This window comes from Rhinoraja longicauda, unplaced genomic scaffold (genome assembly GCF_053455715.1).
Source record: "Rhinoraja longicauda isolate Sanriku21f unplaced genomic scaffold, sRhiLon1.1 Scf000162, whole genome shotgun sequence".
In the NCBI taxonomy this organism is placed as follows: domain Eukaryota; kingdom Metazoa; phylum Chordata; class Chondrichthyes; order Rajiformes; family Arhynchobatidae; genus Rhinoraja; species Rhinoraja longicauda.
Genome location: NW_027601380.1, coordinates 123,192 through 195,280, shown reverse-complemented (window position 1 = coordinate 195,280; position 72,089 = coordinate 123,192). Strand labels below are relative to the sequence as shown.

General features: G+C 40.9%; 1 pseudogene; it reads right to left on the bottom strand.

Annotated features, from left to right (window-relative positions):
- Window positions 1-58,179: 58,179 nt before the first annotated feature.
- LOC144590221 (ATP synthase F(0) complex subunit C1, mitochondrial pseudogene) lies at window positions 58,180-61,650 on the bottom strand (annotated as a pseudogene).
- Between the last annotated feature and the right edge of the window lie 10,439 nt (window positions 61,651-72,089).

Genomic DNA, 72,089 nt, shown 5'->3' with positions numbered 1-72,089 from the left:
TGCTGCTAGTAAGAATTTCATTTTTCCATTTTCAGTACACAAAACAATTAAATACTCTTCTCTTAATTCAAAAGAAACAGGAAACATGTAATAAGTAATTAAGTAAATTAATACTTGCATAAAAATAAAACAAAATGAAATGTACAAAGAAGAACCCAAGAACTTTCAGAAATATGAATAAGACAAACAAATAAGGCAAGATCCAAGAAATAATTAAATCAGATAAAAAATATTGGAGGTCTTAATTTTAAGTTGTACGTTTTGGCTAGATCTAGATTGCATTCCAGGATGTGCTTCTATGTTACCCCTAGAGTGAACATGTCCAATAGGAAATATATTCAAAATAGATTAACTAAACTGGGAAATGGGACAGAAACCTTCATATTTTACATTGGTGCTTCAGTTGAGTGTTGAAGTTATAGTGGAAGATGACATGAATGTTTTTGAAAATGTGCATTTCGAAATTGTTATATTGTTGGGGCACACTATTTTCCATCAACAATGCACCATCTCTTCTCACAAATTTTCATTAGCAAAAAGGATGATGCAAAGCTATTCCATCAACAGCAGCTTAAATGGGGTTGAATTGGCAGAATCAGTGATAATAGTGATCAGCAGCAAACTCAAGATCCATCCATGCTGGCCTCAGAGGCAGATGTTTTGCATTTGAGCGACAAATCCCTCGTAAGTGAAAAAGCAGTGAGATATACTTGAGTGAAGTGGGATCAATCACACATATTTACAGCATGGCCTGAGACCCACAGCAATGAGAAGAGAAAGAAATAGAACTACTTTTATGATGGATGGAATGAAAGTACGTCAGATGATTCAAGAGAAACATTGATATATATAATAAAACAACAAACACTGACCAACTTAAGGGCAATTCCGCCCCGTCTATTAAAAGGAATTGCATAGCATTTGACTTGGTTGAATGATTCTGCCACAAACTGTGAGAAAATGAATTGAGAATCGCATTCTCTTCCCTAAAGAGAAATGGGTACCCAAGTAATTTTATAGCAGACTGACTCAGAACAGTAATAACTCTCCTCAACAAATCTGGAAAATACTGATTTGTTGCCTTAAGCTTCCGCAAACCCAAATACTAAAAAAGCAAACCAATGATATAAAGAACCTCTTCTCACCATTCATGAAGGGTCTGGTTCTGAAGGCAGGGTATCTGAGGGCCGTTTGAAAGACAGATCCACGAAAGGCAAAACAATATGAAGGAATCAGCATCACAGACCACAAAACTATTTTTACTGATACAAAAAAAGAACATAGGTATTGGCATGTGTGAGAAATGAAACACAAAAGCATATCTGACATACTAATAGATTGTAGTTATATTCAAGCTAAAAGAGTGAAGCCATTGCTCAAAAAAGAAATCAACATGTGCCTGTATTGGGCCTGCCAAGAATCTATACAACTCTCTCACTGGTTTCTCAATTTCTGTTAAATTTTAATTTTAGAGTAGAACCAACTAAATCTGTCTAATGTGGGTCCCTGGTGGCTTCACAGACTGCCATGGTACTTGTTACATTTGATTCTGCTCTAGACATTAGTCGGTGTGACATTACCTCATGGCGCTGGATTCCAGACCTTTAGCTCTGGTGCAGTCTCGACTCAGCTAATCAACCCAATCCCATGTTATCCTGAAACAAAAGCCGAAAATGCTGCAAACACACAGTCACTCAGTCAGCACCTGTGAAGTTTACATTCTCAATGCAGACAGATGTAATTGTGGAATTTCCTCAGGACTTGTCATATTCTGCTGCAATAACTTCAGCAGAATCTTCACCTGCGGGTATAATCCCCGCCAACAGTCTGTCTGTCCCTTCCTTCTTTGTGTTTTAATAGTATGCGATAAATATAAGTTTTTAGTGTTCTTCAGCTTGTTTTATGTGGGGGGTGGGGTGGGAGTGGTTGAAACCTTTTCTAATCTCTTACCTCAACGCAGATGCGATTTTTTTCCATATCGTACCTTCATCCGCACTGCGGCCTAACATTGAGGAGTTGGTGGCCTTTGCTGGAGACCGACTTTTACAAGGACTTTAACATCGCAGAGCCCGCGATCCCTTTGCCAGGATCGACCTTGGAGCTCCAACCGTGAGTGCTTGCGGACTTAACATCACGGAGCTGGCGGTCTCTGGTCAGAGACCGACTTCAGGAACTCCAAGCCGAGGAGCTTCGACCGCCGCGATGCGGGAGTTTCGACCGCCCCAACGGAGGGGCTTCGAACGCTGGCTGCGGGAGCTTCGAATAAATTACTCCTCGGATGAAATCACTGTCCTCGGCATCAATACTGATTGATCATCTGCACATTTCCGGTACATTTTCTGCTTTTGCTTCAGATTTCAGCTGAAAAAGAAAACGATAAATGTCTGAAAAGATCCCCTGCTGCACTGAAAGCAGCAAAAGCAAGTTACATAACTAACAATTTCAAGGGAAGGTACAAAGTGCTGGAGTAACTCACCAGGCCAGGCCGCATCCCTGGAGAACATAGATAGGTGACATTTTGGGTCTGTACTCATCTTCAACAATTTCAAGGGTATTGAAATGCCACAGAATTTCCACCAGGTTGATTGAGGGATAGAAATACAAAGGCCCAGAAAAAGCATCACATCCAATAAATGTACAGTATGTGGCATCTTGATTATATGCCTGAAAAGGCCTTCCTGTATTTTTATTATCCAAGCAATCATTAACGTCAACGAGGCTGCCAACTTTGACAGTCATATTCATACCTGACAATTGGCTTGGTTTGATCTGGTGATGTACAACAATGACTCGGTCTCCTGAGCATCTCTGTGAATTCTTGGTCCCTGCTTGCCTGCTCCAATCATTCCTCTCACACCACAAGCAGAAACTATTAACAAATATGGCATAATACAAGCTATTCCCTGAGAAGGTCAAGCCAATGGGATGCAGAAGAGTCCTATGTGCTTCTCCCATGTACCTGATGAATACAAACAAATATTTTTACAAAAACTCTACCACATAGCACACATTTCTCTTCACTATGTATTTATATCTTAAAGCCAATACCAAAATAAGAGAGGCTGCTGGATATCGGCAATGACATTAACCGTGCACAAGGCATGATAGGCAGAATGTGAAAACCTTCTCCAGAATTATTTCAAGTTCCTATCCCAATCTGGCCTGTGTCCTTGAATCACCCTGAACAGTGACACCTTCAAACAAGCTAGAAGCATCCCATCCTTTAATAATCCATGAATGGATCATCAATCCATTCAATGATCCATGAATCACAGTCTTTATCACCATGATCCCTACCCCAGATACCTTAGTACATTTTAGTACAGGGTGGTGGGTTAAAAAATGGGCTCAGGTTACATCAGCTGAATCAACACATGTAAGAGTGTAAGTTGCCAGTTGTAGTTCTTTGTAGTCATTCAAATAGACTGTGAGAGAGTGGGAAATAAAACCGTGAGTCAATATTTTCTCTCACATTTACCACTGATGAGCAAAGGTGAATTTCTCTTTTGCCAGTTATTGCAATCATTGCTGTTAATTCAAATGTTTATTATAGCAAGTTCTGAGCTATTTTAAGACTGACATTAATATGTATTAATATATACAAGTCAGCACCAATTGCAATGTATACTTTAATATTCCAGGAAAAAGCTCATGTTTGGACAGACTTTGCCTGATCAAGTTACCAGCACCATGGAAGCAGAACTGGAAACTGCGTCTCAGGAATTTGAGTCTCACGGCATGGTGGCAACTCTCCAGTTCTGCCTCTTCACCTCCAGAGAGTTACTAAATGTGCCAGGAAGCTCAGATTCCAGACCAATAATTTTGCCCCAGGGTCTTCATAAGTGAAAGAAGTTACCAGACCTCCGATGATTTTGAGATGACCTTCAGGTCAAGTAGTAAAGAAAATTCCCTTAAACGAAGTAGGTAGAGCTGAGGCATTGTGGGAATTGGTACTTGAGATGAGGATTGCTCAATGGAAGGGAATCATGGGAAATGTAGTTCTACCTCACTTAACAAGCTTTCTAGTTAAAAAATAAAAATAGTAAAGGTTGAAGAAAACTCAGCAACACCGACAGCATCTATGGAATGAAAAACTGTCAACATTTCAGGTTTGCAGCTCATGATCAAAACTGGGAAAAGGGACAACAGATAGTTTTCTTTAGAGGAGAAGCTGAAGGAGGGATGTGTAGAACAAAGCGAATGTCAGTGAAAGGGCGAGTCAAACTGGTTGAGAGATGACAGCTACCAACACATTAAGCTTCTAGGTATATGTTATCTATTGTTGATTATTAGGTTATGGGAGCTGTTCAGAGGCCAGACATACAAATATGAAAAAAAACTGAGCCAACTTGATAGAAAATCAAGAAGCAATAAATGGCAGAAAAAGTAACATCAGGCCAGAGAGCATATGTGGGATGAGAAAGAGTTGGTGTTTCAAATGAGGGACTCTTAATAGACAATAGACAATAGACAATAGACAATAGAAAATAGGTGCAGGAGAAGGCCATTCGGCCCTTCGAGCCAGCACCGCCATTCAATGTGATCATGGCTGATCATTCTCAATCAGTACCCCGTTCCTGCCTTCTCCCCATACCCTCTGACTCCACTATCCTTAAGAGCTCTATCTAGCTCTCTCTTGAATGTATTCAGAGAATTGGCCTCCACTGCCCACTGAGGCAGAGAATTCCGAAATGAGAAAGAAAGAAATCAGTTAGAAATCAGCAATGATGGTGGGGGAGGGAGATAAATGAAACAAAGGGAATTTCTCTGATCGAGTTAAGTTATGCAGCTGGTGGGATCAGATAAAGCTACTAAGGTGTGCACCTTGACGGTGTATTACTGCTGGAGGGCGGAAATGTACAGGGTAGTGAATGGAATAGATTGTCCTGGATGATGACAAACATTGAGTATCATTGAAACGTTACTCATCCAGGTGAGTGGGAAATAATTCAACACACATTTGATGTGTGGCTTGTAGAAGGTAGAAAGAATCTTGGGAGTCAGCAGAAAGAACGTCAGTAAAATTATTGGAATTGTGGATAATGCGGATGGTTGTCAAAGGATACATCAGGATATGGATCAGTTGGAAATATGAGCAGAGAAATTGGAGATGAGTTTTAATCCAGACAAGTGTGAAGTGTTGCATTTTGAGAGATCGAATGCAAGAGAAAATTATGCAGTACATGACAGGACCCTTAGGAGCTGTAATGTACTTATAGTGCAAGTCCATAGCTTCCTAAAAGTGACAACACAAGTAGATACAGTGGGAAAGAAGGAGAATAACATACTTGCCTTTGTCAGTCAAGGAATTGGGTATAAAGGTTAGCAATTTATGTTGCAGCTCTATAAAACATTGGTTGGGCTAAATGTGCATTATGTGCAGTTCTGATCACAGCATTACAGGAAGGATGTGGAGGCTTTGGAGAGGGTGTAGAAGAGATTTACCATTATGTTCTCTAAAACCTCACCCGGTCCCAGACATGGAAAGGATTGACAGGTTATTCGCTCTTTCAATTCCGTGGGTGGTGACCAGTTGTTCTTAGAAGGTGGAGCAATTTGTCTTGTTAATGCCAGTAATGGACAAGGCTCTCTCATGGTAAATAGTTATGTGACCCCTAGGAGTTTCAGTAGATGGTGCTTGACCTGCTGAGTTCCTCCAGCAGTCTACTTTTTGCTAAAGATTCCAGCTGCTGTGGTCTCTTATGTGTCCATACGGTAAGGAAGCCTTGCCTCACATTGGCATTAATTTCAAATTAATTCCATGACTATGATAAATAGTACACATTGCTTTATTTCCTCTCCATTGCAGACATTTTCTGATCTATAAACTCACATTTGGAAAGATAATACAGGCAATGTAGATTCTAAGAATAATAAGTGTAAGAAGCCCCACTTATTTTTCATTTTTCATGGACGAGCAAGTGGGAAAACAATGCGTGATCCTCAAAACACCAGTAAAAATCCTAGAATCATGTGGAATGAAAGACTGAGCAGTAGTCCAGAAGAAGGCCAAAAGCAACAGCGTATGAAGAGCTCAACATTAAAACTCAATGGGTAGGAAATTACTAGTTTACTCAAGAATATTTCTCCTTTGTTATGGAATTATCCAAGGCCCTGAACTGCAAAATGCATTGAATCCACGGAACTTATTTTAGTGTTGACTCAACTAATGGAGCAGCAAGTCTGGCAGAATCTGGTTGGACTGGAATGCTGATCCCCAAACAGATCAGATATCTTACCCATAAATGAGGCCCAATCAGGAGTGGCTGAGTGGGCTCTTGGGTTCCAGAAAAACATTAGGATAATCTTTAATATATTAAAATTCTTATGCAGTCCATTGAAATTTCTATATAAATATTTTCTAGGGAAATTTCAGTGTGAAAATGTTTTGATTTATCTGGTGCACTCACCTGTTATAATTTCCTGTAATCCCAGTAGACAGTGGTGTTCCAAAGTCAATTTTAAAGTTTACCCATCACAGCTCCCTGAAATATTAACAAGTGGTGCTGTTATCCTTTCCCTATAAATCACTCAAAACGCTTATAAAGAAATTCATCATACTCTTTCTCTGTAATTGATGTGTTCAGATTAAACAAAATAAATTATTTCAAAACTTACATATTTCAAAATAACACAGTTGAGCTTGCTAATTATTTTGCCTTTTATGCCTCCCGATGACATTACTGGAATACCTTTTCCATGCTTAAGCATCTCTTAAAAGAAATGGTGAACCTGATACTTTTACACAGAGCAATGATTATTAGTCGTAAGCATTTGGTGCACTTATCCTCATCCAATTTCTTAGGTTCTATCAGAAATAGTTAGGAAAAGGGGAGTCAAGTTAGGAAAAGGGGAAGTACAACAAGATCTGGGTGTCCTAGTTCATCAGTCACTGAAAGGAAGCATGCAGGTACAGCAGGCAGTGAAGAAAGCTCATGGCATGTTGGCCTTCATAACAAGAGGAGTTGAGTATAGGAGCAAAGAGATCCTTCTGCAGTTGTACAGGGCCCTAGTGAGACCACACCTGGAGTATTGTGTGCAGTATTGTCTCCAAACTTGAGGAGGGACATTCTTGCTATTGACGGAGTGCAGCGTAGGTTCACAAAGTTAATTCCTGGAATGGCAGGACTGTCTTATGTTGAAAGACTGGACCGACTGGGCTTGTATACGCTGGAATTTAGAAGGGTGAGAGGAGATCTTATTGAAACATATAAGATTATTAAGGGATTGGACACGCTAGAGGCTGAAAATATATTCCCAATGTTGGGGGAGTCCCGAACCAGGGGCCACAGTTTAAGAATAAGGGGTAGGCCATTTAGAACAGAGATGAGGAAAAACTTTTTCACTCAGAGAGTTGTGAAGCTGTGGAATTCTTTGCCTCAGAAGGCAGTGGAGGCCAATTCTCTGGATGCTTTCAAGAGAGAGTTAGATAGAGCTCTTAATGACAGTGTAGTCAAGGGATATGGGGAGATAGAAGGAACGGGGTACTGATTGTGCATGATCAGCCATGATCACAGTGAATGGTGGTACTGGCTCGAAGGGCTGAATGGCCTACTCCTGCACCTATTGTATATTGTCTATAAATATGAATAGCTACACATTTGGCATATTTGCCTAGCACCCAGCAAATTTTGTCTTTTTTTTCAAATATGCTTCAAAAATTAAAAAATTAAATTTACACATCATTCAAACAGGTAAATTTATCATATCATATATCATATATCATCATCATATATATACAGCGCGGAAACAGGCCTTTTCGGCCCACCAAGTCCGTGCCGCCCAGCGATCCCCACACATTAACACTATCCTAGGAACAATTTTTTTTTTTTTTAACATTTACCCAGTCAATTAACCTACATACCTGTACGTCTTTGGAGTGTGGGAGGAAACCGAAGATCTCGGAGAAAACCCACGCAGGTCACGGGGAGGACGTACAAACTCCTTACAGTGCAGCACCTGTAGTCAGGATCGAACCTGAGTCTCCGGCGCTGCATTCGCTGTAAAGCAGCAACTCTACCGCTGCGCTACCGTGCCGCCCTATTTGTATTTGTATGATCAGTTCAAGTTATTTCACCTATCGGTGTACCTAAGGTGCACCTTCATCTAAGTAACTTAATGCTTTCAACTACCTAGATAATTAAAATCATAAATCTAGTCATCACTGGAAAATCTTGTGGTTACTGTACAAAAATGTAAAAGCAAGAGCATAGAACAGGCTTACCACATAATTACCCAGTCTAACAGGATCCCGCTATCTATTCCCACTTCCTCAAATGGAGTTGTCTAGTAAATGTCCTCTGAAATGGTCTATAGGCCTTTTCATTGTCTCAAAACCATTACATTCAAACAGAAAGAAGAAAGCAATACAGACAATGTGGTATTAATCAAGGCACCAAATTCAGACAGGGCAAATTAGCCCCAATTATTGTTAACTTTGAAAAGTGTTCCTTCCAAACATCTGAAAGGGCTGTCCAAGAGATTGGCCTGACGGAGCCTGACATGGTTGAAATGATCAGAGACTGTCTCTTCCCAGCTGTTATCAGGCAACTGAACCATCCTACCAACAACTAGAGTGGTCCTGAGCTGCTAACTAACTCACTGAAAACCCTCGGACTATCTATAATTTAACCATATCTTGCACTAAATCTTATTCCCTTTATCATGGATCTGTATACTGTGGACGGCTTGATTGTAATCAGGTATAGTCTTTCTGCTGACTGGTTAGCAAGCAACAAAAAAGCTTTTTGCTGTACCTCGGTACCCGTGACAATAAACTAAACTAAACTAAACTAAACTGAAGCATCAGACCTGGAGACAAATGCCAGCTTGCTCTAGCACAAACCCTGGATCGATCTTGCCATTCCTGCAGGATAGATCCACCTAAGAAGGTGGTACAGTGCTATTCAGCCAGGAGGCAGTACTCCCGAGAGGCCTCAAGAGTCTCCAGTTCCCATTAATTCTGAAGGCATCAGGTATGGGCAAGAATCCTCTGCTTGATTGGTATCTACCATCCTCCTTCAGTCTGAAGAAGGGTCTCGACCCGAAACGTCACCCATTCCTTCCCTCCAGAGATGCTGCCTGTCTCGCTGAGTTACTCCAGCATTTTGTGTCTACCATTCTCCTTCAGCTGTTGATTTAGTGCCCTCCATGTTGAAAACACTTGGAAGATACAGTGAAGTCAGCAAGGATGCAGAATGTCCTCTGGATGGAGGATTTTATTGCCCATCACCAGATGTGGCTTGATGGCACTCCACTGACCAAACTGACTGAAGTTAGAAGACATAGCTATTACATTGTGCCTTTGGCAGGGAGCAAGTGAGCCAACACAAGGGCTAAAACAACTTGTCCATGCCCTCGCCAATCTCTCTATGCTGATGCATCAGTCCATGATGGCATTTGAGCAAAAGACAACCAACAAAACTAAGCTGGACCAGCCAGCAAGGTTAAAGGAGAATGTCAGAGGGCAGGTATCCCACGATAAGTGATTCCCTTCTTGACAACAAGATGTTTCCATGATTCACAAGGTATATAAGGGGTGTGAGGAATGTGCTCTAATTACCTGAATGGCCACAGCTCAACGTCAGCCAAGCCACATGAGTCTGCTTGATGGTACCATATCTTAAACCTTCATCTCTTCAGTAGTTTGGATTAGTTTATTATTGTCACATGTACCGAGGTACAGGGGTGCGTGCTGCCGGAGCTCACCGAAGCTCAGGCACCTCTGTAAAAAAAAGCCAAAATAAACAACGGGAAATTTTAACTAGCGGGGAATTTAACAGTGGCCACTCCGGCACCAGTGACAGCTCCGGAACCTAAAAAATTAGCACTGCAACACTGCCGAGGTACAGTGAAAAGCTTTTGGGTGTGTGCAATCTAGTCAAAGAAAAGATTATATATGAATACAATCAAGCTGTCCACAGTATGCAGGTAAAGATAAAGGATGCAACATTTAGTGCAAGATATAACATGAAAGTCCAATAAAATCCAATTGAAAATGGATTAAAACTCTCCAATGAGGTGGATGGGAGGTCAGGACCGCAGTCTAGCTGATGACAGGACCATTCAGTTACCTGATAACAGCTGGGAAGAAACAGTGCCTGAATCTGGAGGTATGCATTTTCAATCTTTTGACCTCTTGCCTGATGGGAGAGGGAAGAAGAGAGAGCGACCGGGATGAGACTGGTCCTCAACAATGCTGGTGGCTTTGCTGAGGCAGCTTGAAGTGTAGATGGAGTTAATGGAAGGGAGACACAAAATGCTGGAGTAACTAAGTGGGACAGGCAGCATCCCTGGAGAGAAGGAATGGGTGGCGTGGAGACCCTTCTTCAGACTAGGAGTCAGGGGAGAGGGAAACTAGAGATATGGAAGAGTAAGGTGTGAAAAGCAGACAATGATCAAGGTAATGTAGAATGGTTGATTGGTGAGAGTAGAATGGTTCAATGGTGAGGGTAGAATAGTTTATTGTTAGCTGAGGAGAAGGTGACAATAATGCATACAATCAGTTAAACTAATGAAACTAGTCGGAGGACCAGGGTGGGGGAGGGACAGAGAGAGAGGGAAACCAAGGATTGTTTGAAGTTAGAGAAATCAATATTCATACCACTGGGATGTAAGCTGCCCAAGCAAAATATGAGGTGCTGTTCCTCCAATTTGCGCTGGGCCTCACTCTAACAATGGAGGGGGCCCAGGACAGAAAAATCAGTGTGGGAATGGAAAGATAGAGTTAAAGTGTTTGGCAATGGAAGGGAGGTTGGCTTGTATGATGGCCTGGGCTATGTCCACAACTCTGCAATTTCTTCAGGCCTTGAATGGAGCTGTTCCTAACCCAGGCTGTGATGCCTCCCTAAATGATATTTTCTACAGCCGATCTATAGAGGTTGGTGAGGGCTGTTTGGGACATGCCAAACTTCCTAAGCATTCTAAGGATATAGAGCCATTGATGTGCTTTCTTGGCCATAGCTTCAATGTGGCTGGTCCAGGACATTTACAACATGCAATGCCATTAGTAGCCGAGACTACTTTGACACTCCTCCCAGGCCGGCTCTACCACCATGGAGAATAAGAGCTTCAAGCCCATGGCAACACCTGTAAGTTCCCCTCCAAGGTGCATATCACCATAACTTGCAAACATATGAGCCATCCTTCATTCCTGCTGGGTATAAATTCTGGAAATTCCCTATCTAACAGCACTGTGGGAGTCCCTTCACCAGAAGAACTGCAGTGGCTCACCAAGGTGATTCACCACTAATGTTACAAGGGCCACACATCCTTGACTTGCCAGTGATGTCCTTATGAAAATAAATATCAACATGAATAAAGGCACAGATAAACAGATGTATACAGCAGTGGCATGACCAAGCCAATCAGACAGAGAGAGGACAATATTTTTAGCCATCGACCAAGACGTGAATAGGAGTAGCCACAATACCATGTGCTACTCGTATGGATTCCTATCACCACAATTCTTCACCTCCATTTCTTCCATGGCCTTTGCATGGCTGAGCAGGTTGCTACTTTAATACTATGCATTGGGTACATAGGTATATGGCTTGGTGTTTGACACACTTGATAGTCCTTGAAAGAGTCACAGGAAGCCAGAGCAAAGTGTATGAGGAAATATCTGTATTTTCATTCGTGTAGATAGAATGTGTAATCTCACTGCTGGAATCTCAGAGCATGAGACTCCTATCACCATGACGATCGCCCCATGGCCCAAGGATCAAGCAATTCTCTGTATGCTCTGCACAATCTATATGAAAAGGTGGAAACTCATTGACAAAAGCTTACCTTCGAGATAAAGCAGAGACACAGGAAAATGTAGATACTAGAATCTTGAGTAAAAAAACAAAGTGCAGGAGGAACTCAGTAGGACAGGCAACATCTGTGGAGGGAAATGGACAGATGATGTTTCAGGTTGGGATCCTTTTTCAGACAGGTGGGTTTAGTGGGACAAAAGCAGGCAGAAACAGTGGTCTGTCAAGGCAGTCCTGTTTGTGGATTTTAGGTAAGAGATAGAAACAGGCAGTGCAGGGTTGAGAAACTATCAGGTAGGAAGTTGTGTAGAAGATATTGCTGGAAATTATAAGATACATGATGATTTGGGAGAGAGTGGCCTGGTGTTTGTAAGTGGGGTCATGGTCAAAGGGGTAGGTATGATGAGGTGCCCGAGAGCTTAGGAAAGGTCCCGACCTTAAAAGCTGTCCATCCATTCACAAATGGCCTGCTGAGTTCCTCCAGCGCTTTATTTTTGGTTGAAGATAAAGCAGCTGAATGACAGTTAAAATGAGCCACCATCCTAATCTGGGTTTAAAGATATTGTGTCCTCCAGGGATACAAGTAAGTAAATTACTTACTGCAGCAAGTAAGAATTTCATTGTTCTATCTGGGACATATGACAATAAAACACTCTTCACTCTTGATACAGTAGGAGAGAATAATGGACAAGATAGGAGAAGACTCATCATGTTATCTTTGGGGGGAGAAAGACAATGAGGTGCACATGCATAGAAGTTTAATAGTGACAGAAGAGTGAAGTAAGGGGAGGATAACATGATTTTGTAGATAGGACAAAATGAAAGATAAGACAAATGTTTTGGGGGAGTGGAATAGGGATAGTGATGTACTGTACGTAGGAGATTGGAGAAAAATGAATTGATTTTGGGTTGGTAGGGAAAGAGAAGGTCTGAAAGTCACAGTGTTGCATTAACCACAGCTTCCAATGGAAAATGTTGACTTGAGCATTTTTCTTCTGTTACGCCATGTGACACTCTCCATAACATACCCCATTCCTCACCCAAACCTTCCCCTACAACTTACCCAGGGACAGGGAGGGAAAGCAAGAAAAATATGAGAAATGGAAGCAAAAGAGAAAATAAAGAAACATCAACAGAAATTGAGGCACGCAAACAGAATTAGGAAGTTAAAGACAATAGGGATCGATAACAGTAAGGCTTTGTACTTAAATTTTACCTTGAGTTTTTCCACAGAGGTGTTCCAATCATGCTTGGCAAGAGGTCATTTAATTTTGTCCATAATTTCCTCTTCACGTTTGGCATTTTGTTTTGGTCTCCCATTACGCTTGCCTCCCCCAGTATTAGATTCCAATCTTCTCCCCATTGCCTCAACTTCTGCCACTGCTAATGGAGGTTTACACTGCTCAACTTGTTCTTGGAGAGTGAAATCAAGATCACCCTGATGAGAAAAGGCTGAAATAACACATCAGCCACTGGACATTAATAATGGAATGTAAAATCGTTAAATCCATTCTGTGAAGTACACAGACTAAAAGAAACATTATTATTTCCACAATTAATACCAACAACATTTTATGTTGTGGAACTCATGTTTCAAAATACTGCTGATATGGGTTGTAGAATTTGATTTTGTATGTGGACATGCCAAAATGAGATTGATTTCAGTGGACTATAATTAATACTCCTTGTCTGTAATTCCACTCCACCACAGTAGAAACATCATTTTTAGTCTAATCTATATCGCTGTGCAATAACATTCAATATAACCATTCCCATATATAACCCCACTGTAGGAACTATACTTTCCATGACAGCATTAGTAAATGTTAACAATTACTGTATATACATTTTAATTTACTTTCATTTATTTTTAAGTTAATTTTCGCTTTTTAAATTATTGGTTTTGTCTGAATTGAATAATGAAATATAACAAATGTAACACTGCTACATTACATAGGCAGGTCCATATATTGCATAACCCCAGTTGAAATATAATCTGTTATGCAGCCACTATTTACTGTATTCTTAAAACTAAAATGAATATGTCTATATTGTGGAAGAAACTTCCTACTGCAAGTAGAAACAACCTTAGCAAAAAAAATTCTAGATGTGCAGACTTTACAGTTTTTATATTTTTCCCTCGTTGAAGTCAGGAAAGGTTTTGCAAAAGTTCTTCACCCTTCCATGCCAGATAAAGTTACAATACTTTAACACATAGAGGATGATGGGTATATGGAAGGAGCTGTCAGAGAGAATAGTTTAGGCAGGTACACTAACAACTTTTAAAAGATATTTGGACAGGTGCGTGTACTGGAAAGCCTTGGAAGAATATGGAACAAACGTTGGCAAATGGGACCAGCTTAGATGGGGCATTTTGGTGGATATGTTGGGCCGAGGGGGCGCGTGTCCGTGCTGTATGACTATGACTTTTGCAATGTCCTAATATGTAGCTTTTGACCTTGGATGAATGATAACACTGACTTGAGAAGGATATGAAATCAATAAGCTCGATGAAATTTTTCCATAGACTTTCATTCCATTTAAAATTTTGAATTTCAAAGTTCAAGGTTCCAAGGTTTCAAGGTCAGCTTATTGTCACATGTACCAATTAAGGTACAGTGATATTCGAAATACCATAGATCCATACTAAAAAAAAAACAACGACACACACAACTACATAAAAGTTAACATAAACATCCACCACAGCGGATTCCCCATGTTCCTCACTGTGATGGAAGGCGATAAGGTCCAATCTCCTTCCTCTTTATTCTCCCGCGGTCGGGGCAGTCGAACCATTCGCAGTCGGAGCGATCGAAGCTCCCGCAGCCGGCGGTCGAAGCCCCTGCTTTGGGGCGATCGAAACTCCCGCGTCGGGGCGAACAATTCCTTTTGAAAGCATTTTTATTGTTTGCATCAGTGCTCCTGGTAGTAAATTGCAGCTCATTTCTACTTACTGAGTTAAAAAGATTTTCCTTCTATCGAAATTGTATTTTGGTACAAAATTTTAATCTTGTGCCCATTGTCCTTGAACATCTTCTCTCTATCTGCTGCATCAAATCTCCTCTCAATCCTGTTTCCTTCGATGAGAACCACATAGGCTTACCCGGTCACCCCAGATCTCAGAACACTGAGCTTTTCTCCTCTAAAATCCATGTATTAACCAACTAATTTAAGATTTATACTTTAGAAAATGGTATTCTAATTCCACAAAACTCAAAACAGCTCTCCTGAATCATTTTAGATTTTTAGTTTAGACATTCAACATTGAAACAGGCCATTCAGCCCACAGAGTCTGAGCAGGCTAGCGAATTCCCGTGCACGAGTTCTATCTGACACACGAGGAACAACATACAAACCTCTACGTCTTTGGAATATGGGAGGAAACTGGAGCACCCAGAGAAAACCCATGCAGTCACAGGGAGAGTATACAAACTCTGTACAGACAGCACCCCAAGGTCAGGATCGAATCTGGGGCTCTGGCATTGTAAGGCAGCAACTCTACCACTGCGCCACATTGTAATACTACAAAGTTTAACAAGAAAACTGCCAACTTAAGAAAAGCAATAGAAATATTTCTGTACTAAAAGTCCATGATCATGTCCAGTATGATCATAGACGATAGGTGTTCATTCACATAGCTTTCTCAGAAAATCCCAATGCACTTTCACACTTCAAGATGTTTTTGCTGTGTTTTAAGTTAGGAATTGTGGAAACCTATGGCACGGTGACACAGTGGTAGAGTTGCTGCCTTATAGTGCTTATATCGCCAGAGACCTGGGTTTGATCGTGGTTACAGGTGCTTGTCTGTACGGAGTTTGTACGTTCTCCCCATAACCTGCGTGGATTTTCTCCAAGAACTTTGGTTTCCTCTCACACTTCAAAGACGTACAGGTTAATTGGTTTGGTATACATGTAAAAAAAATCATCCCTAGTGTAGGATAGCGTTAATGTGTGAGGATTTTTTTCAGAATCCCGCTCACGCACTCCATTCCCCCCTCAATCCCCCTTAAAACCCCCCAAACCTGCGCTGCATTAACTTAAATTGGTTTCAGGTTTTTGTAAGAGCCCCACTCCATCCACACCCCCTCAACCCCACTTATCATCCCCCGCCACAACCCACCTCAACCCCCCTTATCCCCCCCTCCCCCACTCTCCATTCACCCAATTCATCCCCCCTGAGCCCCCTTTAAAACTCCCCCAAACCTCCACTGCATTGGTCTAACACCCTCCCCGTACTCAGCCACTCCATACCCACCTCAACCCCCCCTCACTCACGCACTCCATTCCCACCTCAACCCCCCCCCCTTAAAACTCCCCCAAACCAATCCTGCATTAACTGAAATTGTGTTTAGAATTTTTTTCAGAGCCCCACTCACGCACTCCTTTCCCCCCTCAATCCCCCTTAACTCCCCCAAACCTGTGCTGCATTAATTTAAATAGGCTTCAGGCTTTTTGAAGAGCCGCACTCACCCACTCCGTCTACACCCCCTCAACCCCACTTATCATCCCCCACACAACCCACCTCAACCCCCTTATCCCCCCCTCAGCCCCCTTATCTCCTCTCTTCCATCCCCCATTCGCCCAATTCATCCTCCCTGAACCCCCTTTAAAACTCCCCCAAACCTCGACTGCATTGGTCTAACACCCTCCCCTTACTCAGCCACCCCATCCCCTCACTCACGCACTCCATTCCCACCTGAACCCCCCCCCCCCCCCCCACCTCCCCCTTAAAACTCCCCCAAACCTTTCCTGCATTAACTGAAATTGTGTTTAGGAATTTTTTTCAGAGCCCCACTCACCCACTCCATCCACACCCCCTCAACTCCTTATCATCCCCCCCACAACCCACCCCCTTATCCTCTTCTCACCCACTCCATCCCCCAGCCCCATTATCCCCCCCTCTTTTCCACCCTCCATTCACCCAATTTATCCCCCCTGAACCCCCTTTGAAACTCCCCCAAACCTCTACTGCATTGGTCTAACACAGCCACTCCATCCCCCCGCATTCCCGGGTGGGGGCAGGGGAGGGGCAAGTGGGGGTGGCTAGGGGGGATGGAGTGGGTTAGTAGGGGGAGGAGGGGGGGATAAGGGGGGATTGAGTGGGGGGTGCTAAAATACAAGAGAGGCTTTGGGTCTAGGCCTCACTCAATCATACCCTCTCCCCTTCCTTGCCCCCCCTCTACGAGGAATGGGCCCAACGGGTCCACTTGGTCTAGTAGCCTCTAAAAGCATTCCTACTGTCATTCATTTTTGCATTCAAATATCTTACCATGGAGACTGTTGAATTGAATTTCCAGTGGCACCTTTATTAAACCAACTAGCATTGCCACTAGTTCCAGTTATTAAACATCATCAAAGAACATGGCTTGAAAAAAATGCATCGGTCCAGTTACAAGGCATTATAACCTGATGTGATTGTGTATCGAGCACTCTCGCTTCACTTTGTTTGCTTAAATTTGCACTCATACTCTTCTGAAACACTCAGAAAGCTAAAAAAACATTTTCTGTCTTGAAAGTTGAAGATCTGCGGCCAATGATGGGAAGATTGCAAATGCTCACAGCACGCATTATTTACCAGGAAAACGAAAATTGCTCAATCAAAATGCAAGGATTTTTTTTGAAAACCATCATGAAATACAGGGTTAAATAAGTGCTCTAATATATCATCATATTTAAGACCAATTGTTTGCAGTACTGTAAGAGTCATCAAAGACAATCATTTAGTACAAGATATTGATCTTTCGTGTGCTCAATAATTTGAAGCCAGAGCAATACAATAGTTACAAAAATAAGAGAGTATACTTCATCGTCTGACAGTGGGAAAACGTAGTTTAGAATTTTGCTTAAAAGTTATAGGAAAGACTGACGTAATTTGGGGATATTTTAGTCTGCAAATGTTCTGCGTGAAAAGATTATAATTCTGCGGGGCTCGGTTACTTTCATAAGAATGAGTGCAATCTTCAGTCCAATTTTCTTGCCATGAATACACCATCTTAGCACCAAAACTGGAGAAATGCCACAAGTCTCGGTCTTGAGTCTGTATCTGACCCTATGTGAGGGAGCATATGAAGGATCTCAACCCGAAATGTCTCCTATTCCTTCTCTCCAGAGATGCTGCCTGGCCTGCTGAGTTACTCCAGCATTTTGTGTCTATCTGATCCTATGAGGTCTGCTCTGTAGTCACTCATGAGGATCTTGCAGACTGCTGACTAATGTGCAGGAAAAGAGGAAAAGCTTTTAGAGGAGGAGAATAAGCGCAGTTTATATTGAAAGCTAGAAAGAAGTGGAATGGGGCAAAACAAAGTGCTGGAGCATCACAATGCTGAGAACAATATCTTCCTCTATGTATCTCCCCCTTTGCTCGACCTATTGAACTTAAGCTTGACTTCATTGCATTTATGTATAGCATTATCTGAACTGATTGGATAGCATGCAAAACAAACCTTTTCACTGTACCTCTGTACACATGACAAGAATAAAGCTAAATGTGAAGCTAAACCCCCAAATTCAGTGGAGGGAATTCATCTGTGGAGAGAATGAACTGACAGCATTTCAGGTTGGTACACTACTTCAGACTAATTTCAGCACTTCCTCCAGCACTTTGTGTTGTGCTCAAGATTCCAGCATCAACAGTTTCTTGTGTCTCAGAGGTGGATTAAAGATATCTGGAGTAACAATATTAGAATTATTCCCAGCTATACAAAACGTTTAGTGGGATAAGAGATCTATTTGCATAAATGTGGAGATGGCAAAGGAGGGCAGCACAGTGTCGCAGGGGTAGAGCTGCTGCCCTACAGTGCCAGAGACCCTGTTCCTGACTATGAGTGCTTCATGTAGAGAGTTTATTGGTTCTCCCTGTAACCGCGTGGATTTTGTCTGGGTGCTCTGGTTTCCTCCCACACCCCAAGGACTCTACAACTACCTCATTGGTGACCACCGGACTATCCTTGATCGGACTTTGCTGGCTGAACCTCGCACTAAATGTTATTCCCTTATCATGTATCTATACCTTCGTGTTCTTGTTCCATGTCTGTATAAAACTTGAGAGTCTTCAAGGTACAACAGAAGTCTTTGTTGCAGTAACTCAATCCTGGCAGCAAGACAACTAAAATGGCTGCAACCCCCACAATCTGACTGCACACTCCACACTGTGTACAGCCAAGATAACTATGTACAAAACATCTCCATTTGTCCTGTGCAACGCCACCTGCTGCACAGGAGGAGCAACAGGTCCTACCACCCCACACGGTCCACCAAATATCACACTCCCCCTTTCCAGTTTGAACGTCTCTATTCCTGAATGAGTCGCCTAGGGGTATTGTCAAACTGTAATGCATTTTTGCTGTGTCTAGCATCGCCATTCTGAAAAGAGTTATCAGTCTTTCTGTAAGACATAATCGGTACTCCGCTTGCAGTGGTTCTGTAATGCACTGTTTTCGTAGCTACAATTTTCTTGTTATCCCCCAGAGCATGCTTTCCATCTATAGCCATTGAACCCCACTTTTACTTCTGAAGAGTATTATTAGTTTGCTTTTCTTTGGAAGCGTGGAGTCCATTGAACTCATCAATAAATTCTTCACAGTGAAGAAGGTGATGCTCTGGTTCCCAAGTGTCTTCATTACTTCCATAGCCTTTCCAACGTATAAGGTACTCCCACTTCCCCTTTTTATTTTTCCTTTTGTCGATAATCTTCTCCACCTCGTATAGATCTCCTGAAGCCATACCCACTTCCAGAAGCGGTCGCTGCTTGCTTGCTAGTGTTACTGTTGTTGTTTCGGCGGCCGTATTACCCGAGTGCTCCTTTGCAGACTGACGGCAGAGTTCCTTGTCGATGGCGTCCATCCGATTGAATGGAACTGGTCTTGGTTTGAAGAACTTAGGGCCAGCATTGTCTTTGAGTGTGAGCCGTGCCTTCATCTTTGTGCAATGCCCGAGTCCAGGTGCGAAAACGGCTGGAAACTGGTCATGAACCTTCTGCAGGTTGTTCTCGCACTTGCTGACGACGTTGCAGTCCGTGGTAGATGACAATGCCATGGTTGATCCTTCGTAGATCAAGGTGTTCATGTCAAGCTTGAAAGCACGGATCCAGTCAATGGCGCACAGGGATGTACCTTCTTTGCCAACGACGATCAGCGGCAACATCTGTGTCATACCATTACAGGAAACGACGACAGTGCATTTGCCTTTCATGGGAATGGCCTATCATCCGTATCCGAAAAGGCGGATGTTGGTCAGTTTCAGTTTCGGTGATCCGATCCTCTCCCAGATGTCCTGACCCACTAGCGACACAGCCGCACCAGTGTCCACCTGGAACTGTAGATCGATGTTCAAGACCTGCAGCAAAATCCTTGGCTTGTCGGTGATCATGAACACACCAAGCACTTCAATAGAAATGGTCTCCGCGATTTGGTCGACTGTATTTTGCGCTTTCTTGCCCTTTCTCCGCTTTCCTACGGATTGACTGATGACCTTTTCGGTTACAGGCATAACAAACGTACTTGATATACGGGCACTCACGTTGATGATGAGCAGTTGAGCCGCACCGGTAGCAGGGTTTCGATCCTCCCCCCACAGGGGAACAGCTCTTCTGAAACTGTCCCTTCTCCGGATTTGCTCTGGGTCGATCAAATGGTTTCTGGCGTTGCAGACGAGTCTGACGAACTGTATTCACCTCTTGAGGGAGCTTCGATGCTGTATCGCCGGCCATTTTGTGCAGTTCTTTAGTTAGCAGCTCAGCCATCTTAGCACACTGCAGCACATTCTTCAATGAGGCATCCGATTCCTTGAGAATCGCCTGATGGATGAATGCGTGCCTGCAGCCCATGACCAGTCTATCTCACAACGCATTGTCTTGGCACTTTACACAGCATTGAGCTTTAAAATCACATGCCTTTGCCGGTGCGAAGTTCAGTAAGAAATTCAGTGATAGATTGCCCTTCCTGTTGCACTGTCCAGCAGAAATCAAGCCGAGCTGCGAGGAAATTTTGACTTTCTTCATAATGCAGCTGCAAAGCCGTTGTGATTTCAGCTTATGAAACTTCAGTTACTTCTTCTGGAAGTAAATTTTGAAGTAGTGCAAAAGTTTCTGAAGACATTGATGAACACAAGACAGCCTTCTTCCTCAGGTCAGTCGTAATTGCCTTACTTTCAAAATAAAACTCAGCGCGGATTAAATACGACAACCACCTTTCTCACTCGGGATCGAAACGATTGAATTGCAGAGACATGTTTTTTTTTAAATTGAAAAAATAGGCTCTTATCTGGGTCTTTGGACACAATCCGAAGTCTCCCACTCCTGACACCACTTTCGTGTTCTTGTTCTATGCCTGTATGAAACTATGCGAGTCTTCAAGGTACAACAGAAGTCTTTGTTGCAGTAACTCAATGCTGGCAGCAAGACAACTAAAATGGCTGCAACCCCCACACTGTGTACAGCCAAGATAACTATGTACAAAACATCTCCCTTTGTCCTGTGCAGCACCACCTGCTGCACGGGAGGAGCAGCAGGTCCTCCCACCTCACACGGTCCACCAAACATCACATATACACTGTAAATTGCTCAATTGTAATCATGTTTTGCCTTTCCACTGACTAGTTAGCACACAACAAAAGTTTTTCATTGTAGCTCGGTACACGTGTCAATAAGCTAAACTAAGATTTGCAGGTTAATTGGCTTCTAGAAATTGCAATTTGTCCTTAGTTTGCAGGATAGTGCTAGTGTATGGGGAAATCGCTAGCAAGTGCAAACTCAGTGGAGCGAATGGCCTGTTTCCACACTGTATCTCCCTCTAAACAGCGAGCAAATCAGATACATACTAAATTAAGATCAGTTAAGTACTAAGAGTGACAGATAAAGAGGGATGGATCTAATGCCTTTAGCCTCACTGAGTGAAATGCCAGGACTGCAGGGAGAATGAGTTCCAATGATATGTTTTCCAGATTAGTATTTAGAAATTAAGAGATTAATTCTGAAATTAGGCAGAAAAGTCAACAATGAAAGCCTGGGGGTACAATTAACATTAGTACTTACTAAAAAAGTATTGAGTAATTAAGACAAGGGGAAAAGACATATGGATAATGTTAAGGAAAATAATTAAACTTTTTCTAAAGAGTAAAATCATTCATTAAAATGTTTGGCATCAGAAACAAAACAAGGAAATCTCACAGAGTCAAAAGGAAAATAAATTCATTCGTAGAACAGTGTAACCAACCCAATATTTTTCGGAGTACAGTACAGCCAACGAAAAGTTGATTTGAAATGTCGTCACTGGTGTCACAGATGGTAAAAAGCAATTGTTCAGCACAAAATCCCACATATAATGTGATTATGACTAGTTAATCTAGTTTAGAGATATTGTTGAAGGAAAACTCTCGGGTGGGACACCAAAGACAAATTCTTCACATTGGACTACTTGGGAGAGCAGTCGGAGCCCCAGTTTAACTTCTCATCTGAACAATTACATTCCTTTCTAAACATTGCTCAATACTGCACTGGTTTGTCAGCCCGTTTTTCAAGTCTATGGGGTATGGGTTGAACCAATTGCATTTTGTCTCAGAGGCAGTAAAGCTACAATTGAACCACTCTGCTTGACGACCTCGAATGTTCTGATAAACTGGGGTTCTTTGCACCGGATCAAGGAAGGTTATGAGGAAATTTGATAGATACTCACCAAATTTTATGGGCCCATGACAAGATAATTACCTAAATATTGTTTTCATTCATCACTGTGTTATTACCTAAGTGGCATAAATCGTAAAATCACCGCCAATGGAACAAAAGAAAACAATAGGAGATTATTTTCTATACACGGGATAGGAGTTTGACAGGACATGGAACCCCCTACCAGAAACAGCTGTAGAAATAGAATCCCTCACTGCTTTTAAAAGGGAAGTGAATAAATAATTGGAACAGAGAACAAAATAAAAGGGGATGTCAAAAGAACAGGGGAAAGGGAGTAAATAGATGGTGTCTTTAGAGAGCCAGCACAAATACCATGAGACCAATGTACCAAATACCATGAGACCAATGGATAAGAATAATTTATCAGCCTACATTTAAATATTAAATTCCTTTACAATTCCCCTTAAAGAAGGGCCTTTAGGTGGAGATTTCATTTCTACTTAACGTCAATACTGCATATTCATGAGCTCCATAAATGCCTCATCTGTATTCTTCTTCATGCCAATCATTACTTAATAGTATTCAATTGGAGGTAGGACATAGAAAATTAACAAGCATGGGATATCTAATAAACTTTGCTGTCATGGGCCCATAAAATTTCATACAGTTGGCTCAATTGGTCTCTGCTAGCAGCATTTGTAAAATTCAACAATATCAGAAGTACAGCTATGGGCTAAATTGTGATCTTTTAATTTCTACAAGTTTGGGTACAATGATGTGAAAATCTCTGTTATCTGGTGTATCTAAAACCTGTGTTGTGAAATTAAGGCCACTCTTAACCCAATTACAAGTTTCAGACTATCTGCGGTACAAATTGTGCACAGGTTTGAACAAATTGAGATGGTCACTTAGAATAGTGGAAGATTGATGTTTAACATAGTGCAAAGTTGGGTTTTCATGCATTAGAATAGGATGTATGTTAATCTACATCTGACTGCACTGTTTATGAAGATGGCGTGTCGAATAGCCATTAAACAACTTTCTACGTTTTAGTCCAAATACCTGATTGTCTGTCAGTACTAATCTAATCCACCCACCCATGCATATGGTGGTCTGCATTACTACATCAGCTGTTTTATTGATTAAGGAGAACATCACTCAGTAGTCCGAAATGATGTTACTGCACAGTGGCGTGGTGGTAGAGTTACTGCCTTACAGCGCCAGAGACCCAGGTTCAATCCTGACTACAGGTGCTGTCTGTACAGAGTTTGTGCATTCTCCCTGTGACCGTGTAGGTTTTATCTGGGTGCTCTGCTTTCCTCCCACACTCCAAAGATGTGCAGGTTTGTAGGTTATTTGGCTTTTGTAAATTGTCCCTAGTGTGTAGGATAGAACTAGTGTATGGGTGATCGCTGGTCGGTGCAAACTCGGTGGGTGGAAGGGCCTGTTTCCATGGTGTATCACTAAACTAAACGAAAGTATAGTCTGATGAGGATATATGGGTGGAGCTGAGAAATAAAAAAAGGGAGAAAAGGAGTGATCACTTGGTTGGGATTGACAAATAGGATTTAGAGAAAAGGGAGTGATCACTTTGTTGGGATTGTCAAAGACAATGGGATTTAGAGGAACAACTATGATGAGTGAGTGAGTGAGTGAGTGAGTGAGTGAGTGAGTGAGTGAGTGAGTGAGTGAGTGAGTGAGTGAGTGAGTGAGTGAGTGAGTGAGTGAGTGAGTGAGTGAGTGAGTGAGTGAGTGAGTGAGACTGTGAGTGAGTGAGTGAGTGAGTGAGTGAGTGAGTGAGTGAGTGAGTGAGTGAGTGAGTGAGTGAGTGAGTGAGTGAGTGAGTGAGTGAGTGAGTGAGTGAGTGAGTGAGTGAGTGAGTGAGTGAGTGAGTGAGTGAGTGAGACTGTGAGTGAGTGTGAGTGAGTGAGTGAGTGAGTGAGACTGTGAGTGTGTGTGAGTGTGTGAGTGAGTGTGTGTGTGAGTGAGTGTGTGAGTGGGTGAGTGCGTGAGTGGGTGAGTGAGTGCGTGAGTGTGTGAGTGAGTGTGTGAGCGAGTGAGTGTGTGAGTGGGTGAGTGTGTGAGTGGGTGAGTGAGTGAGTGAGGGTGTGTGAGTGTGTGTGAGTGTGTGAGTGTGTTTGAGCGAGAATGAGTGAATGAAGGCACTGGGCCTGTACTCACTGGAGTTTAGAATTGCGGAAGTGGCGGTGCTGCCCTGCAGCTGCGGCTCGCCGGAAGACTGTTTGTCTTTCTTCTTTTCTTGTCTATTTGTTAGTGTTAGATGTATGAAATAGTCTATCTTTAGCTGTGTATATGTGGGGGGTGGTGGGGGGGTGGGGGAAACCTTTAAAAATCTCTTCCTCAACCGAGATGCGACCCTTTCCGAGTCGTATCTCCGTTTCCGCTGGACTTAACAGTGCCCGGTGCGGCTCGGCCGCGGGGCCTTCCATCGCCCGGTACGGCCGCGGGACGGTTCAGCGCCAGGTGCGGCTCGGCCGCGGGGCCTTCCATCGCCCGGCGCGGCTCGGCCGCGGGACCTAACATCGCCCGGCGCGGCTCGGTCGCGGGACTTTACATCGCTGGTGCGGCTCGGCCGCGGGACTTTACATCGCTGGTGCGGCTCGGCCGCGGGGCCTTCCATCGCCCGGCGCGGCTCGGCCGCGGGACTTAGCTACGCACGGTATGGCCGCGGGGCCTTCCATCGCCTGGCTCGGCCGTGGGATGTTTCAGTGCCCGGTGTGGCTCGGCCGCGGGGACTTGGGCGTGGGGAAGAGAGCGGATGTTTTGTTGCCCCCATCACAGTGAGGGGGTGTTTGGAGTCACTGTGATGGGTGTTTGTGTTGGGGTTATGTGTCTTGTGTTTCTTTTTTTGTGTGACTGCTGGTAACGTAATTTCGTACCGAATGACAAATAAAGGGGGGGTGGGGGGGGTGGGGTGTGTGTGTGTGTGTGTGTGTGTGTGTGTGTGTGTGTGTGTGTGTGTGTGTGTGTGTGTGTGTGTGTGTGTGTGTGTGTGTGTGTGTGTGTGTGTGTGTGTGCGTGCGTGTGTGTGTGTGCGTGTGTGTGTGTGTGTGTGTGTGTGTGTGTGTGTGTGTGTGTGTGTGTCCGAGGAGGTTTACGATGCCAGGATTTATTGGGTTAACGTATGATGAGCGTTTGAAGGCACTGGGCCTGTACTCACTGGAGTTTAGAAGATTGGGAGGGGATGTTATTAAAACCTACCCAATAGTGAAAGGTCGGGATAGAATGAATGTGGAGAGGATGTTTCTACTAGTGGGAGAGTCGAGGACCAGAGGCCATGGCCTCAGAATACAAGGACGTACCTTTCCTTTCTTCAGAGGGTGGTGAAATTGTGGCATTCATTGCCACAGACGGCTGTGGAGGCCAAGTCAATGGATATTTTTAAGGCGGAGATTGACAGATTTTTGATTAGCAAATGTGTCAGGGGTTATGGGGGGAAGGCAGAATATGGGGGTCGAGAGAGAAGGATAGATCAGTCAGGATTGAATGGCGGAGCAGACTTGATTGGCCAAATTGTCTTATTCTGCTCCTTGAACTTATGAATTTAAATTATGTCTTTAGGGTGTGGGAGAAAACCAGAGCACATGGAGGAAGCCAACGCGGTCACAGGGAAAACGTGTAAACTCCACACATACGTTACCCAAGGTCACAAGAAGGTCATAACAATACCTGGGTCTCTGGCACAGTGAGGTAGCAGCTCTACCAGCTATGTAACTGTGCCACTACTGTAATTGGGCTAGACAAAAAGAAAAGGAAACAAAGCAACATGGAGATTTTGCAATAATCCTCCACATTGTTTCAAAAAAAGGGAAAGGAGTTTCTTGTGTACTTCAATTCAATAAAATATGATGAAGTTTCCACTTGTGTGGAATCGTTATACAAGATCAGTTTCAACTTTATCTTTAATTGGTTGGCAGAATTTAATTGCTGACAACTTGCTGCTGAGCATGCAATGACATGCTAGCTGTGCACTCAATGACATGTTCCTTTTGTAATAATTTTACAAAACTAAAGCCTTTAAGAAAAAAAACAGAAAAAAAACTGTTTTCCCCATGGTTTACTCTTCCTCCATATATGTACCAGATGGTGCTGAACTTCACATCAAAATAGTCATAAAAATTGCTGGGTCATTTTAACTTGTGCAATAGTTTATAACAGTTGATGATAAACTGGAAGAACTCTTTATACCTCTCCTCATAAATTTTTATTGAAATCTACAAAGGACAGTAACATCTAAGGATCATTATGGTGGAAATACAACCCGATTCAAATGCTTGTTCTCTATGAAAATCTCCTAGTTTATACATATTTCCTTCTGAATGGCCTGGAGAATTATTACAAATGAGAACAAGAAGTATGATTCTCAACAATAGGATCCAATCTCCTACTCACCTATTTAATAACATTCCAAATGACTCATTGTAATCACGACTAATTTTTTTGTCTCTCTATTGTAACATTTCACAGCCTTGCATATAAAATATATATCTACCTGCTTTAAAAATTCTCAAAGACTGCTTCCACTAATCTTTGGTGAAGAGAATTGCAAAGATGCATCACTCTGAATAAATATTAATCTTCACTTTGTTTTAAATTGGTGACTTTTATCCTTGTACGGTGACCCCTAATCCTCGATTCTCCAATAAAAGGAAACATCCTCTCAACAAGAACACTCTGGGTCTTAAATGCTAATACGTATCCTCTCACTCTTCGAAACTCCAGTGGATACAAGCTTGGCCTGTCTAAACTTTTCTCATAAGCCAACCCTCCCATTAGAAGCATGTCTGGTAAAACTTCCCTGAACCGCATCCAATACATTAACATCCTCCCTTCCATAAGGGGACCAATTTGGATTTTGTAGTTGTTAAAATGGTTAAAAGTGTTTAAATGTTTTACTATTCTTCAGCAGCTATTTTGTTGAAACTTTGAAATGTAACTATGGTTTTTGAAAGTATTTTAGATTTCTGAAATGTTTTTGATAGTTTCAAACCTTCAGAAATGTCCAAGTTGTCTTTTTACATCCCACACAATCCTGTCTCGGAGGTCTAAGGACAATTCCCTCATCTCCATGGCTTGGTTTTTGCTCTGACATGCACTGTCAACTGTGGAACCTTATATAAACTGGTGCGTGCCTTTCCAAATCATGTCCAGTCAATTTAATTTACTACTGGTGGACTCCAATCAAGTTGTAGAAACATTTCAAGGATAATCAATGGAAACAGGATGAACATAAGCTCAATTTTGAGTGTCAAAGCAAAGGGTCAGAATACATATGTAAATGTGATATTTCAGTTATTTCTTTTTAATTACGTTACAAAAATTTCTAAACCCCTGTTTTCGCTTTTTTATTATGGGATATTGTGTAGATTGATGATTAAAAAAAAAGAATTTAATCCATTTTAACATAAGGCTGTAACGTAGCGAAATGTGGAAAAAGTGAAGGGGTCTTAATACTTTCTGAATGCACTGTATTGGGAACAATTTACACTTATACCAAGTATACAAACCCAAGTCAATTAACCTACGAACCTGTACGTCTTTGGAGTGTGGGAGGAAACCAAAGATCTCGGAAAAGACCCACGCAGTCACGAGGATAACGTACAAACTGCGTACAGACAGCACCCATAGTCAGGGTCAAACCCGCATCCCTGGCGTTGCCAGCGCTGTAAGGCAGCAACTCTACCGCTGCGTCCAGCCTTTATAATCAGTAGAAAATGGTGCGGATGCATCCTCATGCGTCCTCACTTCGTGAATGACATTCACATTACTGAACATTTGTCATCTTTTTAATATGTACTATTTAGCATTAATTTGTTTTTATAGTTTTAATTAAACAAAATTTTAGGGGTGAATAATAATACTCTTTGCCAGCCTAAAACAGTCCCTAAATTCCAAATAAATTTCCTTGCAATTCATCCTTCCATCCTCCACCAAACTCACTTCTACCTCCACCTTACTTCAGTAACCAAAGGGACCATTTCCTTTAAGACAATCTGCTGCACTCCTCCATCTTTGTCAGTATACCACCAGGGGGCACCGCACGATGGCTGCCTTGCCTATAGTCTGTCTGTCCTTTTTGAACTTTTTTTGTTATTTTGGTAAGTTTTTAAAGTTTGTGTAAATGTTCTCTGGTTTGTTTTATGTGGGGGATAGAGGAGGGGGTCGGGGGAAACTTTTTTCAATCTCTTACCTTTGCCGGATATGCGATTGTTTTGCTGGTCATATCTCCAGTCGCTCTGCATCCTAACATTGTGGAGCTGAAGGCCTTGCCTGGGACTGACATTGAGCCCCCGCGGGGCGTGGACTTATCATCTGAGCGTGCGATTCGTTGCCTGGGATCGACGCTCCAACCGCGGCCTGCGGACTTTAACATCGCGGACCTCGCAGTCTCGGGTTGAGACCAGTCGGGAGCACCAAAAGCCGCACGAAGTTCGACTGGTCCCGACCCTGATCGCCCAGCGCTGGGGGGCTGAGATTCCCCCCCTGATGCAGGAACTGGATCGCCCCGCCGCCAGCTAAGGGAGTCAAGATCGTCCTGTCAATGGAAGGTTAGAGGCCCACGACCGCTGGAGGACAAAGAAGGGAGAGATTTAACTTTTTTTTGCCTTCCATCACAGTGAGGAATGTCGAGGTGGATGTTCATGTTAAAATGTATTTTGTGTGTCCTGGTGCTTTTTATTGTTATGACTGTATGGCAAATGAAGTTCCTCGCAAGTTGCAAAACATACGGCTGATAAAGTATTATTGTGATTGTGATTGATTGTACCTGTAACCTCCTCACAGCACCTTCCCAAACAAGCAAAGGAAATGCAACATATCCCCTGCCCCACACCCCATCCTCAGTTCAAGTTTGAAAGACTTTCTAGCTATTTATTTTAAATTTATTTTACTGTATTCGCTGCAGATAATGTGGCTTCTAAATCAGGAGCCAGTAGATTGTGCGATAGTTCTGTAGAACATAGTTATTACATCTTCAATTCACTTATCACTTCGATTTATCATCCCACTCTCAATCCAGCCACTCTGTCCTCAACATCCTTCAATGCTCTAATGAAACTCAATGGTGCTTTGAAAAGTGGCATCCAATCCTCTGACTGGGCTACCTGTACTGCCCTCTGGATTCCACACGATATTCAACAACATCAGGTCATCAGTGTTTCTAGCAATTAGATCACAACTTTCAAATATTCGCAGCATTTTTCTGATAATTTCAGATAATAATTCCACTTCTTCCATTTTATGCTTCCTCCAGATTTGTTTTGTTTCTTAAGATGTCCCATTCCCACTGTCTTTCATCTTGCACTGTCATCTTTTATTGTCGTTTAATGTCCCCTGCCCTTTACCCTCTTGTAGGCTGTAACTCTTATTCTCTCCTCCCCTCCCCATTCTTTATGCCTTTAATTTTGCTCGCACTAATGAAAGTTCATTAAGCTGAAACGTTTCTTTCTTTCTCCACAAATGCATTAGATTTTTGCATTTCAGCATTTTCTGCTTTTATATTACCTCGACAGCAAAAGGCTGACTATTTCACCACACACAATATAATCAGGTTAGAAATTCTAAAATGTGTGGTGCACAATCGTACTTCACATACCACATACTTCACAAACAGAATACTCAACTAAAATGGTAAACTAGCTGGGTTTAAACCAATTGCTGAGCATAAAAGACTATAGGCCAATTCCTGGTAAATGAGATTAGTACAGATTATGTGATGGAGAGGGTAGGCTGAAGGGCCTGATTTTGTGCTGTATGTTCCTATGATGATAAATGGGTGCTTACTTAAAAGGTTTTACTTAAAAGGTTTATTTACTCAAAATATTGTACTAAACTTTCTGCTGGTTTCAGAAGTCAGAATTTTAAAGGAAAGTTAGGAAACATTATGTCCACAATCTTGAAAGAAGATGAATAAGATGAAATAATTTAAAGATATATACATAGTGAGTAGAAAAAGCTAATCCTGAATTAAAATTTTAGTTTAGTTTAGAGTTTAGACATGCACGAGAACCATCCCATACACTGGGGTCAAATTACAGAAGTCAATTAATCTACAACCCTGCACTTCTTTGGGGTGTGGGAGGAACAGGGTACTGATTTTGGATGATCAGCGTTGATCATATTGAAGGGCTGATTGCCTACTCCTGCACCTACTATTTTCTATGTTTCTATGAAACTGTAGCACCCAGAGAAAACCCACACGGTCACAGGGAGATCATACAAACTCAGTACAGACAGGATAGTCAGTATCGAACCTGAGATTATGTTTGTGCTGGTACTCATAAAACAGCAAAGCAAAACTTAACCAATGAAAATCTAACAACATGGTCACTGCATAATGGAACATACTCATCGGAAATTAGATATACAACGGAAAATACGCAAATGTACATTGCAAATGATGCTGCACTCAGTACTTACACAATGTGGCTTGTGCTTTAAAATTTGCTGAGTGGGAAGTGTTTCGAGTTCTGTTTTATTGAATGTTTTAGTTTCCATTTCTAAGAAATGTTGATGTCAGCAAGTTAGTATGCAAGGAAGAGCATTATTAAATTGAAATTATTTATAGGACAGGAGGAATGTATATTAGAAAATGACACAAAGTGCTAGCGAACTCAGGCTACTTGACCCGCTGAGTTACACCAGCACATTGCCTTTTTTTTTGTAAACTAGCACCTGCAGTTTTTTGTTTCCAGGTATGTATATTATTTTGTTGTGTTTATGATTCCACTTTTGTCCTCTGTTTCAAGTAATCCTTCTAGAGTATCAAATTGACACATACTGGCATTGTGATAAAAAGGAATTAACCAAAGGTTATTTAAGAAAGCCATGGCATTTCTGTGAGTCTTTTAACAATGATATTATTAGCGACAACAGTTGATACAAGTATATGTTTTATGAACTACATTGCTCCGATTAATTGCAATTTGCAGTAAGTGATATCTGATGAATTTGAACCAACATTAACAATCTATCCAAAAAGATCTCCCACAATTGTGAAGTGATTCTTCTAGCATAATGTTTTTTTAAGTGTTTCCAGCTCTTTTCCTAATTCACACAGTTACTAACCTAACAGCTCTTTACACTTAACTTGGTCAAGATCCAAATCAACCCCAGCACACATCTGTTGATCAATATGTACTTGCTTTCCAATTTTAATTACAGTGTGACTATTGTTCCTAACCATTCTCGCATAATTCTTTCCGAACCATTTCTCATACTTTATCATTTTTGAAAGGATATTTAGTATCTTATAATTTTTATTTTTTCAAATTTCTTTAACCTAGGATATATTTTCCCTCCTCATTCCATTTGGTTTTATTCAAAGTTGCTTTATGTCTCTGGACTATTGAACGTTTCTCTTCTTAACAGTGCCGATAGAGTGGACGTGAAAAGGATGTTGCCAGTAATGGGAGATTCTAGGACCTGGCGGCACAGCCTCAGATTAAAAATATGTACCTTTCGAATGGAGATGAGAAGGGACTTCTGTTGTCAGTGGGTGGTGAATCTGTGCAATTCATTGCCACAGACGGCTGTAGAAGCAAAGTCATTGGATATTTTCAAAGCAGAGATTGATAGGTTCTTGATTGGTAAGGCCATCAAAGGTTCCGGGAAGAAGGCAGGAGAATGTTGAGAGGGAAAAATAGATCAGTCATGACTGAATGGTGGAGCAGATTTGATGGGCCAAATGGCCCAATTCTGCTTCTTTGTCTCGTGAACTTATGAAGACATTCAAGGGGCTTGTGTTCCTACACTCCTGAACACAGGAGTGGCCCATATCTAATGATACAATAATATATTATGTGGGGTTATGGTAGAAGAAAATATACTGGTACTTCAGAGGTTGGAGGTTAATACAGATCAAATGTTCATGTCGGGGGAGGGGGGTGGGGGGGGTTAATTAAAGAAAACTTGGAAAAATAACAATAAAAATAATGATGATCAGGTAAATACCAGATTAAACAAAAACAAACTGCTGGAGGAAGAACTCAGCAGGTGAGACAGCACTGGTGGATGGAAATAGACAGGCAACATTATGGCTTGGGCCCTTTCCCTGATTATTTTGATTTGGATTAAACTTACATGGAACACAAAACCAAACACGAAAGACAAATTATCACTTTCGGCGGGTAATTAAAAGTTTTTCTCATAAGCCTTTCTGGTTTTGGCCAACATAAGTCTTGAGATGGATGGATTTCTCTTTATTAGATTAGGCCATCCCCAGGCGTGACTGGCTGACCAACCATTTATCTCTTCATTATCTTTTTTGTCTCCACAGGCAGATGGAAGAACATCTCTCCAACTCTCCCCTTGACGCGAGGGCCTCTCAATAAAACTGGGAATATCTCACTCTCTTTAGGTTGTTGTTTGAAAGAAAACAACTCCTGCTGTTCACAAAATGAATAAAGAACATCTTTGGTTAATGTGGCTGGGATGAGATAATTATGTCAACTAAACTGTGAGCTGCAAAGCCTGCTCATCTGGCTTTAATACACATGTTTAATGTCTGTATCCTGTAATGTTTTTAAAAACATATGTGAAATTGCTTTATGTTAAACATAACAGTTAAACATAGCTCAAGCCCAAATCTCTTCTATGAAGAAATGAAATCTCAAAACACGACACATGCAGTAAATTCATGTGTTTATTTTTATCTATTTCAAATTCACTAATCATGTTTTTAATGTTTTTCACCACTATTTTCCTCACATTAAATCGGTCCTCGTAGCTAGCCAGACCCCATTTTACTCAATTGTCCTTCCCTTCCCAATCTGGCCCAAAACTCAAAATCTCTTTCCAGTTTAATTAAACATCAATAAAATGTAAAACAAACCAACAATTTCTACATAAAAATGAGGCAGAAGTCAACATCTGTTTCTGAGTTACTTCTGCACTGAACTACTGGAGGACTACTTGCTATCATATGCACTCAGCTTCAGTCTGGCCACACAGTACATTTCCCCGAGGGGCTGCAGCTCGTTGAACGGCAATCTACTTCATTCTACATATCCAGTTTCATGTTCCATGGGTGGAGCAAGCTATCAGAAATCCAGAAGGGAATTTCTCTTTAAGAAAAGTCAAGTTAAAATTATTGGTTTGAAATAAGGATTCATCATATTTCCAAGTCTGCTGATGGTCCAAAACTTGATGGGATTGTGAGAGGAAGATGTAAAGAGAGTTCAAGAGGTCATAGACAAAGTGAGTGAGAAGGCACGAATATTCCCATTGCAAAATGATGTGATGAAGTGGGAAGTAATCCACTTTGGGGCACAAAACAAAAACACAGGGATTTTTTTAAGCGATAGAAAAATTGGATGTTCAAAGGGACTTTGTTTGCTCATACAAGTTAGTGAAGGCAAACATGCAGATGTAACATATGATTTGAGATGGATGGGGTATGCTGGCCTTTATTGCAGGAGCATTTCAATACAAGAGTAAAAATATCTTACCACAAATATGTAAGATCTATTAAGTCACGTTGTTTCCTTACTCCTATCGCAATATAACCATGGAAAATGTTTGTCATTGTGTGAGATGGCTCAGCTGATTAGGCCTATCTTATAAAAGAAAAGGTCTGCAGCCCATTTCCCATCAGCGCAAAGTGTGTAGACAGATCATGCCTCTTCAAATATATGTCACAGTTCTGTCTAAATGTGTTCAGCGTTTGTGTGCGCAACACCCTCTCAGCCCATGAGTTGCAAGTGCTTACCGTCATCTGGCAAGAGAAAGAATTCTCATTCCCTTCGAACCCTTCCATTAATTATTAGAAATGTATGTCCAATGTTTTTTTAATCTTCTGTCAAGAAGTTACCGACTCGGCACTGCATCTATCCCCGATGGCTTTGTCAAGATGAGGGATTCTGATGACTTTTCAATGTTGGCTACACTCCACAACCCTGAGTTACCTCAACTCTCTCAGAAACATCAAGGCCTAATCTCCTGGATGAAACATCAAGGCCTAATCTCCTGGATGAAACATCAAGGCCTATTCTCCTGGATGAAACATCAAGGCCTAATCTCCTGGATGAAACATCAAGGCCTATTCTCCTGGATGAAACATCAAGGCCTATTCTCCTGGATGAAACATCAAGGCCTAATCTCCTGGATGAAACATCAAGGCCTATTCTCCTGGATGAAACATCAAGGCCTATTCTCCTGGATGAAACATCAAGGCCTATTCTCCTGGATGAAACATCAAGGCCTATTCTCCTGGATGAAAATGGTATCAGGTATCCACATCTCTTCAGCAGCATCTAAAAACGTAAAAATCCAGACCCCTCATAAATTTATACAACTTATTCAATTCTCCCTTTTCTCTTACTATTTTATCCAATCTTTTCTCATATTTGCAATTTTCCAATCCCTGCAACATACTTGAAAATCCCTACTGCACTCTCTGCTGCAAACAATAACCTTGCAGTTTGTATTTTCTGTGTCTTGACAAATAAAGCTTAATATCTCCTATTAAATAACTGTGGACACCCACTCCAAGATTTCTCTGCTCTCCTGCATGTTTTCTGCATTGGTGAGCAAGATGTCTTTGTTGTGGAAGAACTATTTGGTATTGCAGAATTTTAGTTTTCTGTAAAGTTAATACAAACAATTATTAAAAGGACAATTGACAAAGATTAAACAAATTTTAATTTATTTTTAAAACTTCCTGTTTTACTTCTTCACTTTCCACCATCCAGGGCCCCCAACATTCTTTCAGCAACAATCATCTAGAAAAAAATTGAGTGAACATTGGAAACATCTTTTTTTGGTTAGATTTCCCATATTCATAGGATTTCCCATAGACAATTTCAAAAACCTTGTTCAACAACAACACTTCCCATGAACCACCAGGTTCTTGAACCCAACTGCATAATCCTAACCTCAGCAATGATCTGGTATGGATTTTATTTTGGTTGCACTATGTACTTCCGTTAGTTCTATTATGGTCTGGTTACTTAGTATTACTAGTAATTTAGTGTTCTTAATTATTGTATATTATTCATTTTGTTGTGTTAATGTGCCTGTAAAGCTACAGCAAATAAGAATTTGAATGTTCTATTCCCAGTGCAGATGACATTAAACACCCTGGGGTCACCAAAGACAGTCACAAAATGCTGGAGTAACTCAGAGGGTCAGGCAACATCCCTGGAGAAAATGGATAGGTGAAGTTTCGGGACCTTTCTTCCTGACCCGAAATGTGACCAATCCATTTTCTCCAGAGACGCTGCATGACCCACTGAGTTACTCCAGCATTTTGTGTCTACCTTTTGTATAAACTAGCAACTGCAGTACCTTGTTATTACCCTTGAGTCACCAATAGCTAGCAAAACAGCAAAGTGCACAAGCAGAAAAGTAGCAAAGTAGACCATTCTTGAGAAATGTAAACGTTTAAACGATCCAGAATAGAAGGGAAGATAGACATAAAATGCTGGAGTAATTCAGCGGGACAGGCAGCACCTCGAGATAGAAGGAATAGGTGATGTTTCGGGTCGAGAGCCTTCTTCAGACTGAGAGTCATGGGAGAGGGAGACACAGATCCAGAGATGCTGTCTGTCCTGCTGAGCTATTCCAGCATTTTGTGTCTGTCTTCAGTAAAAACTAGCATCTGCAGTTCCTTCCTGCGCAGAGTAGAAGGGAAATTATTGTATTTCCTTACTTATGCTAGCTTAGATAATTTTACTGAGAGTGATAGTAGACAGGATGGAAGGTGTTCTCCTTGGCTGAACCTAGTTCAGTAGTTAAAGTATATCAGCTTGCTAGGAGGAGATAAGGTGAGGAGGAAACCAGATTGACTCAATAACTCATTTGCCAATCTCCTATACTACTCTCGAAAATCCATGATCATGTGAAAATATGATGTATTGCCCCTTGCACCTGTTCAATCAATTCTTCACTCATTCTGCTAAAGTATGTGCAAGTCACTGAACTGAAACTTTAACTTTATTTATTTCTCAATAACTGCCGACTGACCACCTAAACGTTTCTGCCACTATATTCTTCACTCAGGTTATTTCTTTTTTTGTACTATCTATCATAGGGGTGTATACCTGGATTGTAGTCATGTTTGGTATGGTTTGACTGGGATAGCACAGAAAACAATGTTTTTCACTGTATCTCAGTACACAAGCCAATAAACCAATAAAACAATTGACCCTAGTTCCTCGTACTAAACCTCTCTCCCACTTCTGCCTACATTTATAGTTCTTTACATGGACTACTTTATTCAGATCCTATTCCAACTCCTTTCCCAACTCCAAGAAGATGTCTTTAATCCTGGCATGCCATGGGTAACAGAGCCAACAGGGTTCCTAGAACTAAGAGGCATTATCTAACTCTTGATTGTACTGAGTTCTACCACTTGAAAGCCACAACTCCAGTTGAATGGACGATGATGCTCCAGTCATATTACTGCATCTTATCCAGGCACTTCCCTGTCCTGGATAGGGAGGGGAGGGGCGAGGAGAGAAAGAAATATCAAATGCTTGAATGGACCATTTTCACAAGTGTTCAAAAAAACCAACTAATATGTCATTGTCATGGAGTGACAGATTATCAGACAAGCAAGATGCATAGTCTATGATAAACTTAATAGCAAAGGGATCAAATGAAGGGCAAGATAAAGGTTTCCTTAGAGTAAAATGAAATCCATAGATTTTCTTCCATTTGTGTAAAGACATCTGACTGAACAGCTGTAGGGGAGTATCATATTCAATTGTCACTCTATGAAACTGCGCATGAAATACAATATAGGAAGATTTTTCAGGCAGTTTGAGTGCTCCTAAATTGGAGTTGGAAAATTGGGATACTATATGATAAAGTTTAAGTTGCAGCTTAACTTTTACTAGTAGTTGAGGGAATTACTCATCATATTGTCATCTACCATGAGAGTATTATAAATTGAACGAGGAGTGCATAAACTGATTAGATTTATTTGAGGATTTGAAGTTCTTAGTGAGCTGTCATCTTGTTCTTCTTAGTCACTAGGGAAACGAGGGAGCAGCAGGACAAATATGAACTCAGCTACACCCAGGTCCTTACCTTCTCTGTCCTTCCCTAATCCAGTGCTGTCATATTAATGCAGAAGAATGCATGACTAGAGATGCCACGTGGCTTTCTGTGTCAAAATGAAACCGCTACCATAATCAGTTAAATTCTTCTGACAAGAATCCCTGGGAAATTCTGTAGGGGGCATATTATATTACATTTATATCAGATTATTCTCGGCACTGTGATTGGGATGATAATAATGAGTAAAAAATGCTTGTTTGATTCTGTAATGTTCTCGTTTCAGACCTATGTTGAGAAAGAGGTACCATTTTGCCCAGAGTGGGGGTAAAATATAAATAAACAGAAACTTGTAAGTCAATGAAAGGACATAGTAAAATAAGTTTTTTCTTCTGTTGTATACATCTACAGGTGACCAGAAAACAGAACTTGATCCTTTTCTTCCAGAATCAGGAAATATATCAGAATAGTTTCACCTTATAGCTTGATGTTTGGGTTAAAATTCATATGTTTGGTTCAAATCCAAATGAAATTTAGAGATTGGCAATAATTTCAATAAAAGAAAAATGAAAAAGAATGAATTAACTTAACATTATAAAAAAAAGAAAACCAAAGGTCCCCAAAAAAATAATATTATGGTGAATAAAAAACAGAAATAAACTGGATGTTCTGGGGAAGAAATCGGCAGTGAAGAATTAAACTACTTCTACAGAACTTTGCAATTGTAGTTTGAGAAAATGGCATTATGAGGATCAAGGGTTAAAATGGGAATTCTGTATGAATAAGGTGCTGATATTTAGATATTTTACAATATAATATACGTGCTCATGTTGACATTACATAAATCAGTAAATGCTATTTGTGCATCTGTAGCTTATTGTAGCACATCTTTAAGTCATTTTCTAAACAGCACAATATTCTTTGTCAGAACAACTGATGCTATCCAAGTTTAGAAAGACCTCATAACAGGAAAAAAGATTGTTACGAACATTCAGACTTTGAATTGTATTTGTTGTCACCGTGGGTTGCACTAGTAAGGTGCTTGGCGTAAAGTGATTTACCCCAGCCACCTTCTGTAACAAGAAAACCAAACAAAATGATTACAATAAACACAGAACATGTTTGAGACATTTAGGAACTCAGCCAACAGCTGTAGCAAGAACAAATAAGTTAAATTTTCATCAGGGAGTTCTTTGTCAGAACTGGTGAACGTTACAGGTAATAGTTAAAAGCATTTTAACAGCTTTTAGGAATAAAAATGGAAATACGAACATAAACACACATACACATCCACCAGTGAAAAGCTGGAGATGGTTAAACAGCTGGTGATATAGAGTCATAGTGATACAGTGTGGAAACAGGCCCTTCGGCCCAACTCGCTCACACCGGCCAACAATGTCCCAGCTACACTAGTCCCACTTGCCTGCGCTTGGTCCATATCCCTCCAAACCTATCCTATCCATATACCTGTCTAACTATTTCTTAAACGATGGGATTGTCCCAGCCTCAACTGCCTCCTCTGACAGCTTGTTCCATACACCCACCACCCTTTGTGTGAAAAAGTTACCCCTCGGATTCCTATTAAACCTTTTTCCCTTCACCTTGAACCTATGTCCTCTGGTCCTCAATTCCCCTACTCTGGGCAAAAGACTGTGCATCTACCCGATCTATTCCTCTCATGATCTTATACACCTCTATAAGATCATCCCTTATCCTCCTGCGCTCCATGGAATAGAGACCCAGCCTACTCAACCTCTCCCTATAGTTCACACCCTCTAATCCTGGCAACATCCTCGTAAATCTTTTCTGAATCCTTTCAAGCTTGACAATATCTTTCCTATAACATGGTGCTCAGAACTGAACACAATATTCTAAATGCGGTCTCACCAACGTCTTATACAACTACAACATGACCTCCCAACTTATCTACTCAATACTCTGACTGATGAAGGCCAAAGTGCCAAAAACCTTTTTGACCACCTTATCTACCTGCGACTCGACCTTCAAGGAACCATGCACCTGTACTCCTAGATCCCTCTGCTCTACAACACTACCCAGAGGCCTACCATTCACTGTGTAGGTCCTGCCCTTATTCAACGTCTCAAAATGCAACACCTCACACTTCTCTGTATTAAATTCCATCAACCATTTCTCTGCCAATCCAGATCCTGCTGCAATCATTCACAACCATCTTCTCTATCTGCAAAACCACCAATAGTGAAAAGCAATAGATGGTTAAACAGCTGGTGATATCAAAGTATGTGGCAATGGAAACTAAAATGCAATAGAAGTTAATGTAGATTTATTTGTATATCCAAAATCATGCACAATGTGCCCAAAGAAAGAGACTCAAGACCAGGCCAAATGTGGGTTTTGAACCATATCTATGTTTCCAAGTTGCTGGACCTGTTGTAATCCACAGCCAGTTCACCTCTCAAGATAATTTGCTTTTGAACTATTGATCATGTCACTGGTAATACCCAAGTAAGATATTAAGTTTTGTTTGGTTTAGTTTAGGGATGCAGCATGGAAACAGGCCCATCAGCCCACCGAGTCTGCACCAACCAGAGATCCCCGCTATCCTACACACACTAGCGACAATTTACATTCATACCAAGCCAATGAGCCAACAAACCTGTAGTTCTTTGGAGTGCGAGAGGAAACTGAAGATCTGTGAACGTACAAACTCCGTACAGGCAAGCACCGTAGTCAGAATCGAACCCGGGTCTCTGGCACTGTAAGGCAGCCACTCTACCGCTGCTCCACAATGCCCACCATACCGTATGGAAGAGGAGGATTGTGTGCAATCACTTTAGAGCCTGCACACAGTCCCTACAACAGCTCTATCCAAGACCGCAAGAAATTGCAGAAAGTTGAGGACATAGACCATACCATCATGCAAACCAACCTCCCTTCCATTGACTGCATCTACACCTCACATTGCCTCAGCAAGGTCACCAGCATAATCAAAGACCAGTCTCACACTGGTCACTCCATCTTCTCCCCCTTCCCATCAGGCAAGAGGTACAGAAGTTTGAAAATGCATACCTCCAGATTTAAGGACAGTTTCTTTCCCAGCTGTTATCGGCCAACTGAACCGTCTTCTCACTAGGAGGGTCTCACTTCCCTCTACTTCATTGGACTACCTTTAATCGAACTTTATCTTGCACTAGATGTTGTACCTTTTATCCTTATCTGTAAACTGTGGATGGCTTTATTGTAATCAGTCTTTTCTTTGACTGAGCAGCACGCAACAAAAAAGATGTTCACTCAACCTTGGTACACGTGACAATGATAAACTAAACTTTTCATAAGATACTACCCTAGTTTTTCAAATATCTCATTATAACTATATCTCATTCCCTTTAATACAACTGAAACTATGTTTTATTTTATTTTGAAGAATTTGATATCATATCAACAAGATGAATAAAACTACTTCAAATGCAACCTAACTAATGATTTGTAAAGGAGCAGTATCTCCCCCTAATTTTTCATTCAATACTCACACATAAACTTCTGTACATAGCTTCTTTTTTCTTTTAAATGTTTTTCTTTTTCCATCTGCCAATCGATTTTAAAATCCAGCAATTCTATTCAACATAATAATATCCACACTTCACTGCTTTTTCCAAAACGTACTATAAAATGATTATCTACAGAAAACAGCACATCTGCATGCATTCAAAATCTGCCATCTTCCTTTAGTTTCCTGTATTCTTCCCCACAATCTGGCAAAATCTAAGTTATTCTCATTAACAAAGCCTGATATTATTTTGCCAATGCCTATATCCCAGCCATTTTTGCATGTGGGAAATTAGGTCGGTCTTAACACAGATTTAAAATATACTCATAGCTATCTTGTTGACATGCATTTATATCTATTTCCTGGCTTCCAGTCATTGACCCTGAATCTATTTATATCAGTATCATAATACCCATTTCCCAAACTGGCTCTTTTTTAGTACTTAGTTAAACACCTTCTGTTCAAGCTCTGTAATTTCTCCAAGTCACTCCATGGGACTTATTGTACGAGTTAAACTCCACATTACAGGTCCACTATGCCTGCTTCTATTTTGCCCATACTTTTCTAACTGTTATTTCTTACTGTTATTTTTGTCGTTTCTGGATGTGATACAAGACCAATTAATTTATAAAGCATTAACTCCTCTTTGCATCAAATGACTCCAAAACTGTAGCGTACTCAATCCTTTAGTGAAATTATTAAATTAACGCTTTCCTTGATCTCGTGATTTAGCTTTGTACCTGTAGTTTACATTTAAATTTCAATATTTTTACTGATTATTGTTTTTTTCTGGCACTCCTGTAGGCTAAACTGGATTACAACCATGAGCATAGTTCAGAGGTATTGAATTGGGCATGAAGCAATCCGAGGTTGTGAAATGTTCTTTATACTGTATCTTTCATTCTTTTCCAAGGTAAAATAATTATAAATCGCTAACAATCTTTTAATGTGTACTTCAATGGCTTCAATCCTCAGCACAAGAAGTCCGTTTTACACTATTCTCTTTAGACCATGCCTTTGAACATCTAAAATTGATCTTTCCTGTCTTGTTGCCTGTCTTTTCCCTAGCTTATCAAATTTTCATCAGACTTTTCTGTTCCAATAACCCTGAAGATACAAAACCACATTTTTGCAATATTTTTTACAATAACCCATGTTATTGTCTTCTCATGTTCTTTGAGGGAAAACCCATCAATATTAGGAACACTATTCAATTCCGCAAGCACGACGATCATTGATCACATGCATAAATCTTTATGACCACCTTAATATATTTTTATCCTGACAACGGAGAGGAGATTTACTTTTCAAACACTATCATAACTACGTGGCAACTCCTTCGCAACTGAATGTTTGTTACTTTTCCTATGCCCACCAAACTTCAAATATTGGTTTCCTCCATGTGCCTCTCTTCAAAATGTCTCCAATGACTCAACTAATTTCTCCTATTCCTAGCCAAAAAAAAAATTGGCCTAGTTTCAAACTCCACAGGGTTCCAGTCTGATTGCTTGCATGTTGGTTGTATTTCTGGCTTTTCTCCATTTTCCTATCACCTTCTCCCAGTTGTCCTGTTGCTTACATTCCTGTCTGAATGCTGTGGATCGAGAGTTTAAAGCACCACACCTGTCAGAATCATTAAGAATCTGAAGTCTATTGGAATATTAATAAGTGCTTCTAAGATATCTGAACACAACCTATTGAAAACATTTCACTTTCTGACAATGCAATTATTTTGAATTAGAAATAAAGTAAAGAACTCAAATCACTATATTCAATTGATTACAATCTGTAAATTTTCATCTGAAAACTCAAGTTAATGTTCCAAAATTAATTAGTGTTATGTACAGAGTTGAAATGTTCCAGCTCCAGCCACAGTAAAGGCAACAGGATTTCTGCATTGTAAAGGGTATAGTGAATAGATTAAAATATTCAACATTCACCAAATTTATTCTTGCTTCATCATCCATTGATACAACCCCGATCATCAGCCTCATTAACTCTAGAACAGGCTACCCCATTTCTCTCCAAGTGCACAAATTCCATGTTGTACAAAATTTTGCCACCCTTCTCCCATCCAGGACTTTTTCATTCCTCTAGAACTGATTTTTTATTTCCAACGCATTCAAACGAAAGATCTTGATCTCCTTTACAAAAATGTACACATAACTTCACCCCTGAGAACCTTACATTTTCATCTAATGCTATGTATTAACCCAAGATCAAATCTAAGCTGCTTAGTATCCACCTCCCTTCTACTCCAGATTTACAAGCAGAATCGTCAATCTTTTTGGTTAAACTCTCACCTTCTATTCCTTAAAACGCTTATTACTTTACTTACTATTTTAACTCTATTCATTTGGTCAGGTATGGTATTTTAATGTATGGTATACCTGAGGGTGATGTCATAAGATCCTTCATGAGAAATTAATTGACATGCATCAGAGTTTATTGTCAAGGATCAAGGGATTGAAGGAATAGTGCATCATTTGTTAAGGCAGACAGATCAATAATGGGGAGTGTAGATTAGATGGCAGGGACAGAGATGAAACAGAAATTACAGGGCTGAGGAAGAAGTATTAAGCATTTCAGAAACTGGGAGATTTAGAAATTGAAGCCAACGACAGAGTCAGGTATTGGGAGTAAGTAGAACGGTGATCTTTATTTGAGTAAGGGTGGTAATCAGAGGAAGAAGTTGGATGTATTAAGAGGATCAAATACCAGTGTACAGGGTTGAATGAGATAACAGGCTTAATCTGGATCAAGCATCAGTGTGGTAGGAGATCAGGAAAGATGAGGTATCATAGGTAAGAGTTTCAGGGCATGTAGGGAGTGGGATGGAGAGAATGAAGGTCAGTGATGATAGGAGATCAAGTGACCAAGTAGTAGGTGTCATGCGAATATGAACATGTCAGATATTGGAGAAGGATCCAAAAATTAGAGGTGGAGTTGTTAGAGGTCAGAACTTGATGAAGTCAGGCACAGTGGGAGGCAGTCAGAGACAGTGAGGACAAATGGGAATTCAGTCAGGGATGGGTGAATGGAAGAGTCAGATTTCAGGCAGCCACTGAGTGGAAACCAAAGCATCGGTGTTCAGGCCATCAGGGTTTGACAGAATTTAGTCAAATTAGAATTCACTTTCAGCCAATTAACTAACTGAATTCCAAACTCCCTTTGGGTGCACAGGCAGCTTGGGTGCAATGCTTAGTAAATTGGGGGTCACGGGATTGGGAGCGTATTTGTGATCACATGTTCTGTGTTTAAAAGTGAGACAAACTACTTACTATCTGAGTGTAAACTGGTTGCCAATATCCTAAGCATTAAACATTGAAGTTGGTGCATTGGAAAGGGTTCGGGTCAAGTTTGAGAATTTTTAAACATTTGTCTCAACTTCCTACCACTATTAAACTCAGTGCTTAAAATTCCTGTTCCATTTAGTTTGGCAGAAAGGCCATGTCCATAAACAAATAAGGCCTCTATTAACTTAAAACAACAACTTTCTATGTGCATAATGCAGGATTAAGTATTAATCGTGATTTGAGAAAATACACAGATCACCTAATATGCATAAGTAACAAAACACAATGTCACAGCATGATGTCTAGTAATGAAGTAATGTAAATGTCAAATGCATGGAGTGACTGTTTACTCATGGTCATACAGTGAGTCGGAAAGCTCTTGGACTGCCACAGGATCACTGAAGAAACAAAAAGTTGTGAATTCTCAACGTATGAGCCTTGTAAATGTTAATGTGGAGTTGGTCCAAGATGGTAATCCCGACCCAGTCTGGCTGCATTAGGAACCTTGGCATATATGATGAATCCCTTTGACTCTTGTGTAAAACTGATGGAGAGGTTCTTCAAAGAAAACAGAAGTGTTGATTTTGAAGGCAAGTGTAAAAGTGAGAGCCAGACAGGAGCACAAGAAAACATTCTTACTTAGAGTGGCAAATGCTACTTTAGTTGAACACCACACAAAACAGAAAAATATGTTTTAATTCAATAAAGTGATAAATAGATTGCAGAATTACTTTATTTCCAAATCGTTTGCAGTCATAATTTTTTTTTATTCAGAAACAGAAACCAAAGGCAGAACCATTAATAATCATCAGGCTGTGTTGAAGAATTTGCTTTGACACTACAATTCTGGTAGCTTCCTGAATCAAGTCTTGTGGGACTAGATCATGTGAGGTTTAATAGATGAGCAAATTCAGGTTGAGCTGTTAAATGCAAATGATTTCACATTTGAGTGTGTATGTAAAATCACCACAGCGATGGAGGTGGTTTCCATAGTGCTGAAGATTTCTGACTGCTGCTTAATGTCTGTGTAAATGTTGTTTGTGGGCAAATAATAGTAGCAAAGGTAAGTGCTGTCAACCTGATCTTACAAGATGCGAGTTTGGAATGAAAGGCGAGGTTGGTGGGAAAAGTCATTCCCAATAGAATGGAGATCATTCCACAGACGCCTGCACACTTGGGGCAGTGAACTGCTTCAATGGTAAAAGGAATCTCACATACCCTTACAACATGGAGGGAAACTGTCCAGCCCAACATGTCTCTGCCATCTCTCACAGCAATTCCATTCCCCCTCAGTGTATTTCTTTACAAATGATCAATAACTCCCCTCTAATTCCCCTACCACCCATCTGCACTAGAGGTCATTTACAGTACCCAATTAACCTACCAACCAGCACATCTTTGGGATGTGGGAGAAAAGCAGGGCACCCAGAGGAAATTTACACAGTCACGGGAAGAAAATGCAAACTGCATTTGAACAGTTGCTACACCACTGTTCTACTCGCAAAAAGATACATGGCCTCGTGTTTATTACTAGAACCAGGACAACTAATTACAGTAATGTGCAGCAAGTAAGCAGGTTCTCAACCTTAAGGACAATACTTAAATAGAAAACCACAAAGGAGAGTATTGAAGTTGATGAGATGTGTGAAGAGCAAAGCTTAAACAATATACATGCTAAAGTAAATAAGAGTGAATGCTGTAAATGTACAACTAAATTGAAAATTAATGACCGACATATCGCCATGAATATTATTACAGCTGACGATTGTTCAATTATATGCAACGATGCAACAAAAAATCCAACAGAATGCCTTTAACAAAAGTTGCGCTGAAACTGAAGGTACATTCACTGATAAACCCAGGTCAGATGCAACATTTGTTTTTTTATATAACAAGCATAAAATAAAGTTTCCAATCATAATAAGCAACTACACAAAGAGATCATTTCCAGGGGAAAGAATGACAAAGAATTTAAAGTAGGTTGAAAGATTGTGCCGAATACACAACCACATCTAGACAAGCTACCATAGAAGTATGCAGATATGTTTAAAGATTCATATTCCAGCATTAAGGGACAAAAAGCCCAAATATGGGCTAAATGCCATGCCAATTCACTGCAGGCCTAGACGACTTAAACATGTGCTAAAGGCACAAATAAAGTAACAAACTCAAATGACAGAAAACTTTGATCAAAACTGCACAACACTTTTATTGTCTGCCCAAAGCAGCCAAAACTATCCAGTTTTCTTGGAGACTATAAGGCAAACCTCAACTGAGGTTTGGTTGATGAAGAACACCTGCTGTCAACATTGCAGTAATTACATGCAGAAATGGCAGGGCCCAGGTTTTCGCCAAGTTGGACCTCACACTCATACACACAATTAAAGAGGGATAATGAAAACCAACACTATTGAACAATCAACATGCAAAAGGAGATTCATTCGTAGACTAAGCTGCACGATGGAATGAAATTATTACCTCAAATATTTCAGGTATTATGCCAAGTTTCTGCTACTCCAATAACACTGCATGAACTAGTGAAGAAAAATGAAGCACATAGATGGGAAAGGAACAACAGAAGGCATTTGACCCCTGAACGAGATGTTACATTGAGAGCCCCTGCTAACTGGAGATGCTTCTAATTAGGAGATGAAGCAGGGATAAGACACATTGTGGATACAAGCCACACATTAACAAAGTGCAAGAGAAACTGCTCAGATTGAAAAGGAAACATTGACAATCATGCTTGAGATCACAAATTTTCACCAGATCTTTTAAGCCAACTGTTCATGTTCACAACAGATACATTGTTTAGCCATTCTTGGACCAAAGTACACAATTCCCACATTGTTTACCAAGAATTCAGCAGTGGGCCATTGTCATGTCCTAGAATTTCTTAGTTGATGCAATATCAAGGTTGTCTTACAATGATGTTAAATAAAATGTGGAGAAAACAATATTTATTCCACCTACAGTAAATAATAATTCTCCAGCAATACTTTTGGAAGTGGCAGGAATGATACAGAGCATCCAGTCTGAAGGCAATTTGAGTGGTGGAATAGATCTGGATACATGTTTGGTATATTTGCATATAAAGCCTAACACATATATAATGGGTGATCTGCAAATGGGACTGCAGAGTAGTTATACCCAAGAAAATCTCCAATCCATTTTTATGATGTGATCTTTCCAAGTGATTGCAACAGAAACCAAACTACGATTTCAACACCATAGCAGTTGCAAAGATTGAAGTTTAACCAGACCCGGTTAATGGGTTAAATTTGAACATTCTAAATTTGTTAAACAAGCTTCATTCCTTCGTTTCATTGAAAGAGGAAAGCTGGCTAATATCTGTATGTAAGTGTGAAGTCACCACAAGGTGTTTTTTTCATGTCATCATGTGCATATTCAGAATCTGAGAGAAACCTGCACTAAACCAGACACACCTTTGAGAGCTCTCTACATTCTTGTGCAGTACTCTCCACTATATGTAACAAGGGACCAAGAACCAACGGGGACATATTCATTACGTAATGTCTACACCATCCTAGAAACATAGAAAATCCTGTTCATAACTATGTCTGAACATTAGCTTTAGTCATAATGTCCTACTGCACCTTATTTAGCATCTTCCAGAGAAAATGGTAGTAAATGATTTAGAAATTTGTTGCATCTTGCAAAGACTCAAAATATTTTTGCCATCAGAGTCCTTCCTCTCTCATTTGCGGTTCCTGATTTATTTTGGTTTTATATTACTCTTTTCCACATTAGTTCTTTTTGTATTGTGGTTTTTAGCCCATCACCAAGAATAATTGTTGGATGTGTGTGAATAGAATGACATCTGAATCTGCAGAAGGCATAGAAACAGAGTAATGATATCCTGGGGAACTGAAGGCATTTAAAATTGTTGCGTTTATGTGAGGCAAGAAGAATCTTCCTTCTGCAATGTGTTGCGCCAAAAATAATATACAAAACCAGTTCTTAGAAAACTTTGAATTCTATTTACATACGGTATCCTTCAAAAATTCCTATTCTGACCATTTGCAGTTGTGACAGTATGTCTGCTGCCAGAAAGCTACCAGCTACCAGTATCCAGAACCTGAGAACCAAGGGTGACCTACCATGCTGCAGAGAACACAGGTCTCACACTATTAACAAGGGTCACCACCTGATCTCCCTAGCCTTGGTTTATGATTCATATTTCACTTCAAAATAAATAATATTTCCATGTAGTACGTGTACATCAAAATATTCAGGTCACTTCCCCTTTTTTGTGAACAGTAATTTTGTTCCTGCAACATACAAACCAAAGATGTGCGCTTTGACAGAAGCAGAAAGATACAATAAAATGCTCCTCTGAGAGGAATAGATCGGGTAGAGGCAGAGTCTCTTGCCCAGATTAGGTGAATCAAGGACCACAGGACATAGGTTTAAGGTGAAGGGGAAAAGATTTGATAGGAATCTGAGGGGTAACTTTTTCACACAAAGGGTGGTGGGTGTATGGAACAAGCTGCCGGAGAAGGTAGTTGAGGCTGGGGTTATCCCAACATTTAAGAAACAGTTAGACAGGTACATGGATAGGACAGGTACATGGATAGGATCCCTTTGGAGGGATATGGACCAAATGCGGGCAGGTGAGACTAATGTAGCTGGGATATGTTGGCCGGTATGGGCAAGGTGGGCCGAAGGGCCTGTTTCATTCTATGACTCTATGATTTACTATTTTACATACCATTATATGTGTGTGACAAATCTTGGTACATGGGTCACCCAATCATTGGCTACGTATCCACTGCCTGGAACTGTGCAATGGATGCAAGTTTGTATACTGTATTACCAAGGAAAATAGTAAAATAGAAGCACCTCTTGTCACTAAGTGAATCCATTTTCTATTTTACGGTTTTGTCCTATTCAAGTGGCTAATTTGAATTGCATCAAATGTGTTCTGGATCATCTGGATAACAGATCATTCTTTTAGATCTGGTTTCATGTTTATCTAAAATTAAAGAAGAAGAACACAAAGGAAATGTTATCCCTACTGTTTTGATGGACAAAAGAAGGCCTGGAAATTAAAAGCATGTTAAAAGGAATTGTGCAGCTTGCCAAAACCTGCATCAATTCTGCCTGCCACTGCAAAACCCCGAGCTTTCATTGTTTGCCTATTGCGTACATTTCCTCATGCATTGTGGAAGGCACAGAAAAAAAATCACTGAGTCCGATTTGGGAGAGAAAACGCCAGGAAGAAGGATCCCATTTTGATGCTGGGAGTGGCTGGAGTTCGGGACATTCGAGCAGGGGAATAGAGACGTGAGATTTGGATCTGGGAAGTTATTGGAAGAGTGTCAACATAGTGAGTAGTGGCTTGGTGGCAGAAGCACAAACATGACCCAAGGTGGGATTTTCAGCACTGGACTGGATCCTGCTACTGAAGACCCCCTTTAAGTAATGCTGCTGCAGAGATAATAGCACTATGAAAATACAGTAGTTCCAATGCCCAATTATGAGCATTGAGAAAGTGTTGGGTTTGTAATCCAGTGAATGCTGCATCATTTGACCCTGAAGTTGTCAGAATCCCATTTTAATCTGGAAATAAGTGACATTTAAACCAATAGCACTACAAAATATTGTGATCTGCAATGGAATTTCTAGATCATAATCTTTTAAATCAAATATTAATGGAAACTTTAGCTTACCAACTCCATCTAGTGGAGATTTTATTTCATATTGTTTTTTGGAGTATTATTTTTGTATGATGTTCTTCAATTTGGAATCGCTATTAGAAAATTTAGTCGGGCCATTAAGCAGGCATTTATGTAGAATTAGTTCATAGGTTTTTGCATTTTTAATCACAATGCCACATGGAAAATGAGACAACCAATAATTGTCATTCATGGGGAATGAGGATAAGACAGTCCGAACATCAATGAAAACAGCCACTGTTTTCAGCAGGTTAGTGAATCCCACCTCTAAAATTGCAATTAAATGGCTTCATCTGGTTTCCATTGTCGATCCCATGTGTCTATCTGAAAAGCCAAAGACTGTTAAATCTTGTGCCTGGATTACTTCTGAAATTTAAAACATGCAAAAACAATTAATCCACCATAAAAGTGATGATTTATCTTCTTTACCCTTCACAGACTGAATGAAGAACAAGAACATATTTTTTGATTCATCAGACATTCCACAGTAATGCCTGACATGCTAATTGACTTGTTTACTTTTTGGCAAAAATTAAAAGATAGCACACATCACTAAATCAGATTGTTTTATCTTCATTTTGTTTGATGTTTACAATCTCGGCTATTGAAAACTCTAATGCTAATCATTGGTATAATTCCCAAAATGGCTGACAGCATTTCTGACAGTGCCAGACAAGGAAGTGTATGATTTTGCAGGACCAAAATATTATTACATACCGTCTTTTTGATTTACAGACTATTCATGTCTGGATGTATTGTACTGATAACTCATCATGGTTTTTCATAAGTAATTGTCTAAAAATCAGGCCAAACAAATACCTCCTGTGTCTGCAGATTTTTCTGTTGACGTTGGCAATGATCAAAAAAAGTAGTAGAGGGTTAAATTGAAAGATATAAGTGTATCTGCAAACTTGTGTGACTTAAGTTATTTTTCCTGGAACTGTTTCCAAAACTACTTATGCCAGTCCATAAACACACATAACAACACCCAGTAGCATGTTCAAACTAAAGCACAATACTTAGGATTGTGGAATTGGAGCTTTGTAGAAATGCACCAGAAACAATGCCTGGAATAAAAAGTTTGTGCAGTCTGTTTCAGTGACCCGTTGCCTCAGAGCCCGGCTTGGAGCAAGAGATAGAAAATTAACCAATTTTTCATGGTACTTATGAGATTATTGCAGCCATTTTTACAATTCCTGATAGAAATAAATGACAACAGCTGGGAATATTAAATACCTTTTGAGGCACAGCCATAAAATTGCTAATTGGTCAAAGCTAGGTACAGTATTTCTAACCAGAATAACCTTTGGCTGAAATCTCGAGCATCCACCTGGATAATCTATATCGTTGATTGTAATTGAATTCTACAACTTTGTGTAATGGAACCAAGAAGATTTGGAAGTGGATGACTATGAAGATGACCAAACAGACTGATTTCAACAATGGAAAACCTATGCAGTGGTGCAGCTGTCAGAGCTGCTGCCAGTGACCTGGGTTCCATCCTGACCTCATGTGTTGACTGTGTGAAGTTTTCACGTTTCCCTTTGACCATGTGAGTTTCCTCCGGTTGCTCTGGTTTCCTCCCACATCCTAAAAACATGCCAGTTTGTAGGTGAATTGGACTCTAGAGGGTAGAGGGTAGATGAGAAAGTGGGATAAAACAGAACTAATGTGAATGGGTAATCGATGGCCAGTGTAGATTGGTGGGACAAAGGGCTTGTTTCCACGCTGTATCTCTAAACTAAACTCATAATCAGTAAGCTGCAGATGTATGCTACCAGGTAACCTGCACTAATATTGCCTGTTAGTGTCTGTAAAAGACACATTTCATTAATATCCTGATGCAAAACAGTAACAGTATCAACAGAAGATCTTCATGTGTATGCACATTTAAAAGTAAAATACTGTGATGCTGGAAATCAGAAATAAAAGTGGAAGATATTCGCAACACAATAAGTTGGGCATCATCAATGAGGATAGAAACTGATTTAATGTTTTAGGACAAATACCTTTATCCAGATCATATGCTGATTTATTTTTATCTTGGTGAATAAATCCTTCAGATTCTTTACATTCTTCTTTGAATGACTATTAAAAGTTATTTCAGCAAAATCAGAATATAATACATCAAAATTAATTTATAGGGACAATTTGCCATTATGTGTGTAGCATCAGCAATATTTGAACAACACCCAAAATTCCAGTTCTTTGTGAAATGTTTTTAAGATGTTAGACACAAAATATTGGAGTAACTCAGCAAACTAGTTTGCATCTCTGGAGAAAAAGAATAGATGACATTTCAGGTCTGACTCAGAAAAAGGGTCTTGACCCAAAAAGTCACCAATTCCTTTTCTCCAGAGATGCTGCCTGACCTGCTGAGTTACTGCCGCATTTTGTGTCTATCTTCAGTGTAAACCAGCATCTGCAGTTTCTTCCTATGCATGTATCTAAGATGGATAGCTTTACAAGTTCACTCCAAATTTATAACATAATACTTGGATTTGTTTCCACCGGGTGGCGTCGTCATGGCTGCCTCGCCAACAATCTGACTCGTCCTTTTCTTTCTTTGTTGTTTTTTTAGTAGGTGCTAAATGTATGTTTTAGTGTTCTTCAGCTTTGTATTATGTGGGGGTTGGGAAAAGTTTTTTAAATCTCTTACCTCGACGGAGATGTGATTTTTTTCCGAATCATATCTCCATCCACACTGCGGCCTAACATCGAGGAGTTGGCGGCTTCTTGCTGGAGAAAGGCCGATTAGCCTGATCATCATAAGTGAGGTCATAAGTGATAAGAGTAGAATTAGGCATCAAGTCTACTCTGTCATTCAATCATGGCTGATCTATCTCTTCCTCCTAACCCCATTCTCCTGCCTTCTCCCCTTTACCTTTGACACCCGTACTAATTAAGAATCTATCTATCTCTGCCTTAAAAATATCCATTGATGGCCTCCACAGCCCTCTGTGGCAAAGAATGCCATAGATTCACCACCCTCTGACTAAAGAAATTCCTCCTCATTTTGCTAAAGAAACGTCCTTTAATTCCGAAGCTATGACTGGTCCTACACTCTCTCACTAGTGGAAACATCCTCTCTATATCCACTCGGTCCAAGCCTTTCACTATTCGGTAATTTCCAATTCGGTAATTCCCGATCTTTTACAGAAGATTGCATGATTTGCATCAATGTGGACTGAAAATTGTCCCTGAATCTGGAACATTCTTGAAAGAAAAGGCCAAGATGTCAGTCTGACATTCCACAGACAATATTCCTACAGCCTAAGGAGAACTGCAGTCAAAATGCCCTAGACATGATTCCTCCCTTATGCACCACCCAGACAGCACTGATAACAATGAAAGTCAAGTCAAGTCAAGTCAAGTCAATTTTATTTGTATAGCACATTTAAAAACAACCCACGTTGACCAAAGTGCTGTACATCGGATTAGGGAAAAAAATGAAACATACAGTAGCACGCAAACATAACAGCACATACAAAACAGTTCACAGCGCCTCCTCAATGAGCCTCAAACGCTAGGGAGTAGAAATAGGTTTTGAGCCTGGACTTAAAGGAGTCGATGGAGGGGGCAGTTCTGATGGGGAGAGGGATGCTGTTCCACAGTCTAGGAGCTGCAACCGCAAAAGCGCGGTCACCCCTGAGCTTAAGCCTAGACCGCGGGATAGTGAGTAGCCCCAAGTCGGCCGACCTGAGGGACCTGGAGTTAGAGAGGTGGGTTAGAAGATTTTTGATGTAGGGGGGGGAATGTCCATTTAGGACTTTATATGTGAATAGGAGGAGCTTGAAGTTGATTCTGTAACGTACAGGGAGCCAGTGGAGAGAGGCCAGAATCGGCGTGATGTGGTCCCTTTTACGGGTACCCGTCAGGAGTCTCGCTGCGGCGTTTTGGACCAGTTGCAGGCGGGACAGGGAAGATTGGCTGTATAGGGAGTTGCAGTAGTCTAGGCGGGAGGAAAGGTTAGTCCTACCAAAAATACTGATTTATCAAGCAGAAATCTTTTGCACAGCTAACTGATCAATATGGATAGCCAGTGTAGAAAAATAACTGCATATGCTGGTACAAATCGAAGGTATCACAAAATGCTGGAATTTTCATCATAAAATATGGATAGCCAAGTTGTTAAAAATTGCAGCAGGTATATTAGAAGATTCAATTAAAGAGGAAAGTGTACCATAATAATAATGAAAAAAAATCCCCTTCCGAGGGATAGTTTGATGCTGTGCAATTGAGTTAGATATTTGAGTATTTCATTCTGCTGATTTTCAATGTTACAGTGCTCTCTAGTGGCTAAGTGAATATAACAGCAATATAGAGAAAGCCATACTAATTCATATTCTTTGACCACTACTTCAAACATTGTAACAGACTAGTTTGCAATCAGAGGAACAGTCTCTTATTTTCAAGTTAATCTAATCATTCTGAGACAAAAATATACATGGATTCATTTTTATCCGTTCCCATCACTCTATCCACATTAATTTTGTAATGCAAGTCAGTACATTTTAAATCTGCATAACACACAGTTAGGTCTGCTGAGGATTTTGTTTGCTTCAAGGTACAGTCATTTTACTTGCAATGGTAACAGGCTCTGCATTTCTGTAGAGGCTATTCTGATCCACCATTGTAATTTCTGATGATGAGCAGATGTGAAATTTAAAAAAAATTTAATCCACTATTTTGAATGTATTAAACGAGCATTGCAGTAGCAAATTGAAGGAATCTGTGCGATATTCAGGAACACTTACATTACTACCCCAACAAGGGTATCGTGAGAGTGGTGAAGTAATTGGTGTTGCTGGGTTTAATCCTGAACTTGGCTGCTGTCTAAGTGGCGTTTGCTTGTGATTATGTCTTCCCATTGACAAAAATGCTATGGAACAGGCAAAAATAAGGAGGGGAGAAATGGATCGATCAGATTTCTTTGCTAGGAACTGGCACAGAGCTGGGACTGAATGGCCTTTGTTGTATCTTTATCTGGCTAAGTTACAGATCCATATCATAAACTCACCAGTAAAACTATTTTATTTTGCTTGTCATGTGCTTGTTTGACTAAAGTATGCACTTTTGATGCAAATTTACTTAGGATTTAATTTTATTTCATACTTCTAGGTTTTTGGCACTACAACTATTATGGCAAAACCTCAAAGATACGATCAATTTTCAGAAGCAGGCTACAATGTACCTACAATGCATATTTAGCAAATGCAAACCTGGGAAAAATACACGGTCCCATTTTTATAATAGATTTAACAATATTTATTAACAATATAAACGTCACCCATTCCTTCTCTCCAGAGATGCTGCCTGTCCCGCTGAGTTACTCCAGCATTTTGTGTCTACTAACAATATTTATTTATGTGCTGGTTCCTTGCCTTTAATTGTTGTTGTCCAACACTCTTTCTCCTATTATATAATACTCTTTTGGAAGACATATCTTTTAAAATCTATCAAAGTACTGCTTGCAATCATCACGCAACTTACATAGTCTGTCCTGTGTAATATGACTAGCATGTCTCTTTTCTTGTTGCAGGAGGCTTCTTTTCCAGGTGCATTGAGAAAGTTGGTGGAAAAGGATTGGCAGCAACTTGAAAAAACATAGCCCAATGCCAAGTCCCGATTATAATTCCTGATCTCTATCTGTAAAGATGTAAAGTAGCTAAACTCTGCCAAGATGGTTGCTTCGATTGGATCTCTGAGAACTTCAAAATCAACCCTCAACATAATCTTAAATAATGGATCTCAACTTGACTCAGAGGGAATATACCTGTGGCATATTGCATCTATGCATACAATTATCTATGTTACGATAAAGGATCTTCAACCTGGAATGTTTCTCATTCAATGAAAGCTGCCTAACCTGCTGAGTCTTTCAAGCATTTTCAGATTTATTTCTAATTCTCGACATCTGCCTTTTTTTTAATTTTCCTCTCTGCTTGTGCTCCTGTCACTTGTACGTTGCAGAAAAAGACAAATTAAGCAAAACAAGTGTAAGGACAGGTAATAATATTCCCAGGTCCATCGAGAGCAGCCTCTGGAATTATGCATAATAATGGAAATAGTTTAGTTTAGAGATACAGCACGGAAACAGGCCCTTTGGCCCACCGAATACACACTGAATCCATACCGACCAGCGATCTCCGCACATTAACGCTAACCTACACACGCTAGGGACAATTTACTCTAATACCAAGCCAATTAACCTACAAACCTGTATGACCTGTATGATTTTGGAGTGTGAGAGAAAACAGACGGTCTTGGAGAAAACCCATGCAGTCACGGGGAGAACGTACAAACTCCGTACAGACAGCACCTGTAGTCAAGTTTGAACCTGGGGCACCGGCGCTGCAAGTGCTGTAAGGCAGCAACTCTCCCGCTGTGCCACCCCAAATCGCTCACCAAATGCAAAATAGATGCTCGAAATGCAAAAAGGACAATATAACTGAACAAGCTTGAAATACTCAGCAAGTCAGCCAACATCTATGGAAAGATCTTTCATCAAAAGATTGTTCAGCACATCAAGCTTGTGAAGGATGTCTTGTTTCACAAGTGAAATGGAGAGACTGGAGAAAGGATACATGCATGGCATTTTGCCACCCAAGGTGTCCTTGTACATCAGTCACTGAAAGTAAGCATGCAGGTACAGCAGGCAGTGGAGAAAGCAAATGGCATGTTGGCCTTCATAGCGAGAGGATTTAAATAAAGGAGCAAGGAGGTCCTACTGCAGTTGTACAGGGCCCTGGTGAGACCATACCTGGAGTGTTATGTGCAAGTTTTGTCTCCTAATTTGAGGAAGGACATTCTTGCTATTGAGGGAGTGCAGCGTAGGTTCACATTGAATGATCACATTAAATGGCGGTACTGGCTCGAAGGGACGAGTGGCCTACTCCTGTACCTATATTCTATGTTTCTATAGTTCAACACGACTGGCTCTTTCATTGTTGAAAATCGGATTTTCCTCCAATTGTATGGACCAATGGCCGAATGGCCTCCTTCTGCACCTATTTTCTATGTTTCTATGTTTCTTTGTGTATTGGGAAAGCTTGAAGATTGCAGGCAAGGCTTTTAATAAAGCCATGAAATACATAATCTAGTGGCTGAGGTTGCTTTACAACAGATATAATCTTTTTCATTTTTGTAAATGTTATTTATTTTGGATATTAGAAGTTTTATTTTAATTCCAGGTAACCAGTAGCATAGATCTCAGAACTGCAGTCAAAACCTCCAATTAAAATTTACAAAAATAGCATTTACACACATAAATCTTTTTTTAATGTTTTCCTTAATCTCAATTACACTAATATTTATAAAATGATTAATATGCTTAAGTGAATCGGAAAAGTTCGTTTTTCCATTTGAATGCCTTGATAATTCCAACGATCTTCAATCTTTACTTCTGCACGAAGAGGAGTAAATTCAAACTCCTCTGCTCATATTAAATTCATCCCATCTCATTTGTTCATTGAACCCTGTGTTTGCAAACCTGTGCTGCCTTCCTCTGGGCAATGCTTTGATATTCATCCTGTTTTGGAATCCTCATTCCATTATGGTCTCACTACCCAACTGATTCATACTGCTCCAGCCAACATACTTTTGAAATCTTAGTTCCTTTGTTCCTGATGTTAATCTCACCATCAATGGTAACCGCACCTTTAGCTGCCATGGTTCAAACCTCTGGGATTTCCCACTATAATCTTTTTCATCTTTCCTCCTTTACATTCTCCTTAAAACCTATTTCTTGACCCAATCATTTAATCGTTTGTCCTGATACTTACTTCATGGAGCTGGTGGCCTTGCTCGGGACTGACTTTGAGCCCCACCACGAGGACGTGGACTTACCATCAAAGTCTGCGATCCCTTGCGTGGGATCGACGCTCCAACCGCGGCCTGCGGATTTCACCATCGAGGAGCTCGCAGTCTCGGGTAGAGACCGATGTCGGGAAGCTTCAAAGACGTAAAAGGTTTGACTTGCCGCAACCCGGGGTCAGATCACCCGGCACAGGGGAGCTGAGATTCACCCCCCGATGCAGGAGCTCGATCGCCCCTACACGGAGGATCCGACTGCCAGCTATTTTTTTTAGGAGCTGGTTTAACCTTTTTATTCAGACATCGATCCTGTTGGACTAAATCAAGGAGTTCTTACACAATTGGACTGGACAAAATAATTGGTTTGAATACTCGGGGACAACAGAGGCCATCCATCTTTGCAATGATTTCCTCTTCCCCAACAAGTCTTCCAGATCTCTGCAGGAATTTACATGGCAAACAGGATGAGGAAGGCAGCCATCAGGCAGAAGAGGCCCATGGCCTCAGACAGGGCAAGTCCCAAGATGGCATAGGAGAAAAGCTGCTGTGTCAGGGAAGGGTTCCTCGCAAATCCGATGATCAAGCTGCCAAATACAGTTCCAATACCAGCCACCCCCACAGTGCCAGCTCCAGCCACCAATAAACTTAGCAGCAGTGTGGATGTCCCAGGAGGTGACACTGGTCTGGAGGTCCCGCCGTTCCATCTGCATCAATGCGCTCCCCGGCCCAGGAAGGAGCTGAGCCTGTTCATTTTGGGGCTCTGGTCTGTTTAGGACAGAGGCTGACACAGGCCTGAGGAATGTCCTTGAAGTGCTGCAAACCACAGCAGGACAGGAGACAAACTTAGCACAAGCGTACTGCCAGCTATGGGAGTCAAGATCGTCCCATCAACGGAAGGCTCGAGGCCCCCGACCATGGGAGAACAAAGAAGGGAAGAAGTTTGAACTTTTTTTCGCCTTCCATCACAGTGAGGAATGTGGAGGTGTCACTGTGGTGGATATTCATATTAAAATGTATTTTGTGTGTTCTGTTGCTTTTTATTGATATGACTGTATGGCAAATGAAATTCCTCGTATGTTGCAAAACATACTTGGCTAATCAAGTATGATTATGACTATGATTATTATTATGATGTCAATGAATACTCTCTTGAACTTCTACAGGTGTACAGTGGAGAATATATTGACTGGTTGCATCACGGCCTGGTTCGGCAAATCGAACACCCAGGAAGAAGATGGCAAAAAGTGGTGAACACTGCTCAGTTCATCACGGGTCCTGACTCCACCATCAAAGGGATCTGTTTATTATGGGTTTTACAGAGTACCATGCTTACATACCTGTTGTGCTGCTGCAAGTAAGAATTTCATTGTTTCGTTTCAGGACATGTAACAATAAAACACTCTTGACTCTCCCTTTGACTCTCGACATTGAAAGCCCGATGTAAACATAAGATGATGTTGTTCTTGTGAGTGAGCTTTATTAAAATTATATTTTGACCCAGAAATTAAGGGTAGGGGCAATGTACAAAGGATCACTGCATTAAGGACCAAACGGCACATTGTAATATGAAAATTCAACAGCAGACTAAGAGGTTTTCTATGCTATCAATGGAATAGAGAAGGCTGCCGATCAGAAGTCATGTTGAAACCTCAGTTAAAGTATTGGCAGTTGGATTTGATCTTCCATTGGGGATTGGGCAACGTCGGCGATCGGACCCAAACTGGACAACCAAGGGCTTGGAGGCAGAATTAGGGGTTAAATGATGCGACAAGGATGACGGTTAAAGTCAGTTCCAATCAGAATGACAGTGTGGGCCAGGGTACGGGAGACAGATCAGCAAGTCGGAGGTCCGTACTAAAGTCAGGGCTGAGTGAGAGTCAGGTGTGATTGGAGGGCTAAGGGGTACGATCAATATGTGGGAGGGTGACAGGCTGCTCTATAATAGAGGAAAGGGATGCTGTACACGCCAGATTGTGACTGGCTCAGCTGTAGTATGCTTTAAAACTTACTAGACTGAGGTGGACCGGTTGGGTCCAAATCTCTCCTGCGGGCCTCTCCCGGGGCAACCCTCCTCCAACTGACGATCCTGCGGGCCTGGCAACCCTCTCCAACTGATGAAGCCCATTGCCGGGCGGGGAGTGTCCCCCGGGGCAGTGGGCTGGGGACAGGGAAGGGGAGATGGAGCCACTCACCTCGGCCTCATGCGCTGCAGCCAGAGTGAGCCGTGGACCCAAAGCCTCTCCTGCAGCACGGCGGTGATCATCGGCGACAGCCATCCTGTTTGAGCATCTGCCGCCGCGCTGCACCACGAGAGGAAGGTGAGGCACGGTGCATGCCGGGACGGGTGCCTTGTCCTCCCAGCAGAGGGGGGGGGAGCACATCTATTAAAGTTAGCGGCAGCTCGTGGGTTCAGTATCCCCCTCCCCCTCATTGCCCCCAAACTTCTCCTGCATTGGTCCAGCACCTTTTCCTCCCCCACTCCCCCCTCTCCCTCCCCCACCACTCCCCCTCCCCATCCCCCTCCCCCCACACCCACTCGATCCCCCCTGAACCCCCCTTATCCCCCTTCCTCCCCACCCGCCACTCATGCACTTGATTCTCCCTCAAACCCCCTCCTCCCCTCCCCCCCGCTCACCCACTCCATCCCCCCTCATTCCCCCTCCTCCCCTCCCCCGCTCACCCACTCCATCCCCCTCAATCCCCCTTATCACCCCCTCTCCTCACCCCCCATTCACCCACTGACCCAACTCCATACCCCCAACTCCCCTTATCTCCCCCCTCTCTTGCCCCCCTTACCCACTCAACCACTCCAGCCCCCCTCACATGGCCAGAAGTGAGCTGCGGCTTGCTATGGGTCGCTGCCGTTTGCACCATTGTAGACGCGGAGTGACATCAAAAATGCAGCTCGTCCTCCCGGCGGGGGGGAGGGGGGAGGGGGGAGTGGAGGAGGAGGGGGGAGGGATAAGGGGAGATGAAAACCACACAAAGAAACAACCGCACAACTACGGAACAAACATACGGAACAAACAAGACGAGAATTTTAGTAATATAATAGATAGATTCTGAGAGTGCACGTCTCTAAACAATGTAAACTGATTTTTCGGCTAAGTTACTGCTTAGTTAGTTAGATTTTTCGGCTAAGTTACTGCCCGGTGACCAGATGAATTCCAGAGAGCTGTAATTCAACACAGAAATCATTGTAACCAGGCTCCACTTCCGAGAGAACTGTTTTTCATGTGTATGGTGCTGAAAGCAGTGCAGTCTTATAAAAATAATTCTTCTTACCAGGAGTTTTTCCGCTGCACTCAAACATGTATACTCTACTGAAGCAAATGGAATAAATATCCTTTCAGTTGCCTTTGGTGTTTGTTTGACAGTGCTTGACTTACAATCCTGCTTATATTTTCTTGTGAAAATTGATACAACAATTGAAATAGATAAAATAATAGAACTTTGAAGTAAATGAAACTACTTTAAACAAAAAAAAATAGTATTTTCCTGCACTGTAATTGAAGGGCAATAACTGGCATTATCGTTTACACTGCTAATTTAAGTAATCTAGATCCCACATATTCATCTATCTATGAGTGTGCATCTGTGTACTTGATCAGTGTGTATGTATGTGTCCACGCATATGTGCGCACGTGTCTGTGCATGTTAGTGGCTGTGATCCCCTCAAGATGGAATCCAAGCACTTTGAAAAGCAGTGACAAATGTTGGAAACAGACCATGTGGCTGAAAGCCACAATAAACCTTTCATCCCAAGTCAATTAAATTATGAGTTCTTTGAAGATCAGGAGAAACTTGCTATACTGATGTTATTGCAGGCACATTGAGTTATGTTTTCCAATTGTAGTCAGATGTTAAATATATTCCAAGCCCAAGATTCAATTTACCTAACTGTTAAACTAGGTAACATTTTGATATCCTGGTATACTCTGATCATTGTTTGGTTTAAATTTGGTCTGGTTCTCACTTGAATGATTAAGCTGCTATGCATCAGATACCCCTGTTTGGTTTCATTAATTGCTATATCTCCATCCAAAGGGATTCTGCTTTAGTTTCCCTGCCATTTTAATGGAATGCACCTACCCCCTTCTTGTGCAGAAGCCTGAAGTCTCAAACCACCAGGTTCAGGAATAGCTACTTTCCTAAAACTATCAGATTCTTGAACCAACCCGAACAACCTTAATCCTACCTTAACAACGGACCTCTACTGAAGTCAATCCGAGTGTTCCCCAACTGGAAACCATGGATGAACCACGAGCTACATTCACAGTTAAGGTCAGGTCTGTTGCATATACGTCAAATGATCCCGAGTGGTACAAGAAGACCCACTATGATCTCCGCAAAGGCATCAAGGATGCCAAGAGACAATACCGGGACAAACCTGAGTCTCAGTATAATCACTCGGATTGAATAAGATAACTGGCTGCAAAGCAAGGTCAGGCAATGAAATTAGTGATAGTGTAACCATAGTGCAACCATACCCAACGAACTCTATGCTCGCTTTGACAAGTCGCACCTTGACCACTCTCTATTCTCCCCTCTGCCATCGGGCGAAAGGTATAGGAGTGTGAAATCGTATAACTCCAGATTCAGGGACAGTTTCGCCCCAGCTGTTATCAGGCAACTGAATCATCCTAGCACAATATACTGCACCCTAGTAACCTTTCAACCTGCATGTTGTTAGGATATTGGAGGAACCCGAGCACCTGGAAGCAACCAACCCCTTCACAGGGAGCATTGGAAAATTCTACACAAAACAGCGCTGGAGGTCAGGATTGAACTTAAGTGGTTGGAGATATAAAGCAGCAGCACAACTAGCTGTGCCACCATGCTGTCATCTGGAACAAGTCTCTGAAATGTCACCCTTCTTGCACTTCATTCTAACAGTCAATGAAATGTCCCAATATCAGTTCAGTTTATTTTATTGTCACGTGAATCGAGGTGCAGTGAAAAGCTTTTGTTGCAAGGTAACCAGACAGCAGATATACAATACATGATTACAATCAATATATTTACAGTGTATAGATACATGATAAGGCAATAACGCTTAGTGCAAGGTAAAGCCAGCAAAGCCCGATCAAGGATAGTCCGAAGGTCATCAAAGAGGTAGATAGTAGATCTATCTACATCACTAACATCTTCTGGCCTTTTCCTCCTCATCTCCTTCTTACTCTTGGGTGGCCAATACAGTGACCCCAGTATCCCATTAGATGTTATGCCCTCCTTGGCTCATAAATCCAACCAAATGGACTTTTCCTTGTCCTCTGAGGACATCCTCTCTCTCATGCACCAAAACCTTCCCTTAGCAATACTCCCGCCCACACTTTTGGCTTTCCCTATCTTTTCTGGAAACCTTGTATAGAAAAATATCAAGTGCCTCAGCCCAGCCCTCTTATAAACCATTTTTCAGATATTACTGCTGCATCATATTCCCACATATCTACTTGTGCCTGCAGCTCATCATCATATTCACCCCATTTTGTGGATTCACACACATTCATTGGCATATCTGTCTTTGACTTCCTTAGAGTCACATGTACTGTGCTCTCACCAAAATTGTATATCTAAGTCTAATGCTAGTCATAGAGTCATAGAGTCATAGAGTGATACCGTGTGGAAACAGGCCCTTCAGCCCAACTTGCCCACACCGGCCAACGTGTCTCAGCTACACTAGTCCAATCTGCCTGCGCTTGGTCCATATCCCTCCAAGTGTGGCCTATCCATGTACCTGTCTAACTGTTTCTTAAACATTAAGAATCCATGTCCTGTCTCCGTCAGGACAAATCTTTTGTTTGTTTATTTGTTTTTATGTCTTGTTCGCTTTGTAAAGCGTCTTTGATTATCTTGAAAAGCGCTATATAAAATAAATGTATTATTATTATTAAACACTCTCTAGACCTGGCAACATCCTCGTAAATCTTCTCTGAACCCTATTAAGCTTGACAATATCTTTCCTATAACATGGTGCCCAGAACTGAACTCAATATTCTAAATGCGGTCTCACCAACGTCTTATACAACTGCAACATGACCTCCCAACTTCTATACTCTGACTGATGAAGGCCAATGTGCCAAAAGCCTTTTTGACCACCTTATCTACTTGTGACTCCATCTTCAAGGAACCATACACCTGTACTCCGAGATCCCTCTGCTCTACAACACTCCCCAGAGGCCAACCATTCAATGTGTCGGTCCTGCCCTGGTTAGACGTCCCAAAATGCAACACCTCACACTTCTCTTTATTAAATTCCATCAACCATTCCTCAGCCCACCTGGCCAATCGATCTAGAACCCGCTGCAATCTTTCACAGCCATCTTCACTATCTGCAAAACCACCCACTTTTGTATCATCAGCAAACTTGCTAATCTTGCCATGTGTGTACTCACTCAACTCATTGATGTAGATAAATATTAGATACATTAGATGCACTTAGATACATATTAGATAAGTATTTCAGTTACAGTACACGAGTTTGGCAGTAGTACACTGAGATAGTATAAATAGGCACCAGTTTGGCACCATTTCCAAGTCCCAGTCTATTTCAAGTCTACTTTTCCATTGTATGTAAGCAACTCCTTTATTTTGGTTTATTACAAATCAGAAATATCCTCATTCTTTGCAGGAAACATGTTCCCAATGTTGGGGGAGTCCAGAACCAGGGGCCACGGTTTAAGAATAAGGGGTAGGCCATTTAGAACGGAGATGAGGAAAAACCTTTTCAGTCAGAGAGTTGTAAATCTGTGGAATTCACTGCCTCAGAAGGCAGTGGAGGCCAATTCTCTGAATGCATTCAAGAGAGAGCTAGATAGAGCTCTTAAGGATAGCGGGGTCAGGGGGTATGGGGAGAAGGCAGGAACGGGGTACTGATTGAGAATGATCAGCCATGATCACATTGAATGGTGGTGTTGGCTCGAAGGGCCGAATGCCCTACGCCTGCACCTATTGTCTATTGTCTAAGTATTTTAACCCCCCCCCCCACGTGCTCTAACTCAATTTCTCCTCATGAACTGACCAGGATACTTGGAGCTCCCAAATACCACCCCTCCCCCAACCACCCACCAACGTACCATCCCTTCCAATTATAAACTTGCTAAATCTAACCACACCACACATACACATACGTATACACAAGAACACTCTCCTCATTATACTTCTGTCAATTTCTTTTTCCATGGGTGGTCTTATTCCAGTAAATGTTCAATTCCACCAACTCGTCCCAATTACTTTTGGTTGAGAGTCAATTTCAGGATTTTTAAATGAAGCCCGTGTGTTAAATTCTCCTGGGCTCATGTTCAAGGAGGCCAGATGGAATATATCAGCTCTGCCATAGTGCATTTCCAGCCTGACCTACAAGGAATGTGTACAAACAAAGTTCTTTTTTTACAGTGAATGCAAACAATTTCCCCAGTTCTGGAAAACAGTGATAGAATGCACCACCAATTCCTTGTCACAAGCACATGTTCGTTTGCTAACATAAAGCTGGGTTGGGTCACACTTCTTAAAACATGGAACAAATCTTGGTTTTCTGTGAGAAGGTTAAAACAATGAGACAACCAACAAAAATTCAGCTTACCATTGAAAAGGTTGTGTGGCACTATTTAAACATGAAAATATCTGCACATTCCTTGGCTTGCCTTTTAGCTCAAAACAGGGTAACTGACCCACATACCCATACAAAGCAATGTAAAGTGATTGACAAACACACCCATGTGGAAACTGTATGCCAGTAATTCCCAAATGCAAAATTAAAAAAATAACTAATTCATATTGTTTGCTTTGGCCATTAACTTCAGATTGGGCATATTCTCGGAGGGCAGCCGTGTCAGAGATGGTGGCATTTTGCCAGGTTTTGCCTACTGCATTCTTTGCTTCCATGTGGTTCCATTTTCTGGTTCATAAATGTGGGAGGTCGATATTCTTTCACTTCAAACACAATGTTATGGGGGTCTTCCCCTGTAAAAGTGCTCTAATCTTTGCACTTCAAAGCTAAATTCTGTGCAGGGTATTATTTTTTAAATTTGTCTTTCTGAAAAGTTGCCAGTGGGTGAACTAGCAGTAACATTTCAGGGTTTTTATTTCTGACTTGTTACTAAATCATGTTCTTGTAAAATGCCTGATCAGCAGGAATGCATACCGTGCTTTGCACCTCTTGCACCAAGCATGAATTATGAGATACGAAAAGATAATCAATGCACTGATATCAAGGACATCACTGCTGGAGTTCCTCAGGAAAATGGCCCTGTTCACTCATCTTCAGCTGCTTCGTCAATGATACTTCCAGTTTAATCAAATTTGCCCCCCTCACCCATCAGGCAAAAAGTATAGAAGTGTTATAATGCACACCTCCAGATTCAGGGACAGTTTCTTCCTAGCCGTTGTCAGGCAACTGAACCATCCTACCAACATCTATAGAGCAATCGTAAGCTACTAACTACTTCATTGGAGACCCTCGGACCATCTTTGATTCGACTTTACTGGATTTTATCTTGCACTAAAAGTTATTCATGTTATTCCCTTTATCATGTATCTGTACACTGTGGATGGCTCGATTGTAATCATGTATTGTCTTCCCACTGACTGGTTAGCACGCAACAAAAGCTTTTCACTCTAACTCAGTACATGTGACAATAGACTAAACTCAAATTCAAATTTCATCAAATTATTATTCGGCCTGTTACACTTGCTGGATAACATCCCTTAATGAGTTCCATTCTTCACAATCCTCAGTTTCTGAGGCTATCTCCTCTCTACCTTCCCCACCTGACAGTCAACTCCCCACCTGTATCCACCTATCGCTTGCCAGATTTTGACCCACCCCTCCCCCGACCTCTTCATCTGGCTACTTCCCCTCTACCCCTACAGGCTAGATGAAGGATCTTAGCCCAAACATTAATAATTCCTTTCCTCCCACAGATGCTGCCCGATCCATTGAGTAGTTTCTTTTTTTGCTACATGTTCTAACATCTGCAGTCTTGGTGTGCCATTATTCTGTTGCCCACTTTCTTTTGTTTATATTCTCCAAGGTTATTTTGATATCACCTCCATTTTTGTGACCTCTTCCAAGAGCAAACTCTTTAAAATATTAATATAGTGTTAAATGAATACTAATAATGGCATTTAAAAAATTGAGATCCAAGAATCATTTTTTGAGGAGCACCAATTTACCAATCTGATTGCATATTCCTTAATTCTGCACTGTCCTACCACCTAACTAATTCTTATTCAAACCAATAGCTCCCTCCAATTCCATGCACTTTCATTATTGTTACCTGTTTCTTGTACAGAACTATTCAAATACCTTTTGAAACTCCACATAAAGATTATCATCAAGGGTCCTTAATCTAACCCATCTGTTGACTTCTTAAACATTGGAACAAAGTTCAGTGGATGTGACTTATACTTTTATAGGTCCAACCTGGTTTTCTCTCATCAGCTCACGTTTCTCTAGAAGCTTAATAAGTCTGTTCTTGATAACAGATGCGAATAATTATAACAGAATCAAGAAACCTAACCTAAATCTAGATGAAATGTATTCTCAATTCCATGTGCTGAATGTGTATTGTATTAATCCTATATTCCATTCTGAAACTCGATTCTACCGAAGACTATGGAGATGTACTGAAGACAACAAGGTTAAATTTAGATGGCACATTCCATGAAACAGGATCCCTAATGTGTGTTTTGTTCGATATATTTGCACTTTTTCCTCAATATATATATCGTATTCACAGATCATGAATTCATCTAAACTGGAATCTTAATGTAAATTGGTTACCAATCTGCTGAACAACTCCATCCATTTGCAAGCATGATAATGAAAGATGCATTCCTTTAATCTTAATTATTCTTCACTCTCACACGGACCTCTATCTTTAGACTTCTATCATTCAAATGTCAAATATCCAAGTTTGTTGATCATGCACTATCAGATGTAAACCAGGATGGAGATGACATATATGGATGGAAACATAATTAAAAATCAGTGCCAGGAACAGTACCTCACCTTCCAACTAGGTACATTACAGCCTTCCAGGATCAGCATTGAGTTTAACAGCTTTAGATAATCAGCATTTCTTGGTATTTATATTATATATTTACAGTCTTCATTCACTTGGTAACTGTAGATCATTAATTTGTATTTATATGTTCTCTAGAGGTTTTGTACTCATACCTTTATAATATCCTTTAGCATTTATCCTCCACAATACCTGTTGCAACTGCATGATTGCATTTAGTGAGTTATGTACAATGATACTCCAGTCAATTTAAATATCAACATTTCCCTATCTGCCTGCTGTTATTCTGTATTGTACATTAAAAAAAAGGATCTCTATTGTCCACATTATATTGCATGTTCTTGACCACTCATTAAACTTAACTGTATCCTCTTGATGCCTACTTCCATCCTCATCTCCATTCTGGTTTACATCTGATGGTGCATGATCAACAAACTTAGATATATGACATTTGATCATTGAATCAAATCATTGATATGGTTTGTCAATAACTGAGAGAGCAGCTCCTCATTGGTCTCAAACTACCAAACTGTGCTAACTTTGCTGAATCTCACTGTTCCTTTCCATTTGTTCCATCATTGCACAATTGTATATTCCAACATTTTCTTTACCATTTACTGGCCCATCGTTCCCTCTTTTCTCCCTATTTCCTCTCTTAAAAAGATAAAATATGATGACTAATGCATCCACTCGCTTTATTGCCTGTTCCTTCAAGACATCTAAAGTACATTACTAGGTCATTGGGATTTATGTCTGCAGTCTCACCAACCTCTCCAGTACTTTGTTTAATGCCTATTTCCTCCTGTTTCTCATTCTTACTGGGTCCTGTCTTTAATACCCTAGCAGGTTTATTATTTAACTTTCTACTTTCACATTTGAACTATTCACTCATCTTGTTTTACCATTTATTAATCTTTGCATTTTCCTGATTTTACTATGACTTTATCTGGTTGCAAAACATTAACAAATTACTAGATGTTCTTGTCAAATGATCCCAACTTGCATCTGTGATAGAACATATTAAAATCCAGTGACACATGCACTCTGGAAAAACAAGGAACAGCAGGTGCTGATTTACAAAGAAAGATACAACGTGTTCGAGTAGGTCAGGCAGCATCCCTGGAGAACATGGATAGGTGATATTTCAGGCAGGGACCCTTCTTCGGACGTTGTGGTGGTGGGGGGGGGGTGGGGAAGACACAGGACAAAGCCTGGCACGTGATTGGAAGATAAACACAAAATACTGGAGTAACTCAGTGGGAAAGGGAGCATCTCTGGGGAGAAGGAATGAGTGGCGTTTCGGGTTGAGGCCCTTCCTCAAACTGAAAATCACAGGAAAGCCTTTCTCGTGACTTTCAATCTGAAGAAGAGTCTCGACCCGAAACATCACCCATTCCTTCTATCCAGAGATGCTGCCTGTCCCGCTAAGTTACTCCAGCATTTTGTGTCTATCTTCAGTTTAAACCAGCATCTGCAGTTTCATGCCCCCACCGCCTTCTCTGTAAAAAAAAACTTGCTCTGCACATCTCGATTATATTTTCCCCTCTCAGCTTATAGCTATGCCCTCTAGTGTTGGACATTTCCACCCTGGGTAAAAGGTTCTATTTGTCTATCCTTTTGATGCCTCTCATAGTTTTATATACTTCCATCAAGTTTCTCCTCAACCTCCAACACTCCAGAAAAAAAGTCCTAGACTGGAAAGCCTCATCTTGGCGGAGATGGAGAAATTGAGCATCGGGAACAATGCCTTTGCAAGAGACAGGGTGGGAGAAGGTGTAGTCTAGATAACTGTATGTCGGTGGGCTTGGACTAGATGGCAGTAGATAGTCTGTCCCTTGTGATGGAGACAGGGAGATCAGGAAAGGGGAGAGAATTGTCAAAGATAGTCTGAGTGAATTTGAGGTCATAGAGTCATAGAGTGATACAGTGTGGAAACATGCCCTTCAGCCCAACTCGCCCACACCGCTAACAATGTCCCAGCTGCACTGGTCCCACTTGCCTGCGCTTGGTCCATATCCCTCCAAACATGTCCTATCCATGTACCTGTCTGTTTCTTAAACGATGGGATAGTCCCAGCCTCAACTACCTCCTCTGGCAGCTTGTTCCATACACCCACCACCCTTTGTGTGAAAAAGTTATCCCTCGGATTCCTATTAAATCTTTTCCCCTTCACCTTGAACCTTTGTCCTCTGGTCCTCGATTCCCTTACTCTGGGCAAAAGACTCTGTGCATCTACCCGATCTATTCCTCTCATGATTTCGAATACCTCTATAAGATCTCCCCTCACTCTCCTGCGCTCCATGGAATAGAAACCCAGCCTACTCAATCTCTCCCTATAGCTCACACCCTCTGGTCCTGGAAACATCCTTGTAAATCTTTTCTGAACCCTTTTAAGTTTGACAATTTCTTTCAGGGTGGAAGTCATAAAATTAATGAAATCAACAAGTTCTGCACAGGTGCAGGAGGCAGCCCCAATGCAGTCATCGATATAGCTGAGAAAGGGTCGGGGGATGATGTTAGTGTGCATTCGGAACAAGGACTGTTCGACATAACCGACAAAAAGACAGGCATAGGGGGGACCCATTCGGGTGCCCATGGCTACACACCTAACTTGAAGAAAGTGAGAGGAGTCAAAAGAGAAGATATTATGGGTGAGGGCAAGTTCTCCAAGGCGGAGAAGAGTGTTTGCAGAGGGAAACTGATTGGGTCCCTGTTCAAGTAAGAACCGGAGGTCCTTGAGACCTTCCTTGTGGGGGATGGAGGTGTAAAGGGACTGGACGTCCATGGTAAAGATGAGGCAATAGAGGCCTAGAAATTGAAAGTTAATGAAGACTTAAAGGGCATGTGAGGCATCTCAGGTGTATGTCAGAAGGAACTGGAGTGGTGGGATAGGATGGAATCAAGTCCTCTCATTAGTTCGACAATAGGTTTCTCCATTTTTTTTTCTGAAACTACAGCAATGAAAATAAGATATCAGCTATTTATATGATAGCATCATTATGTTTACATTCAGCAGACTATTTACCATAAAAGTAAGGCTTTAAAAAAAATCTTGCTCGAATTACACTTTCTTTAGCGTGGGGTTTTCTGGGTTCCAATAACCTGTATCACTATAACTCAGATGACTATTTTTTAATGTACATGCCTGCAGTATTCAATCTATAGGGAGACCAATAGGCCTCAGGATTGGCAAACCTACCACTTTTGTTAACTAAGCAACCAGAGTTACAGGCTCTTAGTATGGATCACCGAATATAATTCGGGAACATGAAACCCCAGCAAACATTTTGATTACATGGTGTTTAACTCCAAGCATAAAATGAAGGAGAGCTGTAGAATAAAAGTTAACTTGGCTCAACCTGAATCAAAAGGTTATTATTCCAATCTATTAAAAGAAACGAAGCACCTAATGCAAGCTGACAGTTCATTACTGGAGTAGAGGTCTGTTCCATTAATTGAGGTGCAAAACTCCAAATGAGGTACCATTCCCTGACTGTTAAGTGCTAAGGATCCTGTAGCAATATAAATCAGTCAAAACAACCAAAAACAGATGAACTGGTCACTAAAGACTATTGCCTTGATATCAATGAAATTAATTTCAGAAGCAGCGCCTACAGTTCTGATCCAACTATACACCACTTTCAGCGCCACTAAACTGGGTTGAATTTTTAGGCAATTGACATTTATGTGATTTACAAAAACTACCAATTTACTTGCAAAGGGGATATTCATCTTCCCTTTTGCATAGACGCTTGCAGGTTGTATTTTGAATCGGTGAAAAAGTTCATTCAATAAGGTAAACGTCGCTCATTCCATAGTGAAAAAACATGTGACAGATTATGCCTGATATACTGGATTGGAAACAAGATAATTTCAAAAGAACTCTGGAACAAGTTAAACCATATAATATTTTTATAATTTTCTATGTTTATTTTAATCATACAATGTTTTCATATTCTATTTCTTTTTTCCTGCAATTACTATAATTTTCCAAAAGTTCCTTAATAAAAGCACTTATTGAATGCATGTTTGATTTTTAAACATATGCAAGCAATTTATAGTTTTTCAAAATCCTTACATTAGCGTAAGTTAATTACGCTTGATTATGGAATATTAATACAAAAGCAGATAAAAACCTCTATTTTCAGAGAAAACTTCCCTTTGATAGTGCATCATGTTACAAAAAAACAACGTGAACGTCCGAAAAGTTAACACTGGTGATGACATTTAAAATATTAAGGAACCGTATTATCTATATGTAAAACTAACCAACAGTAATTGGGTTTACAATTGAGTTTATTGAAATTAAAACTTACTGAGGTTTTAGTTGGAG